This window comes from Camelina sativa, chromosome 11 (genome assembly GCF_000633955.1).
Source record: "Camelina sativa cultivar DH55 chromosome 11, Cs, whole genome shotgun sequence".
Taxonomy (NCBI): Eukaryota; Viridiplantae; Streptophyta; class Magnoliopsida; order Brassicales; family Brassicaceae; genus Camelina; species Camelina sativa.
The window spans coordinates 37,323,627-37,394,278 of record NC_025695.1 but is presented as its reverse complement, the minus strand read 5'-3'; the positions used below and the strand labels follow the sequence as shown (position 1 = coordinate 37,394,278).

Below are 70,652 nucleotides of genomic sequence, written 5' to 3'. Positions count from 1 at the left end.
TCAGTCTCTTCGACATTTCTATTTCCTGAAACCCACATCTTATTGTTGTTTAGGCTTTATAGTCTATAAGTAGTTTCAGGTCTGTGGCATTAGGTTTTTATGAGGTCTTGTTCTCTGTTCTGATGTTTGATTCTTTGTTTTTTTCAGGGGTTTTGGCGGGGTAATGTGCCAGCTTTGCTCATGGTCATGCCATATACTTCAATTCAGTTTACAGTACTACATAAGTTGAAGTCTTTTGCATCTGGTTCTACTAAAACAAGTAATGAGTCTACTGAGTAACATCGATGTCTCTTTTGATAGGGTACTTGGTAGATTGTTAGTGCTTTTTTCGTTGTAGTCCCCAAAGGCTATCTTAGTGGTTTGGAAAATAGAATTCACTTAGGTTGATTCTGCAGATTGTGTATGTTGAATGGGTGTTTCTTATAAAAGCTATTGTTAATGACCCCTATCATTTAGATGTCAATGTGTTATCTTACTTATTAGCTCGTTGTACTCTTTTGCAATGCAGAGGATCATATACATCTGAGCCCTTATCTATCCTTCGTCAGTGGAGCGTTAGCAGGATGTGCTGCTACACTAGGATCTTATCCCTTTGATCTTCTTAGGACAATATTGGCATCACAAGGGGAGCCTAAGGTTTATTACTTGACTCATGATAAACCCTGTAGAATAATTTAAATCTCTTGCCCTTGGGGGCTTCTTGATTTTCTTCTTTATTCATGCTTAAGTGACATATAGATGACTGATTGATGACTGTATACAGGTGTATCCAACAATGAGATCTGCATTTGTCGATATTATTCAGTCTCGAGGCATAAGAGGATTGTATAATGGATTAACACCAACTCTTGTTGAGATTGTGCCATACGCTGGCCTGCAATTTGGCACATATGATATGTTTAAGCGTTGGATGATGGTAAGAGAAGAGCAATATATCTCTTATGTGTGATGTTTTGATAAAAACTCTGTCGTTTTTTTTTTGTTTCTGGCGACAATCAGGTCATTTGATTTTTTTTTAACAGGACTGGAATCGATATATTTTATCCTCCAAAAACCCGATCAACATGGACACCAACCTTTCCAGCTTCCAGCTGTTTGTTTGTGGGCTTGGGGCTGGCACTAGCGCCAAGCTTGTCTGCCATCCTCTTGATGTGGTCAAAAAACGATTCCAGGTCAGTTAATCTTACCCAATAGACTCTCTGGAAAGATAATCTGAAAGGATCCAAATCTAGTAAACTCTTTATTTTCACATCATTAAGCACTACACATCATAGACTTGATAAAGAGAATCTCTACTCCACCTAAACCCTAGACAAATCGTGAAAACCTCAGTTCATTCTCCCAAACCAGCTAATTACAATGCTTCTACACTGAACTAGCCCAAGTACTTATCATGTACACGTGGTTCCATGTTTTTGGTCTATCCTTATGGACTTTATCTCAGACTAGGATATCATATTTGCTGCACTATGGTAATTGCTTGGAGAGGCTACTTATTGTTTGCTGGTTAAATCCCACTTGATCTGTCACTGTAGCTTTAGAAAGAAAGCTCAAATTTGTGTGAAACATTTCGTAGATAATAAAAGCTTCTAGCACTTCCCAGTAGATCTCCATGGCAATGATAATGGAGTTGCCTTCAGACATGAGATGATAGAAATGTTAAAAAGATTTTGAAAGACTCTTTTTGTTGCAGATTGAAGGTCTACAGAGACATCCAAGATATGGTGCCCGAGTGGAGCGACGTGCATACAGAAACATGTTAGATGGTCTTAGACAGATAATGATATCAGAGGGCTGGCATGGTCTGTACAAAGGCATTGTGCCATCGACTGTGAAAGCTGCTCCTGCTGGTGCTGTTACCTTCGTGGCCTACGAGTTTACCTCCGACTGGTTGGAATCAATTTCTTGGTAGAGAGTTTACTATGACACTTATATCTTACTGTCTCTAGCATTCATTATAGGCGCAAAGGCCCCAATCACGGGTGCATTAAGTATATCATATGACCATTGATCATTTTTGGAATTATACAAATAAACTTCAAGTGTTGGCAACTATGGAATTTTCTAACAAGTATGGTGGATTTATACAGATTTGCAATTCAAATGTGACTTTAAATATGCATAGAAAAAAATGTTATAAGATTGGGAAGACCATCGAATCAAATACAAGATAATGATTGCACAATTGCTGTAAAATCTCCCATCAAGTTTCATGCCATTTAGGAATTGGTCTCAACCTGACGGAGATCTTTACCCTTAAAAGATCACACTCCAAAAACTCAACGAACAAGAATTAAATCCAAAAGGTTGGGCAAAATCAGCTATATAAGTTATAATATATAACTATTACTACAATTTGTCCTAACCCCGTCTCCTCTCTCTACAAAAACTCTTATCTCTACACTTAAGATACAGCTTTGCAGGTCTTCTTGTTGTGTCCTAAACCCTTGCAGTTGCTACACTGGAGCTGACGCTTGATCATGTCTAGTGGTTCCACCTGCTTACTCTTTGGCCTCCCTGGTGGTGTTCGTCTTGTGGGCGGTGGAGTAACTGAAACAACCCCCTCAACGGGCGGTTCCTCCACCATCATCATCATCATTGTGGTGTTAGGGACAGGGTTAATGGACTCAGCATACGTTGAACGGTAACTGTCTGAGGTAAAGTATCTGGAGCAGTAATCATAAGGGCTTTTCCCGATACATTCAATCACTGCAACTGCGTGGCTACATGGTAAACCAGTAATTCTCCATACCTTACAGTCGCAATCACACTGATTGATATCAACTAAGTTGAGGGATTCACCATGAACCTCGAATAAGCTATTGTGAGGCGCTGAAACCTGAAGTGACCTTGCAAGTTCTATTTCTTTTTGTAGCTTCTCCTCGTTGGTTGGTGTTAGGGTTGTAACCCATTCCCTGGATTGTACCTGATGGGTATATATCGATTGCATCAACTTTGCTCTAAGTTGGTCTATCATTTGCGTTATGGGCAACTCATGTGCTTCGGAAACCCAGCTGTAGAAATCTAGCCCAAAAGTGGAGTTCATGTGGTTATATCTCTCTCCTTCAAACAAAGCATTTGCCCAATGGAATGGTTCACTTTCTATAACCCAAGTGTAAGCATCAGGGGAAATATTTTTTATATTCTCCAAAGAACGGTAATATGCCTCGGGTTGTGTCGCATAAGCTGCAGCATAGAAGTCGTTGAGCATAAACCTTCTTGCTTCATGAGAAAACTGAGCCTGCAAGTCCGTATTTAACTTCTCGGCGAGGTGACGCAGACAATAGGCATGATGCTGTCCTTTTTCAAATACCAGCGGCAATGCATTCTTCTGACCGTTTTGGAAATCTGCGACAAATGTGATTGTCCGGGGCTCGGCCAATGCCAACTTGAGATTCTCCAAAAACCAAACCCAGTTTTCTTCTGTCTCAGAATCCACAACTGCAAAAGCCACTGGAAATATTCCATCTTCGGCGTCAGGAGCTGTAGCAACAAGCATAACCCCTTGGTACTTAGAGTTCAAGACAGCGCTGTCAAGGAAAAGGAGAGGGCGACAACCTTGTCTAAACCCAGATATTGATGCGTAGAACGATATGAAAAGACGATGGAAGCTCGAATCTTCTTTTGTCATGAAAGTTGCGATACTTCCAGGATTTGTCTCCGTGATCTTCTCGCAGAAAGAAGGAAGTTGACTATATGCCTCTTTATAAGAACCTTGAAGCTGCTCTCTAGCGATCTCTTTAGCTCTCCATGCCTGTGAGTAATTCAGTTGAATCCCATACTCTCTTTTAATATCCTCTGCAATATCCTTTGGTTTGTAATCCGGAAAGGCTTTCAACTTCTCCTTGATAATACTTCCAATCCAACCTCTTGTTGCACGGTACCCAGCTTTCACAACCGCTCTCTCACACGTGTGCCTTGAATTCATTTTCTTGATGCAAATCAGCTGCGTAGTCGAAAGCCTCGATGCAGTGATACGCCATGGACAACCTTGAGCCTTGCATTTGACTGAAACACGATGACTATCGTTCTTCTTGTACTTGTAAGTAAACCCATGAGCGATCGAGTACTTGTGCAACACATCTCGGAACTCTGTAAAGCTGTTGAACCTTTGATCAACACCAGTGATTGCGTTTTCCCACTGCTGCGCGGCTTTTACATGCTGTTTCTCGTCAGTCAAAACAAAATTTCCCGGCAAAGGACTGCTTTCTTCAGGCATCATTCCTATTTCAATCTGAAAATCATCTGTTATCATATCATCATCCCCCACGACAATATCTCCTGCGGAAGCTACAGGTACCACTGCTTCCGATGCAGTCGTCCTACTTGATCTGTCAAAAACAAGATGGTGTTCACACATAACTTAAAACAATGTTAGAGAAACAAGATATGGAAAACACACACGAAGCACACACCGACTAGCTGGCATGTTGGTGTCATTCCTGGCATCAGCTTCTTCGGGTAAAACGAATATCTCGACATTTGCTGCATCTGAGGAAAAGCTAACCATGCGTTTGAAATCTTTATCTTTAGAGATGGTGATTAAAGTTTTCTTGTTTCCAGGGAGGAAGTACTTAAGTGTCATAGTCTCCCAACTAAACCCGAAATTTTCAGCTAATTCGGATTTGAAATCACTCATGGAAGTGTCTTGATCGATGTCTATGGCATAAGCATCGCCACCGGAATAAGCTAATGATCCATCTTTATTAGTCACAAACNTGCAGTGATACGCCATGGACAACCTTGAGCCTTGCATTTGACTGAAACACGATGACTATCGTTCTTCTTGTACTTGTAAGTAAACCCATGAGCGATCGAGTACTTGTGCAACACATCTCGGAACTCTGTAAAGCTGTTGAACCTTTGATCAACACCAGTGATTGCGTTTTCCCACTGCTGCGCGGCTTTTACATGCTGTTTCTCGTCAGTCAAAACAAAATTTCCCGGCAAAGGACTGCTTTCTTCAGGCATCATTCCTATTTCAATCTGAAAATCATCTGTTATCATATCATCATCCCCCACGACAATATCTCCTGCGGAAGCTACAGGTACCACTGCTTCCGATGCAGTCGTCCTACTTGATCTGTCAAAAACAAGATGGTGTTCACACATAACTTAAAACAATGTTAGAGAAACAAGATATGGAAAACACACACGAAGCACACACCGACTAGCTGGCATGTTGGTGTCATTCCTGGCATCAGCTTCTTCGGGTAAAACGAATATCTCGACATTTGCTGCATCTGAGGAAAAGCTAACCATGCGTTTGAAATCTTTATCTTTAGAGATGGTGATTAAAGTTTTCTTGTTTCCAGGGAGGAAGTACTTAAGTGTCATAGTCTCCCAACTAAACCCGAAATTTTCAGCTAATTCGGATTTGAAATCACTCATGGAAGTGTCTTGATCGATGTCTATGGCATAAGCATCGCCACCGGAATAAGCTAATGATCCATCTTTATTAGTCACAAACTCTCCCCCTGACTGACATATAGCTATCACTTTCTTCGTCGCCATAACCAAAAACCTTAAAATTTACAGCAAAAAGGAATCTGATTTGAGCAGAAGAAACAAAATTAAAACAATTGAGTAATTATGAAATTGTCAAATTGGGATTTAATAATCATCAGCTAACGCAAGGCTACAAGATGTATTGAGAAAGAATCTCAAATTACGGAACCCTAAGATCCAAAATTGAATATTATTTATTACTAAGAACCCTAAAAACTAAGCAGGGTTGTAGAAAAGGGTACCTTTTGATAAGGCCAAGGTGAAAGAGATAGACCACCACAGCACTGAGTTCTCGTTTCAGGCAAATTTGAAAGTCGGAGGTTTTTTTTTTTTTTTTGTTTTGCTTCGAGAAACAAATCCAGAAGCGAAGAAGAGAGAAGAATAAAGGTCAAAACTCAAAACGGTGCGTTTTGAACATCAAAGATTTAATAAATTACATTAGGGTTTTCAAAACGGTGGTTATGATAATTTTTTTTACTGAGCAGATTTTAGTGGTATTTCAGAGGATTTTCCTTTAAATTTTTTATATTTTTTTTTAATTTTCAGAAGACAAAAAAGCATTAATCAGCCAAAATTGTGTTTTCTTTTATTAATTTTTTTTTGCTAAGGTTTTGTGTGTTTTTTTTTGTTTTTTTTTCATTAATAATGACATATAAATATGGACCGGTCATGTAATGTAACTATATAAAATTTAACTAAAAACTATATAACCTTTTATATTCAAACGATGAACGATATTACAATGACTCCAACCTATTGCCCAAACTTTAGGAGTAGCAACATTAACACACCAAACGAAAAGGAAAACTCACAAGTAGAAAAACTAACACCATGGGGCAACCAGTTAAAAGTCCAAAATTAAACTATCGAACCCTAATTAAACAGCCGCCGTCACATGAATCTCCTTTCTGTTCCGGCCTCATCATCTGTCCACCGTTAATCAAAGCATGAGGTCTTCAAACCACCACTCCAAGTCTAGCATATTCTTCCATCACGTTGTCCATTATGGAGGGAGGAAACCTTAAGAAAGGATACGGAGGCATCTCTGTCAATATTGGAACAGTACTGTTTTTTTGCGCAACAAATGGATGAGTCAACAGCTCTGCCGCGGTAGCCCTACGTGACGGCTGCAAAGCCAAGCACCGCATCAAGAAGTCGTCTGCCACCGGAGATACAAGTACTGGAAGCCTCCACATGTAACGGTCTCCCATATTCAATGGACAACCTCCAAACATCTCAATAACCATACACCCTAGAGACCATATATCAACGGTCGAGGATCCCATCTCTCCGTCCGGTCCAAGAGATTCTGGCGGCATGTACTGCTCCGTACCATGAAACAACGACCTAGAATCCGTACAAGGCTCTTTAGAGAAACCGAAATCAGCAAGCTTAAGATCCCATGGCTCTCCAACAGTGGTGGAAGGGAAGACGAGGACGTTGGCTGGCTTGAGGTCGCAGTGAACGTAGCCGTTTGAGTGAAGAGCGTCGAGTCCTTGTAGGATCATAAAAGCGGCGCGTCGGATCATATTCTCAGGCATCGGCTTCCCACGAAACCGAAAGATCATATTGAAGAGCGTGCCTTTAGAGGCATACTCCATATAGATGTGACATCTTTGTTCTGGTGGGGTGGATAAGTGAACAAAAGAGCTTAAGGCTTGGACGATGCGAGGATGATTGCGGAAACGAAGCATGATCCTAACCTCTTTATGGTAATCCTTCAATTGACTGAACGAAGAAGATGACTTCTTTGCGTAGAGTCGGAAGTTAGAATCGCGTTGGAGAGAGACACAGCCAAAGCTTCCTCTGCCAAGAACAGAGACATGCTTCATTGAAGACTCGTCTACACGCAGAGGTTCTCTCATCATCCTATTCCTATTCATGGTAATTAACAGTACTTGCTTTAAATCTAGGTTATGTTTCGATCTCTGATTTTTCTTCTACTAATTGGACAGATAAGAAAGCGAAACAATTGTAGCTAGTAATGGTTCAATAATAGAGTGCGATACCAATCTATTTATAAGACCTACTTAATTAAGTCGGTTGTTTCACTCCTGACTCCTGTTTCGACTTGTGAAAGGAAACGCGTCTGACGATACATGTTAGATTAATTATTTGATATATTATCATAAGAAAAAAAAACAAGGTATATTCATATCTGATATGATTAAAAACCTAAAATCTAATCCGATTATAAGATTTAATGTTAGTGTAAAATATCCCACATCAGAAAGATGTGAAAAGATTAACTAATATATAAAAGGTTAGGGCCTCTCTACTCATTGCCAATTGGTTTTGAGTTGGAAGCCCATAGTAAAACCCGAATTTAATATTTAACTATTCAAGATACGTATAAGATTAATATCTGATATATTATCACAAGAAAAAAAAAGATTTAAGTCGTTAGTTTTCGATACGGAGTCTTCCGCGATGTTGGTCTTTACCAAGCCACCGAGGATCAACACGATTTTCTATCAGGATTCCTTGGAACGGAAAGCAGGATGTAATTATTCATAGGTATTGATTTAGCTCTAGGGTTTATCGAAACCGGGGGGCTTATATGTTGAATGTTTGCTTCAATACAAGCCATGTGTCGAACTCAAAGTTCTCTGTTTTGTTCTGTCCTGTGTCATAATTCATCAAGACTAAGCTTAGAACCAGGAGATTTTTCAAATTTCCACTCTTTAGTTTAAGCATTAAATATCTGATTTTGTTAATGTTTAACACTGCGGAAGTAGCCAAAACAATTTGATTCTAGGTTCCAGCCTTAAGCTTCAGTTTGTTTGTTTGATTGGGGTTCTTTTGAATTTATGTTGATGTTATGTACTCGTTCTAGCTGCAGTGGAGTATGTTGATGATATGTTTGAATTTATGTTGCTGATATTGATGAAGCTGACAAGGATAACCATCGAGAAGGAGAGCCAGCGTAAGATATACATGCACATCCAAACTGAGATGAACGATAAGATGAGTCCATCCTGATTGATTGGTTACTTGAAGTTCACATCAAACTTGAATGCGTACAGTTTGTCACGGACAATGCTTACAATAGCAAACAGATCCTAGTGATAGAGAAGACTAATCTTGGAAATGATGAGATCATAACCAGAGTAAACCGAGATCCACATGGTCAAGATTGAATGAGATATGGCATCGTGTGTTCTCCTATGTTAGTGGAATTGTCTCCCACTCTTTCACGTTCTGAACATGTTTCTTGTGTATTTAAGAAACGATTGTCTTATAGAATGAATGAAGAGAAAATTGTCTTAAGTTACTTGTGTTCTATCATTTGAAAACAGTTTTGTTACACATCATCCTAGATATTATTTTCTTCTCTTATTTGTAGAATTCTATGTTACCTTATTTTTCTTTTATAATTAAATAAGATATGACTAGTGCAATCGGATTTTAGTTTTAGAATTAAAACTGACCCGACGTTTAGGATTACACAAATAACCTTAATGATCTTTGATTAATTGTCTAAACCAATAAGGGTATTTTGTGGAAATTGGATAAAAGATAGAGGATGACACAAAACTGTACTCCAAATGTGTTAAGATATATGTGTTAGATTGTGATAATTATATATGGGCATATCAAACTGAATAAACAAAATAAAATAAATAGTTTATTTTAAATCACTTATATTGGCAGGAAAAATAAAACTATTTAAAATAAGGGTAAGTTTGTGTTTTAGTACATTTTTGTAACTTAATTGGAAATTTAGTACTAACACTATTCAAAATTGTCAAAAGAGGGGAGCGTGAAATAGAAACGGCGTGAAATAGAAACGTGTGTGGGGTAGAGGTTATTGGAGAAGATTACAAAAAGGGGCTGAGAAATATCTCTCCAACTCTCGTCTCTCTCCATCAGCAAGAAATCTTTTTTTTTTAAAGATTTTGTTTATTCTTTGTTATATATGCCCTTTCAATCTAAAAACTAAAATACTAGTCAATAAAAATTTGTTTTTAAATTTTTTTCAGATAGATAAAAATCTATATCTTTTTCTTTATAATTTGATATGCATTTTATTTGATGATTTTATTGGATAATGTTAAATATTTTTAACATATTTTTGTTTCCGTACACATTATTAAGTGTACTGTACACATAATTAACTGTACATATGTAACTTATTTAATTCTTAGGCTTTCAATATGCTGGATGGTTTAAACCGTACACAAATATTGTTGGATGGTTTGAATCTATACAATATGTTGGATGGTTTAAACTGTACACAAAATATTGCTGGACGGTTTGAATCTATCCAACATGCTGAATGATTTAACAAGTACACAAATTTGCTGGACGGTTTAAATCTATCCAACATGCAGAATGATTTAAACCGTATACAAATATTGCTGGACGAAAGATAAGATATCTATGAAAAATATTTGAAATTATTAAACCAAATGCATATCAAATTATAAAGAAAAAACCATAGATTTTTGTATGTGAAAAAAATTTGGAAACAAAAAATATATTAATAAATATTTGAATAATTAGGTTATATAATTTTTGGTGTAAATAGGTTATATAATATTAAAATTGCTAACAATTGTTGAAAGTTATAGTAGCACAATAGTTAAAGCTGTTTGACTTACTACATTAATCTGGGTTCAAACCTTGCTTATTAAAAATTTTGCTTAAATTAAAAGGATAAAATTGTAATTACACTTATGAATTTTTCTTCCAAAACCCTAATGCCGCCGCCGATTCCTGTAATTTTTTTTTAAACATTTTTCTCTTTAAACTTAAAATTTATAGATCTATCATTAACTTAGAAATTTATGACCAAAATTCGATATTTAACGTGGTTTTTCTCTAGGTGTCATTCATTTTTAAGGAGGAATGAAAGAAAAGTGATTGAAAGAAAAAAGATTGAATTATTGAAAAAAAAATTAGGAGATGAAGATTAGTTTGTTGGGGAAGGTGATGGACCAAGAGATAGAAAAAGAACAAAGTTTGCTAATCATTTGAGATTTAAATGAGCAGTCTTTAATCTTTCTCATTTAAACTTTTGTGATCTGCCATTTTGGGTAATTGTGTAATCATGAATGAATCAGAGAAATCATCATCCTTGGCTTGTGTCTCAGAGAAGATGATGGAAACAAAAAAAAAATAAGGGAAAGAACTTTTTTATTTTATGGAAATTATTAATAAAATGTTCAATGACATTAAACTGTAAATAAGCTATTTTGGTGAGGGTTTGTAAGTCAAAGAAACAGTAGAGCACATTGGCTTATGTGAGTTTTCCTAATTATGAATAGTGAACGTACTACTTTTCAAATTATGTTTGAAAAACGTACTAAAATTTCCAATTATTTCTTAAAATAACTTATGTGTACACATTAGGCAAAGATTGGTCCTTATGTTTATTTCAAATTCCTTTTGTTTATTTCAAATTCCTTTTGTTTTTTTTCAATCTATGTTAATTTCCTAATCACTGATTAATATTTACTTTTTCCATTTTAGGTATTTATTTCTTTAATAAAAAATCATCATCATAAAAATGTTATTTTCCCCATTTTGTTTTATATTTTTAATATTCTCCTTTTTCTATTCTACTAAATAATTGTAACTGTTAAAAATGAGGGATTTTTTGTTCAAAAAAAAAAGAGTTAAAAATGAGGAATTATTGGTTGTAAGATTTTAAAGGATTTGGAAATCCACAAAAAACTTCTTTTTTTATTCTACTAACTTGACCAAATATACATATACATATATATAATAAATAAATGTGGAACCTACATATAAAGATGAAAATATATGATAAGGATACTGATATATGGAGAAACATTAATGTCATTTAATAAGTGAAAAAAACGTGTGGAGTGGAATCGTGTGATTAGGCATATCCGGAGCTGGGCAGGACTGGGCATTGGTCTAGTCGTTTTTAGTAACACAGTTCCGGTAAGTGAAAACGTGGATCATGTGATTAGGCATTTCGTAATCATCATCATTATGCTTTTTTTAGAAGAATTGGTTGGAATAAAATTGAATTGAGAGAATCTGCCATCTTCTTACCCATCTCCTGCTGCCTTTTTCTGAGTATTAAAAATGGAAACTCCGGCGAAGAGAGTGTTGATGACATCCAACGGCGACGATGTTTCCACAAACATCGCTTTCCATCTAGCCAAACACGGTTGCAAGTGAGTAGAGTTCTCCAATTTTGTTTTTTTTTTCTTCTTAAGTTGGTTGTACTGGTGTGTTTAGTTTATAACTCATTCTTTGTGATGGGTTTAGGTTGGTTATGTTGGGAAATGTGGCTTCTCTAAGGAGCATTGTAGACAAGATTAAAGATTCCATTGAGGGATCATTCCCTGTTGAGCTGATTGGACTCGACATGGAATCTGATTCTGAACAAGTTTTCGATGCCGCTGTCCAAAAGGCATGGGCTTGCTGCTCTGGCAATTTCGATGCTTTTCTCAACTCTTATACCTACCAAGGGAAGATACAGGACATTCTTCAAGTGTCTCAAGATGAGTTCAAGAAAACCACAAGGATCAATCTCACGGCGTCGTGGTTTCTACTGAAGGCTGTAGCCTCAAGAATGAAAGAGAATGGTTCTGGAGGCTCTATTGTTTTCATGGCCACTATCGCTAGCGGACAGAGAGGTCTTTACCCTGGAGCTGATGCCTACACTACTACCTCTGCTGCTCTTCATCAACTCGTTCGGGTATATACTACATCCTTCTTAAGTACATCTCCTAATATTTCATTGTTAAGTTGTTGATGAATTGGGGTTTACAGGCGTCAGCCATTAGTCTAGGGAAGCACAAGATAAGGGTCAACATGATCTCTAGAGGGCTGCATCTGGGCGATGAATATCCAGCTTCTGTTGGTAGAGATCGAGCGATCAAGATGATCAAGGATGCTGCGCCGCTCGGCCAGTGGCTTAACCCCAATACGGACCTCTACTCCACTGTTATCTACTTGATCAGTGACGGCTCACGCTTCATGACAGGCACCACTATTTTGGTCGATGGAGCACAGTCTCTTACGCGACCCCGTCTCAAATCCTATATGTGATCTTAATGAGCACAGTCTCGTACGCGACCCCGTCTCAAATCTTGCGATGACAGGCACCACTGTTTTGCCTATATCTACTATTGTAATTCCATGTTAATTGTGTGTGTTTCCTGGAAAAGTGACTTTGGGATCAAGTTTGAATAACTTTGGAGGGATGAATAATTCCTCTAGGCAATGATTTTTATTTTAAGACTTTTTTTTGTCAAAATCGTTGCCTAGAAGAAAGCAAATAGCCAAATTAGTCAATAACCTCAACATCATTCGAGCCCATTGTTTCGTTGAATACTTGAATCCAATCAACTTTTTGGTTGGCGAACTTGTGATACACGTATTTGGAAATAAGAAATTAAAAAACATCCAACCTTGCTAAACCCATGCAAGCCTCAATTTAAATTGTTTAGCAAATAATAAAATAACGTTACTCTCTGAGATCTAGAAGCTATTTTATTTTTGACCAATAATAGTTTGAAAGTTTGATCCGTTGCACCAAAAGTTTGAAAGTCTAAAGGAGTTGCATATATATACATTTAAAAATAATAACAGAGTGAATTAGAAGTCCTAATCAGAATGATGAGGCCGCCATACCTTTTTAAAAGTAATTCCCACCAAACTCTTTTTTCTGATGGATCCGCTAATGTAGCCATATTCCATTGATCTCACTTTCTCTGGCATCTTCGTTGCCGTCTACGTCTCTCTCTCTCTCTCTTTCTTTACCTCTCTTGCCTTTCACACAGACGCATATATACCCACACAGGTCATGTGTGTGTATTTTTTGGAGGTTTTTCAAGTTCCCACCATAAACGCATAGGGAAGTAGGAAATGGAGGATATGTATCAAATGTTCTTTCCATGTTCATCATCGGTGACCAAGGTTGACAACTCTGCACACCACAAGATCAACACTAATGAAGAAGACAAACCCAAGAGTAAGATGAAAAAAGAGAGAGAACCTAAGTTTTCCTTTCAGACAAGAAGCCAGGTTGATATTCTCGATGATGGATACAGGTGGAGGAAGTACGGCCAAAAAGCTGTCAAGAACAATATATTTCCCAGGTACGTACCGTACGTACCTAATAATAGGCTTTTATGCATCTTGGTCATAGCTAATTAATAGACTGATAGATGTATATGAATACATATGTACAGGAGTTACTATAAGTGCACACACGAAGGATGCAGAGTGAAGAAGCAAGTGCAGAGGTTATTAGGAGACGAAGGAGTGGTGGTTACCACTTACCAAGGTGTTCATACCCATCCTGTTGATAAACCCTCTGATAATTTCCACCACATCTTGACCCAAATGCACATCTCCCCTTCCTTTTAGTTACTTTTGCTCTTTTGCATTTCTTATATAATACTACCGCATAAATCTTCGGTCCATATAGGTTTAGTAGGGGTTTATGAATGATGAATTAGTAGAGGAACGGCATGTAATAATCAAAAATGTTGGGAAAGAATGCTAATCTCAAGTCTTGAGACCATTACTTTAAAACTTGAATTAACATATATATGTCAAAAACAGCTAAATTTATTTTTTTGAATAAAATGTAAAATTTATTCGAAAAAACTGTTTTACATCAAGTGCAGACTATAGTTAAAGTTTGAGAGTGCTACTGAATTTTACATTTTGAAAATCTAAGAGAATGTCGAAGGATCCAAAGTCTCAACGGGTAGATAGCCATAGTTCCATGCACCCAACAACTCTGCTTTCACCTTGAAGGGAGAGGAGGCGGTTTCAAATTTGCCTATCAAGTCTTTTAATGAGGAGAGCTGGTGGTACAGCCGCTTCTCCATGTCGACGGTTGTTGCGTTCTTGCCAAAGAGAATGCAGTGTAGCTTGAAAAGTGTAGCACAACAGGAACAGAACAGAGTTTCCCAGAGATTTGTCGGTGAGAAGCTTCTGAGTAGTGTCCCAATCTGTAGTGAACTTAGTAGTGAGAAGCTTTGAGGTGAGACCCGTCCACACTTCAGCTGAAACCGAGCAAGTGAAGAATAGATGATTACGCGTTTCTTGCGGCACACTGCATAAAGGGCAAGATACAAGACTTTGCTGATTCCAGCGAACCATTCGATCACCAGTGGAGAGACGATTGAGTGTAGCTAGCCAAGCTATGAAAGAGAACTTTGGCGCAGCTTGAGAGAACCAGATCCCATCAGCCCACGTCTTTCTCTGTCTTGTCCTCCTAAGATGCTCCCATGTTCCTTTTGTGCTGAATTTTTGCTTGAAACAATCCCCTTTTCCTTTCCAGAGAACCACATCCTCTGCCTCCACCAGTCCTTTTGTTCGAATATGCTCTAGGCTGGTCTCTAATTGGTTTAAATGATCCACTCTATGCCGTCGTCTCCGGTGAGAGAGAGCTTCGGCTACAGTGGCATTTAAACTAATCCCCATGTCAATGCACCCTCGCAAGCCTGATATATCCTTCAAACAACCAAACTGTGACCAATTATCATGCCAGAAGAACACACTCTGCCCATTTTGTATCTCATACCGAACAAAAGCTGAAGCAGTTGATCGATATTTAAGTAATTTCCGCCACATCCAGAAGCCTGAATCTGTTGAAATCTTTGAGGGACCAAAAGGATCCTTTGCGGATCAAATATGTTCGGAGCCATGTAACCCATAGCGAGTTTGAGGTTAGGATTCACCAGATGAGTTTCAAACAGGAGACCTTGTTCACATCATGTAGTGAACGTAACCCTAAACCTCCTTCAGCTTTAGTGGTACACACATCATGCCATGAAACTTTCGCCTTTTTGGTATGCAAAGAAGGACCTGCCCACATAAATGCAGAGCATAAGCTGTCTATCTCTTTGATACAAGCGTTTGGCAAGCGGAAAGCAGACATCCAGAAGCTAGTTAAGCTATGAATAACTGAGCTTATCAGTTGGAGGCAGCCTGCAAAAGACAAGTATCTGCCAGTCCAGCTCCCAATCCGTTCTCTAATTTGTTCTAGTAGTTGACTGTAGTCAGCCGTTGTCATACGCTTGGTTAGTAGGGGTAGTCCCAGGTAGCATACAGGGAGAGTGCTTGATGCAAACGGAAATAGGTGTAAGATCAATTCCTGATCCACGTCTTTAATCCCCGCCATATAAAGCGTAGATTTTTCCAAGCTGATGTTCAAACCCGAATATCCAGCAAAGTCTCTGAAAACCTGAAGAATACCCTCAAGTGAAGATTTCATACCATCCATGAAAACCAACAAATCGTCTGCAAAACATAGATGTGTAAGCTGTATGTTCTTGCATTTAGGGTGATAGCCGATCCGCCTCTCTTGTGCTGCTTTATCTAGTACTGCAGACAATACTTGCATACATATAACGAAGAGATAGGGTGATACGGAGTAACCCTGTCTAAGCCCTCTTTCACTCTTGAAAAGACCAGACAATTCACCATTTACCTGAACCGAAAAGGAGGCAGTAGTGATGCAGAGCTCTATCCACTTAATAAACTGAGGTGGAAAGTTCAGAGTTGTAAGGATACTCAGCAGGAAAGGCCATTGAACAGAATCGAATGCCTTTGAAATATCGATCTTAATTGCACTCCTTGGAGAGACCGTATCCTTATGATAATCTGGTACAATCTCCGATGCTAAGAGAACATTTTTCATAAGAAGCCTATCCTTTACAAATGCGGATTGATTGGGAGCAACAAACTGTGGAAGAAGTATTTTAAGTCGATTGGCGATTATTTTTGAGATTACTTTGTATGTTACATTACAACATGAGATCGGTCTGTAATCCTTCATCTCTATAACTCCTTTTTTCTTTGGTATAAGCGCAAGAATAGTAGCATTGATCCCTTTTGGTAAGAATCCAAACCTGAAAAAGGATTGTATAGAAGTAACAAGATCCTTTTTAATGATAGACCATGTCTCTCGGAGGAATTCCACAGTATAGCCATCGGGGCCTGGACTCTTATCTCTTGGCATTGAGAAAAGAACATCACATATCTCCACCTCTGTTACCTACATTTACAGTGTTGCTCTATCATGATAAGAACAACGGTAGCGTAACAACTCTGATAACTCCTCCTCTGCAATTCCGTGATAATTTGGGACTTTAAGCCCCATAAACTCCCGAAAAAACCTCTCTGCCTCATGCTTAATCTTCTCTTGCGTGTCAGCTATTGTCCCATCTGGACATTTTATTTCTTTGATCGTATTGCGAACTTCCCTTGCCTTTGCAGCCCTATGAAAAACTTTATTGTTGCCATCTCCTACTTTCAACCAATGCAACTTGGACTTTTGTTTCAAGTATCGCTCATCCAACCCAGCGACAAACAACCATCTGTTATAAGCAATAGACTCACTCTGCATTGCCTCATCCGTAGGATTCATCAAAGTCACCAGCTGACAGGCGCATAAATGCTCAAAAGCTTCTCGTGTTTTCTTTGCGAAATTACCAAACTTCTCTCTACTCAGTTGCTTTATTTTTGGGTTTAGGCCTTTTAACTTCTTTGAAAACTGGAACATTGCAGAAGTGGAGTGGTACAATGGTTCAGTGTTTTCCCAGTAGTCTGTGACCATTGGCATAAAACCTGCATCTTCAACTAAAGCATTAGTGAATTTGAAAGGCTTATGCAGTCTAGGTTTATCTCCACCGATCTTGATACGACAACGTAGGTGATCAGAGCACCCTCCAGCCTCAAAAACCCCATACGACTGCTGATGCTCAGAGATCCAAGAGTCATTAATTAGTACCTGTCTAGTTTTTTGCATATCAGACCAAAATCGCGCTTGTTACACCATGTGTATATCGGTCCATGAGTCAGCATATCAGTAAGAGAACAGTACTGTACTGCCTCTTGAAAATCACGCATTCCAGGAAGCACTGCAGAGTTGTATCATAGAGTGAATGCTTCCCCTATCAATATTTCGTTAAAATCACCACAGATCATCCACGGTTTATTACGAAATATTGGTGAGTCTTGGTGATTTCGCAAGTCCTCCCACAGTTCCTTCCTATCCTCTGCACCATTTGCTGCATAAACAAATGATACGAAGAATTCATTGATAGTTCCTTCCATCAGTACCGAACAAGTAACTATCTGTCCACTCGTATAACAAGGTGTGAGCCTGACACTTGGACTCCACACCACCCACAATCTTCCTCTCCGATTAAAAGTGTAGTTTGTTAAATATGACCAGTCTGAAAACACCGATCCTATTATACTTGATGCCTTTGTTTCATTAACCCTCGTTTCTAATAAACAACCAAACTGAAAATTCCCTTGCCTTTGTGCCACCCCAACATAAATCTATCTAACCAGACTAAAAAACCAAAACACTCCTTTTTCTCTACCCACTAACCCTTATCTTTGGGGTTCAGAAGCGCCCTTTCTCTGACCTTTAATATCCATCTCCTTTGGTCTCCGAAACACATCTAATATGTCTGCCAAAGAGAGTGTGGCAGCTGCTTTAGCCGCAAATTAATGCTCATAGCAAAACAGACATACATATGCTATTGTTCTTTATATCATTATATGTTTGTTCTTTAAAAATATGTTGTGAAACCAAAGTTGGACGAACAAATTTTTCTTCATAACTTAGGGGCTATTATTAGAGAGGTGATTCCTAAATCCATATGAAATTGTAAATTCCAAAAATCAAAACACATGGATTTTGAAATAACATGTTTTTTCCTTGGATTTGAATCATTCTATTTTACACTTTCAAATCCATTCAAATCTATTTAAAACATAATGTGGATTTAGAAATCCAAAAACAAATCATTAAAACCATGATTTTGGAGAATTTGATGGGATTTAGGAAATTTAGAATTTTGATAGATTTTAGGGAAGTTGATATGATTTTATGTAAAATTCTTTCAAATCCCACCTAAAATTATGAGATTTGGATTTCTGTATTTTTAACTAAACAAATCCTCTTAAATCTTCCAGAATCCTAAAAATCATTACAATCCAAATTCACAAAATTGTTTTGAATAACAGTGGATTTTAAAGTAGATTTTTAAATCATCAGTTCAATAACAGTGAATTTTAATAGACTTTTTAAAATCCATGATTGAATAACATAGGATTTGTAAATTTCACACAAATCACTTAAAATGTCAAGTTGAATACACCCCCTAAATAAATAATATGAGATTTTAACAAGTATTTATAAACCATAGAACCAATAAAACATAATTTTGTTAAATATTTCAAAATCAATGATTAGTGTGGCGTTCGCTCAATTTAACCAGCGAATGTAACAAAACCCTGAAAGCTCCTAATAGGCGATGACGATGAGTCGGCCATTGCCACTCACTGATGACTCGTGGTGGATATAACGGTCATCATAATCATGATCAGAACTCACAAAACTATAACTAAAATGTTTATATAAAAAATAGTCATTTGCACAAACTGCTTCTAATATCAGACTGAAAAGCACGTACAAGATAAGACCTTAAAAAAAAAAACAGCAACGTACCAACCAAGACCAGCTTCAACTTCGATTCAGAGATTAGGAATACATATATTATACATCACTTTGAGCTTAAGAATTGCCTATTGCTACATTTCTATCCACAGTTTTTAATCCGGAAATATTACAACACACAACTGAGTTGCCTCTAATTTGGGCACAATCGCTAGTTTTCCATACCCGCATCTGGAAGCGGAGAATCGTGAGCCAGTGACTGCAGAGGAGAGAAACAAAATGAGTGAGTTTAATTAGCATCTGCCTCAAATTTCGTCTATACCTACTATGATAAATCTGATTTAAGCTCTTACCTGCTCTTGTGAGCGGAAATACATGAAAGGTGTGTAGTTGAGGAAGTTGGAGACTCTTGATGTGTATATATCAGCATACCTGAAACCATTTTTGAGGGAAATGTAACTGAGGGTAAAATGCGAGCTTGGTTTTGAGTTTACAAGTTGCTCAGAAATGCAGAGAAGAGGAATATATACTTTTCGATTTGTCTCATCAAGTGGCTTTTATCCCACAAACCGGCCCGTGAGAGGAAGCCCCACCTGGAAAACAGCCCAAGAATTATAGGTCAGACAGATCCTTTTCTACGTTTCCCGAGTCACGTAACTACGATTTGTTTTGCCATTGTTTTTCTACCTTTCGTTGAAGAGCTCGCCGTCTGATTCCAGCATTAGACCAATCTTGTCATCTAGTCTTTGCATTACAATAAGAAGCTTCTGCATGGTCTCTGTCAGTTCTTGATCATCCAAGTTGGTAGCAGCGAGTGTCTAGAATGAAAAGATAAAGGGTGAAAACCTTCCATCACGAAACTCTAATCTTATAGCTGAACATACTACCCACTGTATCTAACACAGGATATACAACATGAACTCTGAATCTTGTAAGGATATAAACAAACAAACCTGAGCAGGACGGCCTTTGCTTCGTCTTTGAAGAGCAAGCCGGAGCTGGTTAAATAGATCTCCAACAACCTCTTTTTGATTTATAAGCTCTATTAGCTCTTCTCGGTGACCACGACTGCCAATTAGAGCCTTATACTGTAAAGAAACAAGACCAAATCATTTATTTACTTTTCTATTACTTTAACGAATGAAAGGCAAAGCCCTCCAAGCTCTGTCATCTACTGATTGTAGTTCATAACAATTATCCAAACCTCTTCTTCCAGTTCACGGCAAATCAGTGCAGTTCGCCACCTGAGATGGACTTTGGATACACTGACATCAGTGTAGATGTGGTCACCAACATACAAAATCTCATCTCCATGAACGTTTAGTGAACTCTCTATCATTTGAGCACTTCCTCCCGAGTATAAACCTCCTAGGAGAGACAAGCAGTGAGAGAGAGAGAATAAAAAGTTCCAGAATTTCTACACAGCAAAATTATCTACTTGCATTTAGAAGAAACAATTAGAAATAACCTGTTTCAGCCTTGAAGCATGGACGCATCAAACCCTCTCCAGTCACAACCTCGTACAGAGGGTGTGACATCTGGAAGAACTCTGGCTTCCTAGCAGAAACTATAACCTACGTAGAAACATGAATGTAAAAGCAGTAAGGTCTAATAATGCAAACTAGTCTCTGGAAAAGCAACTGCTTTACAACTTAAATGCAGAAACAAATTTGTGTTTGCTCACCATGTCAAAAAGATCTCGCCAGTCCATGTCATTGGGAAGGAATTTGTTAAATGAGTGCTTCATCATTTTGTCTGTGTAGTGATAATCCGAGTTTGTGATAAGCAAGAGCTTTTTACCAGCCTATGAGCGAACAGGACGATATTAACAACTGAAACCATCATGATTATATATCTTGTGTGAAAACTGAAACATTACCTCCTTTTGATCTAAAAGAGCTAAAGGTAATTCTGGGTCTGGCTCTACAAATAGTTCTGGCTTGGACATGATCTCACTCTGCAAAGAAACTGTCAGTCACGATGGGCTTGAGAAAACTGATTTTTAAGAAAATGAGTACAGGATGGACAAACTATCAACCTTGAGTTGTCCTTCAACATGTGCTCTGAATAGAGCTTTTGCAACAGCCTGAAAACATCAATTAGAAGAGATAAAGAATACGCAAACCTTTCAGTTTAATGAAATTAGGTGCTATGAAACACAAAACCTTGTAAAGTCCTTTATAATCAAGCGTGCCAAGATCTGCCGAAATACATCCATCATCCAATCTATCCANTTAAAAGCAGTAAGGTCTAATAATGCAAACTAGTCTCTGGAAAAGCAACTGCTTTACAACTTAAATGCAGAAACAAATTTGTGTTTGCTCACCATGTCAAAAAGATCTCGCCAGTCCATGTCATTGGGAAGGAATTTGTTAAATGAGTGCTTCATCATTTTGTCTGTGTAGTGATAATCCGAGTTTGTGATAAGCAAGAGCTTTTTACCAGCCTATGAGCGAACAGGACGATATTAACAACTGAAACCATCATGATTATATATCTTGTGTGAAAACTGAAACATTACCTCCTTTTGATCTAAAAGAGCTAAAGGTAATTCTGGGTCTGGCTCTACAAATAGTTCTGGCTTGGACATGATCTCACTCTGCAAAGAAACTGTCAGTCACGATGGGCTTGAGAAAACTGATTTTTAAGAAAATGAGTACAGGATGGACAAACTATCAACCTTGAGTTGTCCTTCAACATGTGCTCTGAATAGAGCTTTTGCAACAGCCTGAAAACATCAATTAGAAGAGATAAAGAATACGCAAACCTTTCAGTTTAATGAAATTAGGTGCTATGAAACACAAAACCTTGTAAAGTCCTTTATAATCAAGCGTGCCAAGATCTGCCGAAATACATCCATCATCCAATCTATCCACCATCTGAAATAGTTTGAATTATAATTACTCAGCAGAAACCTGTGAGGAAAGTTTTGCAAAAAGACATTCTTGGCGGTGAAGAAGCATTGAGAAACGAATCTGAATATATATGCGATTTAAAAATTATGTCCACAATTAAGTGCGAGTTATTCAGCAACCATTTCTTGTAAGAAAAGAACGTACCTGTGCATAAGCCAGAGCCTCTGAAACAGAAAAAAATGTATTGAGAAACTCCCATCGATTCTGGTTCCGCAGGTCAACTAACTCCCTTCCATAGATCTCACTTTCATACAAACAAAGACAATAAGAGAATGAGACTTCCTTCAAATAAAGAACAAGGACTCTGAAACTGTCGTTTTTTATATTTCACGTTACCAACGGTGTTAAAAAGCCAAATATACCTGACAGCTTTATTTGATAACATCTTTGTACCGTGCATGGCTCTCTTCACATACCCAAATCTATCGGCCTTGACTAAATTACCTTTCTCTTTGTCAATCATGAGACCCCTGATAACCTATAATAAGAGAAGACATATTTTGGTCTCAGTACAGAGAGAATACTACAATGTAGAACCTTTCAACTATCACCAGAATAAACACATCACCAGTTCCGGATCAAAAGCAAGTCCATCAACAGGGAAACCCATGCTCTTTAGATTTTCCATGCAATAGTCATAAGCCTTTCCTTCCCAAGCCTAAACAAGACCATAAACTGGCGTCAGTTGCGAGTTTCTTTTCTAAATTACATCTTTCCTACTTATGAATAATTAAAAAAAGAACTCACCATGACATTGTAGTGCATCAAAGTATAATCCATATCATATCCAATTGCACTAATGGACCGTAGATTCAAGGTACGACTACAAAATATACCACGAGGAGAGTGTTGCGCAGAGAAAGGACCCTACAATATCAAGCATAAAAGTTTTGAGACGCCAGAAAGCAGACACAAAGAACTCGGTACATTTATGTCTTTAGAAACAACAGTGCTCCTCAAACTCCAAATACATTATAAGGATTAGATAACGAACTTGGATACCCAACTCTCTAATCAGGTTTTCAGCGGCTTGAGCCTCTGCTCTCGCTACCTCCTCAATTGGACCTTCCAATGTAGCTTGCCCATCTCCTACATGGATACATCATGAGACTGCTTAACAGAAAAATGTAAGCTTTTTTACTCGTACAACGTGACAGCCACAACAAAGGTTAGACCTTTTTTAGCTCTTATTCATCTCAATAAACAAACATCAACCAGAATCAAGTTCCCTAACTAAAGACCAAATCTTTAATCAAACATTTCACAAAAAACCCAAACTGAATTTTGTATACCAAAGGACTGAAGTGGGTCAAGTTTGAGGTTCAAATCTCCCTTAGTGCTCTGACCCAGGTAGTCAACTTCATACTTGGACGAAGTAGTAACCGAGAACACGTCGTCACCAACAGCCACGCGTCCACCGTCAGCTCCGGCGGCTCTGCAACTAACCATCCTTCTAGTAGATCTCCTCTTGTTACTTCTCCTGAAATCAGACAATTCCGCAGCAGGACAAGAAGGAAACTTCATCTTCGTTGCCATACCTCTCCACAGAAGCATTTTGTCGAACACTTGATCGGCACATAGATTCATTCTCGTCGTGCCTCCTCGTTTCACTTTTGGTGTACTGTGAAGGGATGAGAGTTGGGGAACGTTAACTGAGAAATTAGGCATCTCCTACACTCAAGAAAAACGACAGAACATCGACGTTTGAATTCGTAAAATGGCGTGATGTTTTTAACTTCTAGAAGAAGAGATAGGAGATGTTGATCCTCTCGGATAAAAAGGACACGACACAATCCAAATTTGGTATCACAATCTATTCGCATTAATAGCGCAGATATTTTTTTTTTTTTTTTTTTTTAAAANAAAAAAGTTATATGAGCCAACTAGAAGTAAATTTGTTTACAAACAAAACATCATGCATGCAGAGATGTACGTGTTTAGGCCCGACTGGTTTAACCTCAACGTTTGCGATTACGTTTACGGGAGATTGTGGAAGCAGTGGTTGCGGTTTCAAGCGTTACTAAGCGTTTTGAATGACTGGTTTAGCGTTTTAAAATGGTACGTTTGCAAGAGTTTACGACTGGTTGACCAGTGGGTGCATTAGACGTTAAAACATAATAAATATAATATATAATTATATAAATGTTTAAAAATACTAAAAATTTTGTTAAACTTGATTTATAATTAAAATTCATTAAGAAAATACTATAATAATTATTTAAAAAACAAATAAATTTCATATTGAAATATTTATTACCTTATGCATTTGGCTTTTTACCAAAACTTTAATCAAGTAATTTGATAAATGACAAAACATATGTTTTAGATCGTAGATCTTCTTTTTAAATCTCACACACTCAATAAGTTCTGTGGGTCAGTAGTTGCATCGGTAGTAATGATCAAACGAGAGTTGAAAAGAATCGTGATTTGTTTTTATATTTTTCAAAAAATAATCTTATTTTTTAAAATTCCTGATGAAATGTTATATTTATTTATATTTTTTGAACATATTTGCGATGTGCCACTAAATTTACATCAAGTTTTCTGGGTTATTGTTAATTGAAATCTTATTTTCTTCAAATTGTTTATTTTTTAATATTCTCAATCGTACTCGTACTTCATTTTCTGCAATCCTTAATGAATATAATAGTTATATAAAAAATATTTCATTATCATTGATTTGTTTCAAGTTTAAAAAAAAAAAAACCAACTGCAATCGTCCGCAACCGCAAACACTTCCGGGAAGCAGCTTTTGGAATTCAGTGGTTTGGAGCAATTGTGAGCGATTTGGAGCAATTGGGAGCGGTTTGAGTGATTGGTACCGATCGCTAGCAACCGCTACCACCCGCAAACGCAGCATTTGCGGGTGGTAGCGGGAGAACCAGTCAGGCCCTTAGCATGCCTCAAATCCGCATTTAGATTTGCATTTCGTGAAATTAGAGATAGCGCCTGTCAATCCAATTTAATGCCTTGTGTATTTCAATAATAGAACCAAAGTATTTATACATGTGGTTGTTCCTAAAAAGATAAAAATGAATCATAGTAAAGATATTCATAGCTGTGACCTCGTCGTATCACAACCTTAATATCAAGAGTAAAAACAAAATTTGAACAAGAGAACAAGACTTCATTTTGGGCAATTGATATTGCCTCTTTTTGGCTTTTATATTTCGTAGATAAGGAAACGAATACAAAGTAATGGAGAGTTCACTACTCCTACAAAACAAGGAATCACGAAAAATTGGGAAATGGATCCTAACAAATAGGAAGACCAATTCCAATTATTTGCAGAACAGATAAAGCAGATTTGGTGTACTTGGAAAACCATATTCTTTAAGAGATTTGGAGAGCTTGGAAAACCAATATCGAGGCGCCTGTTTGAGCCCGTAAAGAGACTTGTGATTTATCATCAGTACGAAAACTCGGATGAAACTGAATGAAAACTTCCGCTTCTAATTCACCATGTAAGAAAGCATTATGAACGTCCATTTGGTGTACTTCCCAATCCCGAGCCACCGCAACCTCCAAGAAAGAACGCACAATAGTCATCTTACAAACAGGGGCAAACATTTTCGTGTAGTCAAGCCCCTCGGTTTGGTTGTTACCGAGAACCACTAACCGTGCCTTGTAACGCTCAAGAGTACCGTCAGACCGATATTTTAAAGTAAATACCCATTTACAGCCAAGAGCTTTCTTACCCGGAGGTAACTTTTCAGTCGTCCATGTGCCTTGCTGTTCAAGAGTCGTGATCTCACCACACACAACTTCTCTCCAATTCGCATCTTCCATAGCTTCAGCACATGTTTTAGGGATCACACCCGACGTGATCGCAGCGAGAAAAGGTCGATGATGATCTGAAAAATTGGAGCAGTCAACATATGAATCAATAGGGTACCAACAAGTGTCCACAAAATCACTGTCAGACTCCATATGAGTCGTATTTGTCACATATCCATGAAGTCGCGTAGACTTAAATTTTTGGCGACATCTTTTCCCCATAGGTTCATGTGTATCATCAGGAGAAGAGACTAAGACATCAGAAGACTTAGCCATACCATCAACAGGTAATGGCTCCAAACAAGGAGGAAGTAGGAGACAACAGACTCTCCAGTGAAAATATCCGAGGTTCCACCGGAGGAGGCACTGTAGAAGGAGTAACTTATGCCATAGGGGAAAGAAGAGGTTCTGTAGCAAGAGGAGTCGCAGCAGACAAGTCCAAAATATGAGACGGAACCAAATCCAAATCGAGAAACTCATCATCATCAATAATAGGAGTCAGCATAGTTTTATCTGGTTCAGAAGGAGGATCCAAGCGAGCATAAGCAAATGGAAACTCATTCTCGAGGAAGACGACATCCTGAGAAATTGAAACAACACCGGTTTCAAGGTTGTACACCTTCCAACCCTTCTTCCTGAAAGAGTGACCAAGGAACACTGGTCGGTTACTTCGAGAAGCAAATTTATCACCGCCAAGCTTCTGATTATGAACATAACATAGACAACCAAAAATACGAACATGGTTCATAGGTGGTGATCGCGAATAAAGCACCTCAAATGGAGTCTTCCCATGAAGCACCGTCGTTGGCGTTCGGTTGATTAAATATCCTGCTATAAGAAAACAAAACTACAAAACTCAACAAGAATATGAGCTTGAAAACGCAAAGCTCGGGCTACATTAAGGATGTGACGATGTTTACGCTCCACCCGTCCATTTTGTTGGGGAGTTCCAATGCAAGAAGTTTCATAGAATCCCCTTCCCTCTAAAAAAACCCACTAAGGCTTATAAATTCAGACCCATTATCACTTCAAACCGTCTTTCCACCAAAGAGATGAAATCACATAGTAGAAGCAGTTTGGGACTTAGTTGGCATCAAATATATCTAGACTGCACGAGAGAAGTCGTCAACAATTGTTAAGAAAAACCGGGATCCACAAATTGTCGTTGTCCGATAAGGACCCCATAAATCACAATAAACCAACTCAAAAACTTTAGAAGTTTTATTAATGCTCAAAGGAAAAGAGTCATGTTGCACGAATACAAACTTCGCATGTTTTTTAATCAAAACTACTACTACTAGAATTTGATAAAGACAACATCTCCATAGTCGTAGAAGAAGGATGTCCTAAGCTACAGTGCCACAGCTCCTTAGGTTGTTTCTCCAAAACTTGTGTCGATGCTGCATCAGCCATCCCTCTAAAGAAATATAACCCATTTTGCTGTTCACCGGCGCCAATCACCGTTTGTGTGATGCGGTCCTGAATAATACAAAGCCGATTAGATATCTGGAAATTACATCTCCATTCTCGAGTCAACTGAGAAACCGAGATAAGGTGACAATGTAAGCAATCTACAAAAAACACATTCAGCAAACTGAGATGAGAGCCCAGAGAGACTGTCCCTCGTTTAGTCGAGACCGTAAACCGGCCTTCAGGCAATTTTATAAACATAGGAGCCATATCACAAACATCCATTAGAAAATCAATGCTTCCCGTCATGTGATTAGAAGCTCGAGTGTCAATAATCCAACACTCAATAAAAAACTTACCAGAGAGAGGATCATGAGTACCAACATTCCTTGCATTAAGCATATCTTTCAATTTGATCCAATCTTGATCACTTAGACCGCTGAAACCAACACGATCAGCGTCGGTAATATTTGTATATCCGAGAGATGTTGGCGTCGACGTCACAACATGATGAACATGTGTTGGTTCGGCAGTCTTGGGAGGAACAACAGAGACACGATGATCACTGCTTGATGCACCCAAACCGCCTTGTGAACCCGTAGGAGGTTTGGTACATGGTATGTCGCCCCACCACCAAGGATAACTGATTTTTCGAAAGCAATTATCATCCAAATGACCTTTTCTTCCACAACTTGTACACATGGCTGAAGGATCTCTTAGTGGAGGACATGAGTAAGAAAGGGGAGCCACACAAATCGCAAAACTTGCTCCCTCATTCTGTTCTTCCATAATCTACCAGCCCTCTTAGATTCTTCATCTTGAGAAACAACTTGGTATGCCTCATCTAGAGTTAGAAGTGGATCACGCAATAAAAGAGAAGATTTTACCACACCAAATACACTTTCATCAAGACCCATTAGAAATTGATGTAAATTATCTTCTTCATGTTCCCTTGCAATTTCCTCAGCCGTTTTCGCACGTTGAAAATCAGCAAGGCTTGTTCATAATTTTGTAAGTCTCCCATAGTAAGCTTCCACCGTAGAACCTTTTTGTTGACAATTGGCCAACTCAGTCTTCAATCGTTGTACCCTTTGGACATTCTTCACCGAGAATCGCTTGTGAAAATGAGTCCATAAGTCAGAAGCAATTTCATGATACGTTAGTGAGCTACTTAAATCTGAAGCTACGGTTTGTCACATCCAAGACACCACCATAGCATTATTAGCCCACCAATCCTCAAGGTCATCAGACTCATCATCGGGTTTGGGAATGGATCCATCCGCAAAACCAAACTTTTTCCTTGCCCTCAAAGCAAGCCGCAGATTCATAGCCCACTCATCATAGTTACGTCCACGAAGTTGTGGTGTGAAATCACAGATCTGGGGTTATCACCAGCCGAGAGATCATATGGATCGATTCTACGTCTTGTAGACTCAAGACGAGCCAACCTTAGTAACCGAAATCATCGTCGAACCAACCTTAGTAGCAGATTGATCGTCCGTCATAGTTTCAAGAGAGATATACCGATAGAATAATCGAGTATACCAAGGTCAAACGAAAAGATAGGAAAAAAATGGAAGATTGAAGATACCATGTCAAAAACCCTAAAATGTATAAAAGGTTTTGTTATTCATAATGTTGCACAAAGTATGCCTTATATACGAGTTACAATATTGATCTAGGTACGTTAACATAAATAACCAAACTATACGACCACTATATATTATTTACATAGTAGAGCCCTGGCTCATAATAGATAAAGAACTATTAGATACCCACAAATCTAAAGTGATCTAAAAAATAAAGATCCTTAAAAGAACGAGAAAGACAAACAAGAATTTGCTAAGCATGACGACTGAACCTTTTCTTGCTATGTAAAAAGCCAAAAGTAATTTACGTGAAGTCGAATTCAGCAATTTACAAGAAAGTGGAGATGAAAGAAAAAAGTATGTTTGCTAAGTCAAAGTCGTCGAATTGGGAAAGACATACTGTTTTGACCTACAAAATAAGATTTTGATATGGACTCATCTAACAACATGTATAATAAACGAGTATAAAAAGGCTGGTCCATTTAAGTTTTTTTTTTTTTGACTCAACAACAACTTTCATTCACCAAACTTCAAGATACACATGGTTTGTCTACCAATACAAGTTGTTTTACCCAATTTGACACTATCGAATACAACTTAGGGTTATGATTCTCCAAAGAAAAAGACTCCTTTGCTACCCGATCCGCCACTCTGTTGCCTTCTCTCCGAGTGTGAACCACTTTGATCTCATGAAATAAAGGGAGCATTTCTCTTATATCCTGAAGTGTCGGTGCAAAGGCTGGCCAACATTCTTCGTTGTTCAATAAATTTGTCACTGCCAACGAATCAGTCTCAAAAATGATTTTCTTATAGTTTAGCCGAGACATTGTAGCCATTGCCCACCGCATTGTTCTACCTCCAAAGGTGATCTTACTTTTCTTAGTGCTTGTGCTCCCATCCATTTAACCTCTTCAAATTCATTTCGAAGCACCAATCCCATTCCACATCGTGAATCCTCATCATTCCAGGCACCATCAGAGTTGCACTTGTACCATTCCGATGGTGGTGGTTTCCATTTTCCCATGGGATTTACTGGCTGGGAGGGTGAATTTCTTCTCGTTTCCTCTTGTTCCTTCCTCTGTTTCCATTCTACCGCATCCGTCATGGCCTTTCTAACTGTTTCCAAAGCATTGAAATCCTGACCTTTGAAAACAAAGTCATTTCGGAATTTTCAGATTCTCCAAAGCAGCCATGGGATAAGCATTTGATGCTCCTCACTATGAGGACTAGTAGAGCTGATATTCAGAACATGATACATATTTGAGTAGATAGAGTCACCCCAGTTTCCAGTGGGAGGAGCCGGTATTGGAGAGAGAGCCCACACCTGTCTGACGTAAGTACATTGAAATAACAGATGATTAACGGTCTCTTCCTGGTTCGAACATCTTGAGCAGTGATTTTCCTTGGATAGATGCCTATAGGATAAATTATGCGCTACTGATAGACAATTGGTGAGGTATCTCCATAGAAACTGTTGAACTTTGGGACTAGCATCAGATTGCCACACTTGACTTATGAGAGGGTTTAGGCTAGGCTGGGTTACCTCTTGAGGCAATTTCTGAGCTTTGATAACTTGCGTGAGAACCCAATACCCAGATTTCACTGTGTAATTCCCTATTCTCGCATAGTCCCAAGTGTAACAATCCTTCCTGTTTCTTCCAACCGATCTTATATCCTCAATTAAGTTTCTATCCTTCTCCAATAGAGCTGTGTCCAGGATATCACGTCTCCAATATTTCCCATTCTCCTGAATTAGATTTTTCACCTTAATAAGAGACGCAATGGAAGGATATAGCCCTGGTGGTACTGGAAGTACAACTTGTAAGCTTCTAACCGGTTTTGATTGAAGCCATGGATCTTGCGAGATATCAATAAAATGACCATTACCCACTATAGCTCGGACACCTTGCCTTAGTAATTCTTGCGCTTGATGAATACTTCTCCAAGCAAACGAAGGCCTAAATCCTAGCTTGGCCAGTAAAGGAGTAGTGTTATTAAAGTACCGGCTCTTAAAGACTCTTGCCATCAAACTCTCAGGACGAGTGAGCATTCGTCATAACTGTTTCCCCAAAAGGGCTATATTAAAGTCCACCCTCCCTCTTTGGCTTGCTTAATTGGTCCCATGCCTTCCGATGCATCCCTTTTGCATCCTTCTTATTTTTCCACCAAAATCCGCCATTACCGAAGTCAATTGCTGACAAGTTTTGCCTTAGGCAGCTGGAAACATGACATGGTATGAGTAGGGAGAGCCATTGCCACAGCCTTTAGATGAACCTCTTTCCCTCGAGGCGAAAGAAAATTGTTCTGCCACCTGACACTTTCTGGTGAAGACGCTCCTTCAAATAATTTAAAGATGTAATTTTAGAGCTTCGAAGCGCTTCAGGGAGGCCTAAATAGAACCCCTCCCCTCCTTCTTCACTGATTCCTGTTAGCTGTTTAATTTGCTCTCGTCTATCAGAAGAAATCCGCCTCCCAAAATAAATGCTTGACTTCTGGAAGTTGATTCTCTGACCAGAAGCCACACTATACTCCTCCACTGTACTCATAAGGTAGGTATTGTAGCTCCTCATTCTTCTCCTGACAGTAGAAGATGCTGTCATCGGCAAACAGAAGATGGGATACATGAGGTGCACCTCGTGCAACTTTTAGGCCAGTGATCTTCCCCTTCTTTTCACCTTGCTGTAGCATTCAGACAAGCATCTCAGAGCGCTACACAAACAAATATGGAGATAATGGGTCGCGTTGCCTCAAACCACGAGTGGGGATAATTTCTCCATAAGGGGTTCCATTAACTAGGACCTGATAGTTGACTGTTCCTACACAACTCATAATCAGGCTGATCCACGCATCTGAGAAGCCTAGGAACCTCAAGGAATCTTCAAGAAAGGACCATTCCACTATGTCGAAAGCCTTGGACATGTCCGTCTTTACCGCAATGAACTCCTCCGAACATTTATTTTTTGACTCGAGAGCATGAATCAGTTCATATGCTACAAGAATGTTATCGGTTTTGAGCCTTCCTTGGATGAAAGCTGCCTGAGTTTCAGAAACCACCCGTGGGAGCACTTTCTTCAACCGATTGGCCATTACCTTAGCAATAATCTTATAGACCACATTACTTAGACTTATTTGCCGAACCATTCTGAGCCCGTTTCAGCCGACCTCCCCAGATCATTATCTGCAAACCATTCTGAGCCCTCATCATCCACCAAACTGTGAATCCTATTCTGAGCCCGTTTATTCTTTGTTGTTGCATGGAAGTATTTTGTATTTTTATCCTCATTATTGAGCCACGTCAGCCTATTTTTGTCCTTCCAATACAACTCTTCATTGTTGTACTCCATATTCAACTCTCGCTTCAAACGGTGGATCAAATCCTTGCTAAACGGGGTCTATCGGGTTGCAAGATCAATTTGATGATGTAGATATTGTATACGCCTTGCAGAATTGGGTTTGGTGTCTCTCTTCCAACGTGAGATTCGTTTTCGACATTCTGCAATCTATTCCATCATTGATCCTTGAGGGCTCTCTTCTTGCCAAAATTGAGACATGAGATAATTGAATCCTTCTCGCATTCGCCATCTTTGATCAAACTTGAAACCAGCCCATGTCCTTCTTTGGTCTCCAAACATACAAGTAATCAAAGGACTATGGTCAGAGCTAACCTTTTTGAGATACACCGCTTGAGCTTGAGGAAATAAATCCAGCCAAAGTTGGTTAGCTATTGTCCTGTCCAACCTGCATTGGACCAATTCATCATTCCTAGTACCATACCAGGAGAATTGATAGCCCGTATAATTGATTTCACACATTCCACATGCATTAAGCATCTGTCTAAACTCAACGCATGTAGCATCCTTTCGTTTCGGACCTCCTCTCTTTTCTAACAGATCAATTAGTTCATTGAAATCCCCCGTCATAATCCAAGGCTCCCTTCTATCTGTTCCAATTCTGGATAATCTTTCCCATAAAGCTCCCCTTTCACTCTGGACCGGCTCCCCATATACATAAGTCAGAAAAAAATCCTTGCCTTGCCATGTAACATGAGTATCAATCATTCGCTTATCTGAATGAATGATTTGCACTTTAACCGAATCCTTCCAAAGTAATGCTAAACCCCCACTCTTGCCAATTGGCTCCACCGTATGTAAGTCATAGTACCCCAAATGATTTAAGACATTTTCCATATAATCTCTCCTGTTCTTGGTCTCACAGAGGAATGTGACCTCTGGGAAATACTGACCACATATGTCCCTCAGGTGACGAACTGTCGGGGTATTCCCCACCCCCTAACAGTTCCAACTCAATAGTCTCATATTGACTTCGAACGGTTGGAATTAATCATCAACTCTTCTTTCAAATTTGCTCTACGTCCACCTAATACTTCACAGTTTGTGGGTACAAGAGTCTTTGCTACCATATAAGCAGAATGATTCACTAAGTGAGCTGCTACTTGAGCAGAATGTGCAGAAGCCGAGTGAGAGCTTCCCGGCTTGGAGTCAGAACTTGAAACTTGTGAACTTAACCTTTCAAAAACAGATGGAAAGCTCTTGTTTTTTTGTCACCAGAAGATCCCTTATTACCCAAATCCTTCGGAGAGTCTCCATTAATTCCAAGTCTTTCAAAGACAAAGGGAGAATCACCAGCTTTGCCTTTTTTACTTGCCTTTCTCCACTATTACTTAACCTTCTCTTCTTTGAGGGTGAAAGAATGGACTCCCTGAGCTTTTTGAGCCTTCTCCCTGTGAACTACCCAGGGCTTCCTTTTCAATAATAATCTCCTTTGGCCTCCAAACCTGTCCAGTCTTTGAACCTCCACCCTTTGTAGGCCATTGTAGCCTATCCTTAACTTTCTGAGACCTTAGTTGTGAATCCGAATGAGAAGGCACAACATCCACTTCTGCAATCACTACACCCTTGCCTTTCCCTTTTGATTTCGGAGCCCCTAATTGTTGGTCTTTTTTCTTTCCTCTTCTTTGGCCAAAACTCTGTCAACATTGTAATGGGCAGTTTATCTGGTCATGCGTGAGTCTAAAGCAGAGAAAGCAGACCTTCAACAGTTTCTCATACTCCAGTTCAACCTTAACAACTTCACCAGACGAGAACTTTGCATGCTTTACAAATTCCAAAGGTTCATCGGCCGTGTACCAAGCTCGAGCCCTAACATACTCCAGCGAATTTGAGTTTTTCGCGTGGAGTTCAACCGCTTCAACCTTTCCTTTTGGCTCAATGATACTTTCCACTGCCTGTTTTTTGAGGAGATGGATAGGAATGTTCCTTATTCTAACCGAGAAGAGAATATTGTTGAGGAAGTCTGGTCCTGGATTTGGCTTCCATTGATCCAGAGAGACAATCCAGCCATTTACAAACCAAGGACCTCTAAATAAGACATGATACAAGTCTCCTTCATTATCGAAGATGAACTGAACTCGACTGTCCCCAACCCCTCTCCCACGCACTCTATCCTCCATTCCCCAGATCGACGGCAGAGCCTTAACTAATCCACCCACTTTATGAACAGTGGGGTTCAAGCAGCGAACGATAACACTCATTGAGTTTTCCTCAATCAAGTCGTTGTTTTTCAGATCTGGGATTTCCACCAGCTCTCCTTCATTTAACAGATTAAGACCTCTCAGCTCATCCATCAGAGAGAGCTCCTTCTTCTTTCTAGGACGATTCATACCAGTGCTTTTAGATCTAAAACCCAAACAAGAACCGAGGCCACACAGACCTAATGAAACAGCAATAGGAGAAAGCTGAAATGCTGAGTGATTTAACTGATAACCAAACGGTTTAGTCTAAAGTATAAACAAACATAAATGGGTAGCCTTTTTGGTCTTTATAATAATTATATCTAAAGCTAAAATGACACTTTTTTAGGCTTAGAGTATTGTTTTCATCCTCTGTTTCAAAAATCGGGCGCCTAGCCGATTAATCGGACGTATAATCGCTAGGCAGTGGTACACCGCCGGGTTTAATGTGTAATCGGTTAACAAAATCGGTTTACCGATTAATCCCCGAGTTATCCAATTTTTGACAAAAGTCGCCGATTTATTGTTTCAAAAGTTAGATATTTATTTGGTTAAAAAACGTTTTGGGCCTCAAAGCCCATTGTTTTGAGTAAAAATTGATCTGAGAACGTTTCTTCTTCTTCTTCTCTCGACTTCTTCTTCTTTTCTCGACATTGGAAGCCGAGATACTAAAAACCTTTATCAACTTTCTGACCTAAGTAAGCTCAATTATCTCCAGAATTTGTTCGTGCTCAAACTGATACCTATTTGTCAAGAAACACCCATCTTTCTGTTCGTGGATCTAGAAGTAATTTTCTTAAATTTCTAAATTACTGCTTAATTTTACAATTTTGTAGCCGATTAGGATGTTTCTTTTGCCTATTTTAGGATATCTCCATGTATTAGTTTTTATTTCTCTGGTCAGCCAGTTTTTGATGTTTCTATCTACTAATGTTTTGGTTTTTTCTACATGTTAGAATGGTTGATGTACAACTAAAACGTAATTCTGATGATGTGGGATGGGAATATGGAGTGTTGTATGATCCAAAAACTCCAGATAAGGTGAAATGCAAGTTGTGTGGAAAAGAAATGTCTGGTGGAGTTTATAGGATGAAAGAACATATTGCTCATCAAAAGGGAAATGTTGCTGCTTGCCCATTGTCAACAAAGGAGGATCAAACTAAGTGTAAGAATGCACTTATAGAAGCAAAGAACAAGAAAACGAAGAAGAGAGAACGTGAGAAAGAGCTTAGAGCTGAGGTGAATATAAATAAACCACCTTTGGATAGTGAACTGCAAGAAGAATTTGAAACTCAAACGGCTTCTCACTTCCAAGGTCCCATTGATAAGTTTGCGAGTTGCATCAACCCTGAAGCTTCCTTAGCTGCACAAACACGACAACAGAATATCCATGATGCAATTTCTAAAGAGAAGACACATGCTGTTCGTCAATATTGTGCTAGGTGGGTGTACGAGTCAAGTATCCCCTTTAGTGCTATTGATAACGAAAGTTTCAGATTATTTTGTGAAGCATTGGGACAATTTGGACCTGGTTGGATTCCCCCTACTCAATATCAGTTGAGCGAACCATTGTTAAATGAAGAGCAAGAAAGGACAAAGAAAAAGTTGAAGAGTTTAGAAGAAGAATGGGAAAATGAAGGTTGTTCTGTGATGACAGATGCATGGACTGACATGAAAAAGAGAAGCATAATGAATTTGTGTGTCAATTCAAGAGGAGGTACATGTTTTCTTTCTTCAAAGGACACTTCTAAAGATTCTCACACAGGTGAATTTATCTTCAATTACATCGACAAGTGCATTGAAGATATTGGGGGTGGAAAGGTAGTTCAAGTAGTGACTGATAATGCTACAAATAATGTAGCGGCTGCAAGGATGCTTAAAGATAAGAGACCGAGTATATTTTGGTCAGGTTGAGCTGCTCACACCATCGATCTGATGCTTGAGGGAGTTTCCAAGTTGCCTTGGTTTGCAAAAGTGATCAGTCAAGCTAAGTCTCTCACTGTCTTTATATATGCTCATCATAAGACATTATCCATGATGAGAACACATACAAAGAGGAGGGATATTGTGAGACCAGGAGCAACAAGATTCGCCACATGCTTCTTAACACTACAAAGTTTATATGAGAAAAAATCACAGTTGATGTCTATGTTCAGCAGTGATGAGTGGCATGAGTGCAAGCATTCTAAGTGTGTAAAAGGAAAACAGTCATCTGATACAGTTTTGAGCTATGCATTTTGGAGTAGTGTTACAGTGGTTTTAAAAGTGTTTTGTCCTATGGTGAAGGTTTTAAGACTTGCAGATGGGGAAAAGAAACCTTCTATGGGATTTATTTATGGAGAGATGTTAGAAGCTAAAAAATTGATCAAAGAAGCTTCTAATCATCTTGAAAAGAATTATCAGCCTATTTTTCAGATTATGGATGAGAAAATGAAAGGTAGATTGGATTCTCCTTTGCATCTTGCTGCTTACTTCTTAAATCCATTCTACTTCTACAGAGATTCTGATATCCAGAATGATTTGGAGATCAACTTAGGATTTATTGCTTGTGTTGAAACTTTTTATCATGGTGACTTTGAGAAGCAAAATATAATCGTCAATTATGAGATTAATCTCTATAAAAGGAAAATTGGCTCTTTTGGAAAAGACTTAGCAGTAAGAGGATGTCAACAGAATGATGAAAAATTTGATCCAGGTTTGTCTTCTCACTTGAATTTAATTTTATTCTTGTCTGGTCATTTATATGTTTTCTATGAGATATCTTAAAACTGTTAAATTTAGGGAATTGGTGGGCAACTTATGGATGTCATGTACCTACGTTACAAAAGCTAGCAACTAGAGTGCTTGCTTTGACCTCTAGCTCTTCTGGTTGTGAAAGAAATTGGAGTAGCTTTGAAGCGGTTAGTTTTTAATCTATGTTCAACTTTATATGTTTGAGTTAGTGATTCGTTCAATATTTTTATATGTGCAGATCCACACTAAAAAAAGGAACAGATTAATGGTCAGTCGTCTAAACAGCCTAGTTTATGTCCAGTTTAATGCAAGACTTTTTAACAAGCACAAAAAAATCAAGGAGAAATTGGTGGATGTGATCGTAGATGATGGTAATGAAGAAATTGTGGAAGATTGGATTGTGGAGCAACATCATGAAGACCAAAGTACGAGTGTTGGTATTGTGCCTAATACCCAATATTCAAAGGTAAGAGAGCTTTATGATGATGATTTTGAATCTGAAGAAGAAGATGAAGTAATGATTGACATGGATTTTGAACCGAATGTATTCCATGAAACTCCCGAGTTTCATGACACACCAATGGGTTACTAAGGTTTGTTTTTCGTGTTGTTTAACGTGACACACCAATAGTTCTTGTCATCTTGCTGCTATTTTATTATTTTTGTTTGTTTGTTGCAGGTAATCAAGAAGTCTTAACTAAACTAGAAGTCTAACACATGCTAATTTCTTGATCATTGAAGAAAGTAAACAAAGGCGAAGTAGTCTTAATTATTTTTTGTGACTTTTCGATATATTTGTGTCTCTCAAAATCAAGACCATATTTTTTTTTGTATATCATGTGATTAGTAACTTATTTTGTTTTTTTGGAATGTTATCATGTATTAATGTTTTTGTTTTATAAGATTTAAATATATATTATTAAAATTATAAAAATATACTAAAATTTATAAAAAAAACTAGTCTCCGATTAATCCCCATTTAATCTCCGATTTCTTTGCTAGGCGCTAGGCCTACCCTCACCGCCCGACTAGCGCCTAGCGATTTCTTAACCAGGGTTTTCATCTATCGCCGTTGTTCTGTGCATTAATCGTATTTTTAAATTTTATTAGTCTTTAGTAATATTTTATTAATATTTTCTCTATCACATTTAAAAACAAAAATTTAAATAAAAATATTTTAGTTACATGTTATATTTGACACAAACGGATATTGGTTTCATAACTATAACTTTACTCATAATAATTTTATTTAGATTAATTTATTCTGCACATAGTATGGGTTGTTACATAGTTACTTTTATTATTTAGTGAGCTAAAAATTAGTATATTTCGTAATACTCTCTTCGTTTTAAAATATAGGATGTTTTAAGTAAAAGTACGTAGATTAAGAAATATATACTTTTAAAAAGTTCAACCAATCATAAATAAAACTGCATAATATAAAATATTAAACTAATCTAAAAGTTGCATAGAAAGTTGAAAACATCCTTTATTATGAAACAAAATAACTGCTCTAAAACATCTTATATTATGAAACGGAGGGAGTAATAATTATTTGAGTAATTTTCTTTAGATAATATATTATTTATAAGTTGCTTTTCCTTTTGTAAGAATAATTATTTGAGTAATTTTCTTTAGATAATATATTATATATTGATAAAAGCTCATAAATACCATCAAACCCAATTTATTTTCTAATCTACCACACACTTTTTAATTTTCCACTAATACCAGTATTTAGTACACAAATAGACCATTTTGTCCATGTGTTGTATATGTTGATGATCCAAATATTAGTTTCTAATCTACCACACACTCTTTAATTTTCTACTAATATCTGTATTTATTAAATAATTGGACCTTAAGTTTGTGAAATGACCTTAGTGCAGTGGCCAATGGTAAGTCCAATGTAGAAGACATCATCACACCATGGATCGAGTCTCGCTCCGTAGGGATTTGGCTAATGGGTCGGCCTGTTCTGGTCCAATGGTTGAAAAAAAATGTGATTTAAGTTGTTATATGATTTTGATGATATATGCAAATTGATATGATTTATTGTAAAATCCTTGAAAACTCCACATAAAACTATGTGAATTGGATTTCTGTATTTTTAATTAAGGAAACTATTTCAAATTCTTCAAAATCATTAGATTACAAATCCACATACTGCTTTCAGTACCAATAGATTTTAAGATAGATTTTAAAATCATTAGTTCAGTAACACAAGATTACAAAATCCTTAATTAAATAACATAGGATTTGGGAGGTGGGATGTAATGAACTTATTATCTGAAATGATTTGAGTTTTATTGAGTTTTTATATGATTTATTATAAAATTCTTTCAAATCTCACTAAAAACCATGAGATTTTGATTTATGTATTTTTATTTTAAAAAATCTTCTAAAATTTCCAGAATCCTTAATATAATTAAAATTGGATCTTGAACTAGATTTTCAAATCACTAGTTCAATAACATTGAATTTCACAAGACTTTTTAAAATCTATGATTGAATAATATGATTTCTTAGTTTTATACAAATCACTTAAAATGTTAGATTGAATACATCCCCTTGTAGATTTTTTATAAATCACTTAAAATACTAGTTTGAATACCCCTATAGTGTTATTAGTTTGTGTTTGTAAGAAATCATTTAAAATATTAATAAATATGGGATTATTAGACACATAATTTTATAAAGTCAGAAACAGTTTTTTGTAATTCAACTAAAACTAAATAATCTAGGATTGTTAATAAATTTAATTATTATGTTACTTTTTTTTTTATGTCAACAGCTTTAATAGATTAGCTCAAAAGAACCATTTGGAGGGAACATTGTTTACAAACAGAATGCGGTATGGCACGAACCCGTCGTGCAAATAAATCCACTTTTATATTTGCACTACGTGGGATAAGAGAAAGTGAGAAGGTTGAAAACTCCTCCCTGTCGATTGCAATATCCTCAAGGTAGACGGAAAAGGCTGGCCACTTTGAAGGTGAAGACACCATCTCCACCAAATTCGAACAGTCGGTAAGGAAAGCTACATCACGATTGTTGACGCCAATCATACACCGCATAGCCCAGACGAAAGCTTTGACTTCAGAGTGTAGAGGGGAGAGACTCTAGCGTAAATTTGCAGCTCCCATGGTTGGTGTGTCCCCGGTCGAGTGTAAGCAGTACCATCCCATACCTGAAAACATATCATTATCCTTCCACGACCCATCAATGAAACACCAAACCCCTTTGAGGTGATGTTTATATATTTTACCCTGTTTTCCCTTAATATATTCACATCTTTTGCATCTTTTGCTATCCTTTTTGACCATTATTGCATAGTTTTAGGATTGTTCATGCATTAGAGTATAGTTGCATTGCATTTGCATCTTTGCTTGCATAAACAGGTGATTTGGAGCCTAAGGAGCATGGAAGCAATGTTGAAGAGGTGAAAGCAAGGGAGTTAGAGCTGAAGAACCAATGTCCGGAGTTCCACTCGACCGCCCACTCGACCGCCCACTCGACCAGACACTCGACCGTGTGCGGAGAAGGACTCGACCGAGTGGAGGGAACAGAAGAAAAGCCAACTCGACCGGTCACTCGACCGAGCACCTGGTCGAGCTGACCGAGCCGCCTAACTATTTTGTCTTCTAGCATTTTTAGGGCTTCCACTCCTTTTTCTATATAAGTCCTTGTACCCTGCAGCTACCAAGGAGTCCAGTTTTTTTTAGATATCCTAAAACCTAGTATTTACCGTTTTGGGAATTTATGCTCTTTGCACTTTTAGTTTCTTAGATCTCTCATCTACTTTTGAAGGAAAACAAGAGATTCCTTGATATTTGTTGGTTTCATAACTTTCAAAATATTAAGAATTCGAGTTTGATTCCTTCTTCAATATTGTAGATATCTGTTTCATCTATCTAATCATGCAAGTTTCGTTATTTTCTGGGTTTATGAATTTGCTCATCATGTTTAGCATTTGTGAGTAGTTGCTTAGGATCTTTAGGATGGGTTAGACTGGATTGTGGTTGAGGTTTGTTTAGCTAGGTCAAGCTTGATTGTTATAGACCTCTTCTAGGCTAGATGTACTCTATGCTGATCCTATAACCGAGAGGTTAGAGTTTGATTTTAAGTTTCTTAGCATCACACCAATGTCTGGGTTGCAAGATAAGGCTAGATCTAGAGATTATCATTAGGCATGCTAAGAGATTAGATGTCTTGTTTGATTTTTGACATAAATGATCTGTTGCTTAATGCTTGCTTGTATAAATTCTTTGTTTTGTGAGAACAAGTCTAGAAATATATGAGCTTGATTGTTTTTGCCATGAGAGTGGATTAACATGTTCTAGGAGATCATTGTCTAGAGATTATCTCAAGTTGATTGAGATTTGTTGACCAAGTTAGATGACCTTTATCATTAGTCCAACCCATGAATCCCTCCTCAAGACCTTCCTTGTCTATTGATTTCTTAGTCTAAATCCTGTTGCTTGGTCGTTGTTTGATTTACTTTTGTCTTGCTCTGTTTTGTTTGCATTGCTCTGTTTCTCGCATTTGTCCGACTCGACCCTGTACTCGATCGCACACTCGATCGAGTGCTTGCTCGAGCTCATCCCCAAAATTCTTGTTTATGCTTTGTGTTTGTCCTGTTTCAATTCCTGTTTCATTTTAGTTGCTTTTCTGTTACATTCATTTAGTTTCCTGTTCATTACTTGCCTTGCATTAGTTTATTACTTGCATTACTATAGTTTCTATTTCTGTTTCATTGCATTGTTGTTTAGATCATCCTGTTCTCTTTACTTTTAGCATCTAGTTTTATAAGCTTTTACATTCTGCATTTTACATTCATCATTAGGTTGTTAGTGACAAACATCCTTTATAATTGGCTCAACTTAGATAAATGTGCATGTCCTGATTGCTTGCATCTCACTCAGATTTGGATTGACACCCTTTATACTGCAACATCATAAAGGGAATTGAAACCCCTTGCTTTCTACCCATTCATTCATATCTCATATCATTCACCAATCATCACCACCACAAGAAAGCAGAGTTCCATGAGGAGAGGCCCAGTTGTATAAAAGCTTACCCTTTGCAGAAGATCAACTTCCACATATCCAGTAGGATTCAATGAAACTTCTAACTGGGCCAATTGCCAAGCTTTCTCCTCAGCCTCCACCATGCGGAGTACCTCGAGAGCATTACTATCCGTATTGTCAAAAAGATTTTCGTTTCGGGCTTTCCAAATATACCATATAATCCAAGGGAAAGCTAAGCCATAAAATCCAGTTGGTAATTTCCAAAATAAGTGATCCATATTAGCATATAAAGAAGACACCGGAAAAAAACCAGGGAGTGAAGGGATCTTGGAAAGATCTCAAATCTGACGAGCAGGTGGACATTCAAACAAAACATGATTAATTTTTTCCTCAAGAGCGCCACAAACACCACATCCCGGGTCGTAACTCAAACCCTGTTTCCTCAAATTAGCTGTGATGGAAACACAGCCCGTCACAACCTGCCACATGAAATGCTTCAACTTGGACGGACATTTAAGTTTCCAAACAAAAGCTTGCAAAGGAAAAATATCTGGACCGGAGAAAGAAGCATGGGAGATGCCAGATTTTGAAGACGCCCTACATAATAGCCCGACTTAACCGTGTATTTACCCGACTTCGTAAAATGCCAGCCCAAAGCGTCTGGTATGGAAGGATCTCCCAAAGGTAAGGCAGAAATAAAAACAACATCTTTGGGGTCAAAGGTAGCATTAAGCAGAGTAACGTTCCATGAATTTGTCTGCACATCTACCAAACTATTAACTTGTAACGAAGGATCTTGAGAAGATCCATGATTTAAGGCGGTTCTTTGGAATTGAGCTGGTATCTAGGGGTTATTCCATTCTGTAATGGAATTCCCGGAGACAACTCGTTTAATAAGCCTTTCTTTACCAGAGAGCTAGCCGAAGGATCTTGAGAAGATCCATGATTTAAGGCTGTTCTCGGGAATTGAGCTGGTATCCAGGGGTTATTCCATACTGAAATGGAATTCCCAAAGATAACTCGTTTAATAAGCCTTTCTTTACCAGAGAGCTAGCCGACTTCATAATTCTCCATCCGTAAGACGAACTGTGTAAAATCCGCGAACAAAATCAGATGGTTAAAGGATGTGTGCCGATCGACACAAGCATATGCGGTTTGGCCAATTTTGGTTTTAAATCATCGGTTTGATGTGGTTTACTTAGGAAAACCTTAAGGTCGGGTTTAAAAAGGGAACACACGATGAATTTGAGAGTTTTAGCCTCTATTGTCGTTCCTAGAGAGTTTAGAAAAGGAGAAAAGTTGTTCTTGAGAGTTTTGGAGATTTGGGTGTATGTTCTTGAGAGATTCTTCCTGTGGAGTGAAGATCTGAGGCTAGGATCGTGATAGAAGCTAGCTAGGAGTGTGTTCTCGTCGTTTGTTGGTCAGAATCTTCTTGTTGCAAAGGTGAGTGAATGACCATGGTTTATCTAAGTTTGAAATTCTCTGATTTTCGTATTTATGTGTTGTGTGGTTGATTACTTCGTATGTTTGACGATTTTCGTAGTTATTGAGGCTTTGTGAGACTTTTGTATGGTCCTGGTTTGGACTTGGTGCGTTTGGAAAAGGAGATATGGCTTGAAGTTTCGAGGAACACGATGCTCAACATCTATGTCGATCAACGCAAGGAGTGTGTAGGTTGACACAAATGCAAGGACGACACGGGAAACCTAACGAGCATCAATCTACGCATGTGGAGGTGTCGGTCGACGCGAATTAGGGTTTTTGGGAAATTTGGAGCATGTGTCAGGCGACAACAAGTGGCCGCGTTGATCGACACAAGGGGTGTGTCGGTCGACGCAACCTTTGCCAGGTGTTAGTGTTGATCGACACCAGGAGGGTGTCAGTCGACACCAACATTCGGTAGTGCCTGAACCTTGTTTGTTATCTGGTCTGATTGTGTTATTTGTTGTTTGTTGATTGGAGATTCTCAATTGCTTGTGTGTATAGTCAAGTAGATGAGAGAATTGCCTCACTGAGTATTTGTGATATATACTCATGCGGCTCAATTGTTGTTTGTGATGCAGGTAAAAACAAAGTATGATCGTGGAATCAAAGCAATGAATGGAAGGATGTTCTAGTGGCTCGATTTTTTGTTGTCTGGCTTCTGTTGGGTTGCTAGAGTTGAGTCGTTAGAATGTTTCTAGGTTGATGCTTTAATGTTTAATGACTTGTTGGTTGATGTATTACTAGTTTATGTTGGAACTATTATTGGTTTAGTTGTTATTGGTTTGATTGAAGTATTTCTGGTTTGATGTTGTTATTGATTATTTCCGCTGTTGTATTGATTGGGGTTAGGATGTTAGTGAGTATGGATCACTTGCTTAATATTATATTAGAAAAATGGGTCGGGTCGTCTCAGACTATAAGATTTGATGATGTCTAAGAGGATTAGAGTTCCGATAATATCGTCCCTTGAAAGCCTTAGCAAAAACTCAATCAGGAACCATAATTAAACGCTAAAGTTGTTTTGCAAGTAGGGCGGTGTTGAAGTTATCGACATTCCAAAAACCAAGACCACCAACTAACTTACTGGGGAAAAGTTTATCCCATTTCATCGAGTGCAACCCCGTGACTGCCCATCGGCACTCCACCAATAATTAGCCACCACACTTCTAAGTTTTGAAGTAATCATCTTAGGTAAGCGAAAACAAGACATAACATGAGTAGGTAACGCAGCCGTTACGGACTTTATCATGACCCCCTTCCCTCCCTTCGACAATAATTTTGCGGACCAACCATTAACTCTTGAATTTAAGTGTTCCCAAATGAGGGAGAAAACCTTCGTTTTAGCCTCGTCGATGTTATCTGATAAACCAAGATAAGACCCCATACTCCCAAGATTCAAGATACCCAAAACATCATGAAGCTCTTTGCGTAAGTCAGCATCAACCTTATGCTGAGAATATCTAGAAATTGATTTGTTGACCTTACACCAATTTATACTGTTTTAAAATGCGGAGGACAACCTCGCACTGGTATTTATTAGCCTTACAAAAAAAACTCTATCATCGGCAAACAGAAGATGCGAGATCGGGAGATACTTATTTGCAACCTTGATACTCGTAATGAGGTTATCCCGTTCTGCCTTCCTAATATTTGGAATTAAAGCCTCCACATACAAAATGAAAAGATAAAGAGATGTTGTAACCCCGTCCCGACAAGATAAAGTTATGTTATTGGTTTATAATTTTATACATTTTTCTATATAAGATAAAGTTATGGAAAAGGGAATTTTGTCAATTCTACCACATTTGCTTAAAAACTTTCAAGTTCTACCACAAACGAAAAACACCTTTTCTGATCTACCACATGGGGTAGAAAACTGACTATACTGCCCTACATATAATTGGTTGGAAATAACACGTTAAAAAGCAAAATGAATTATGTTCCTTAATATATATTTGATTTTCTGGCAACATGGATGGGCATTAATTCTTGGGACTAGACAGACAAGTGGAACCCGTAGTAGACACTTTATAATCTGAAAGTTACGTAGAGTTTGCAAATTATATATATATATTTTAGAGAGATGGAAGGTGGAATAACATAAGTCTGTGAACAATAACAGTTATGTGGACAAGGTTTGTCTGATAGATAAGTTGAGGAATACAAACTTGTCCACTAGTTTAAAGTACTTGTTGAAACGACCTGACACGTTTTTTTTTTATAAAAAATAATAATAAATAATAATAAAAATACACTACAGCTAGTGGTCCCATAACCACTAGCCATCTAACCACAAACACAACCAACAGCGGAAAACAGATACCAATAACCAATAAATAATCCAATAACCAATATTAATTCCAAATCATAAACTAATGATCCAAACAACATAAACCAGAGAACCAGCAATCCTAAACAACATTCTAGGACTCAACTCTAGCAATCTAACAGAAGTCAGACAACCAAGCGAACCACTAGAACATCCTCCTCTTCATTGCCTTGATTCCACGATCACACTTTGCCTTTACTTGCATCACAAACATAAATTGCAATGCATGAGTATTTTATAAACACTCAGTAAGGCAATCCTCCCATCTACTGGGCTATACACACAAGCAATAGAGACATCTCTAACCATCAATAAACAATCAACAATCAACAATAACAAACCAGGACTCAGCATCGACCGACACCAACATGCATCGACCGACACCAGTTGGAGGTTGCGTTGACCGACACAAGATCTGCATCGACCGATGCAAGGTTAACTTGCATCGACCGATGCTCCCATTGCATCGACCGACGCATGCTCGACATAGCACGAAAACCCTAGAGTTTGCGCGCCGTCCTCGCATTTGCATCAACCGACACACAATGTGCATCGACCGATGCAATGCCGAGCATAGTTTTCCCCCCAAATCTTCTCGCCGGATCTTCGTTCCTACAACCACAAAACTCGATCCCAAGCCACAAGAAAGCTTCCCAACGTCCCAAATACCAATCTAACAAGTCTAACAAAACATAACACGCAAATTAGAGAGATCTCTAGCTTAGATAAGCCATGGTCCTGCACTTACCTTTGCCAAGAAGTTTCTGAACCTCACTCAAGCTAGAAAACACTTCTAGAAGCCTCCTACAACGTCCTAAGCCTCAGATCTCACCAGAAAAAGCCACCAATTCACAGAAATCTCCAAGAACACCAAGAACACTTTTTTCTCATTTGTTTCTCTCACAAGCGGCCAAAAACGACTAATGAGACAAAAGAAACGATATAAGGGTTTTCTTCTTCCCTTTGCCCAAAACGCAGCGTGTCACTTAAGTTGAAACGCGCAGAACCGGACATGCATCGACCGATGCACCCCATGCATCGACCTGACCCGTTTTTTTTTAATTAAATAAGAAATAAATAATAATAAATATATTACAGCTAGTGGTCCTATAGAATTTAGCCATCTAACCACAAACACAACCAACAGCGGAAAACAGATACCAATAACCAATAAATAATCCAATAACCAATATTAATTCCAAATCATAAACTAATGATCCAAACAGCATAAACCAGAGAACCAGCAATCCTAAACAACATTCTAGGACTCAACTCTAGGAATCTAACAGAAGTCAGACAACCAAGCTAACCACTAGAACATCCTCTTCATTGCCTTGATTCCACGACCACACTTTGCCTTTACCTGCATCACAAACACAAATTGCAATGCATGAGTATTTTATAAACACTCAGTAAGGCAATCCTCCCATCTACTGGGCTATACACACAAGCAATAGAGACATCTCTAACCATCAATAAACAATCAACAATCAACAATAACAAACCAGGACTCAGCATCGACCGACACCAACATGCATCGACCGACACTAGTTGGAGGTTGCGTCGACCGACGCAAGATCTGCATCGACCGATGCAAGGTTAACTTGCATCGACCGATGCTCCCATTGCATCGACCGACGCATGCTCGACATAGCACGAAAACCCTAGAGTTTATGCGCCGTCCTCGCATTTGCATCGACCGACGCACAGTGTGCATCGACCGATGCAATGCCGAGCATCGTTTTCCCCGCGAAGCTTCTCGCCGGATCTTCGTTCCTACAACCACAAAACTCGATCCCAAGCCACAAGAAAGCTTCCCAACGTCCCAAATACCAATCTAACAAGTCTACCAACACATAACACACAAATTAGAGAGATCTCTAACTTAGATAAGCCATGGTCCTGCACTTACCTTTGCCAAGAAGTTTCTGAACCTCACTCAAGCAAGAAAACACTTCTAGAAGCCTCCTACAACGTCCTAAACCTCAGATCTCACCAGAAAGAGCCACCAATTCACAGAAATCTCCAAGAATGCCAAGAACACTCTTTTCTCTTTTGTTTCTCTCAGAAGCAGCCAAAAACGACTAATGAGACAAAAGAAAAAATATAAGGGTTTTCTTCTTCCCTTTGCCCAAAACGCAGCGTTTCACTTAAGTTGAAACGCGCAGAACCGGACATGCATCGACCGATGCAATCCCTAAACCGGGATTTCGGTTCGTGGGTGTTACACTTGTCCATTTGTCAAGTAAGTTGTTTACGGGGGTTTTTGTGAATCATGTAGTACATGACATGATTAATAGTGGACAAGTGGAGATTTTAGACAAGTGTAAAATTAGTTTATCGAGTAAATAAATTATTATTTTTTGTGAAATAATTTGTCCATCACAAGATTAATAGTGGACACTCTGGTGTGTTTAATTGGTCCACCAATCAATAGAAGAGGAAAGAGATGAGAAAAAAAAAGATCAAAAAAAAAGAGGAAGGTTGAAAAGGAAAGAGATGAGAAAAAAAAATAATGAGATAAGTGTGAAATGTGTGGAGAGAATTAATGAAAGAAGATAGAGATGAGAAAGTTGAAAAGAAAGTTGAAAAGACAGGATAGTAAAACAAATTGAAAAAACCTTTATTTTTTGTTTTGAGAAAACAAATGAGGAAAGTTATTTTAATATTTATCTGCTATGTTTATAGTATTTCTTAAAAAGAGTTAGCAAATGTGGTAGAGATGATGAGTTTAGTTTTAGAATCTGGTAGAATTATTAGAAAACTTTACAAGATGGCTTAGAATACTTTACAAGTGATAAAATAGAGTGATGGCTTAGAATACTTTACAAGATTACATAAAAACTAATCAACAAGATTATACAAAATTCTTGTTTACTTTCTATGATTTTTCTGCATTCATTAATTTTTTTTGAATTAGAATTCAATAACACTCCCTAAATGGGATATAAAGCTAAAGATTAACATTACCAAAGAATAGAATAAAATCTAGCTCTTATTTATTCATTTGATTTGTAAAAAAAAATCATACCCTATATATAAGAGCAATTTTATCTTCATGGATACATCTAAACAGAGAGAAACAAAAAATACATCGAGCAATATCTAGTGACACCTCAAAACAATGGAGGACAAGAAACATTTACATATATTCATTGCCATAGCAATTGTTCTCTTGATTGCTATGGAGGTAAGTTACTTACAATCCCAATAAACTGTTTAGAGTTCTATTATATATATATATATATATATATATATATATATATATAATTTTTAATTTATTGGGATATTATATATTTTTGGGATCTAATTAAAAATAAAATAATATCTTCTAATTAAATAAATATATATGATTGTACATCAATCAGAAAAGTACACCATCTTGCTGGTTTTCGTGATTTTTTTGCGTTTAATCATGCTTGACGTAAAGCTATCTAAATATAAACATGAATGAGCTATTAGAAAGTGAAACGTAGACAGTTAATCTAGATAATTCCATGATTATAACTTTAACTAGGGTTTACAAATTTATATTAAGTAATCAAAAAGAATGGACATACTACGAGAGTGGTCTGTGTAACATATTATGATCACTAGATTAAGAGCACGAGTTGAAATTCATTTTATTTATATTGTAATTTTATATAAAATATAATTTACGTAATTGTTTTTTAAATTTTTTTTGGATAAAACATTATGCAATAAAATCATATGCTAAATATGATGGATTGAAAAAAGAAACCTATTTTATAAGTTTTATATTGTTAATGATTCTTGATAAGTAACCGTGATATAACACTAACTAAGTTTTATTTTATACAAAATTTTGTATATTTTATATTTTACAATAAAATTTTAATATGTTGTATTAGTTCATGTATGTAAAGTTATTTCAATAATGTATAGTCAAGTCATTATAATACATAATTTTGTAAATTTGGTTTTTAAAAAGCAAGTTATTATGAGTAATTTAATATATTGTTATACTTTTTGTTTTAATATATTTGGTTTCTTGAAATTCTTTCATATTGTAGTGACATATTATTGACATTGCTATAATAAATCATTTTATAGTGTTATAGTTTCTAACTTTTATATCAAGTTTCAATATATTAAAAATATTTCAAAATAAATTATTTAAAGTTTATTATATTATATAAAATTATAAAATTCAACAAAAAATATAAAATTGAATTTTTAAATATTCAAATTTTGTCCCGTTACTCAATAATTTTTTTATTTCAATAGATATTATTTTTAAAGAATAATGTTACTAAAGCTTGAATATTTTATAGATTAAACAATTTATATTTGTTTTTAAAAATTCAACTTATGGTATATCCGGAAATAAAACTATTTTTAATTATAATAAATAATATGATAATTTATTTGTTTTACAAAATAGACTCATATATAAAAATGAGAGGTGAAGTATAATGATAATTAACAAATTAATATGTTAAGTTAGATATTAAAAGATTTTATTTGATGAATAATTTAATAAAGGAAATTAATATGATAAGTTAGATGATATGATTCTTTAGGATATATTCTCTTTAAGATTTTTGGAAACAACGTGATTTAGTAATAAAATCTTCCGAAAATAAATTAAGATTGCACCTACTATTTAATTTGCAATCAATTAATCTATCAATTAATGTATAACATATTTGTAACCAATTTATTAAAATTATATAATCTACAAAACCAATGTTGTGTACTTCCGTTTTATTATAAAGGGGATACATGAATTAAAAATACTTTCTTGTAAAACTTCCATTTTGATCAACTATACTAGATTTTAATGATATCTTTTACAGGTAATATAAACGCTATTGACGTTCATGATGCTGTTTGTTTTCGGTCAAAGTGTACAAGCGTATGTGATGAGATTTGCTTAAGCAAAGGGTTTATAAATGGATGGTATTGTGGAACATTTAGACTCCACACTGGATGTTGTTGTCTAAAAAACAAGGAACTCTACAAAAAATATCTCCATCAGAAAACTAAATATCTATCTTGACTTTCTTCTTTGTATGAATTTTTTAATGTTATGGTATTAATAAAATTTTACACTATGTGAAGAAACATCTTATATTTTACCTTTCGGTTTTATAAATGCGCTAGATGCGTGTAGACTGTGGTAATTGTATATGGAAACGACATCGCATTTTTGCTAATGCATAGTCCCAATTCCACCTTTTTAGTTACTTTTTTTCTTTGCATTTTAGGGTTTTATTTCTAATAATCTAGGTTATAACTTTTAAAATTTTCAATATAGCACATGGCCCAATAATTTTTGAGTCTAATCCGATTGTATTATTTCTAAAACAATCAGATTAGGCTCAAAATTATCATCGTCAGCTTTAAGCTGCAACTTTCAAATCTCAAGTTGGAGTTTTAGAATCGGCGATACATAATAATATTGGTCGATTTTCGAACAGAAGAAAAGAAAATAATAAGATTGGTCAATTGACAAAGATGGTGTTAGTCGGCTTAGAAAATCATTAGCAAGGAAGTATGTTTCAGTGATTGATAGATTTTAATTTCCAATTTGTCGGATCGTTAAAGTTAAAGGAAGAGAAAGCTATATGTATATATAATCAATTTTGTTAAAATAATAATATTAATTTCGAACTAAAGAAGACGACAAAATAGTCTTTCTATGTTTTTGAAAGTGTCATAAATCCGTAAGCATATTAGACAATGCCTCCACCTAAATAGTGGGGTTTTTCCAAATTTTCTTTAAAATATATCATATAATACTGCAACAAATTCATTTAATATTTTTTATATATAGAATACTTATGTTATGATCAGGCTCAAAAATTATTGTCACTATCTCTAAAACAAACAGTGACGATGATAGTGAGCTTTGTCGACAATAATAATCAAATTTGATTTTGAATTATAGCAACGCCAATGGGAGATTCTAATTTTTAGGCTCATGTACTGTTTGATTTTTTAATGAATTAATTATATATTGCTTTAAAAATAAGATTTCTTGATCTCTTAATTAAAATTATCTCATCCAATGGTAGGATTTAATTTTGGATCTCTTATTTTTTAAAATATAGTTTTTTGAAATTTAAATTTTTTAAATAGAATAGAGTATAGAATATCAAAGATTACATCTATATGAAGAAAAAATCAATGTAATTCAGTATTCTACTACATAACATTTACAAAAAATTTACAACATATTGTAAGAAGCAACTACAATTGGAAGGCGTATGACTAGATTCGTTCGACTTACTGATGTGTCTGCCGAAGTCTGATCATCATCACATCCACTGATCGATATGGCTTCCCCACCAGTTGTTCCTTTCCACAAACCTGACCTAGGCCGATGATCCTCCCACACATACTGCCCAGCTCTGTTTCAATAAAATAATATAACAAGCAGTAGGAAAGGTAAGCAACTTCACTTTTAGCAGCAGCAGCAGCAACTGAGGGAGGACTAACCTGTTCATTCTACATAGGAAGGGTAAATCCAGGACGGTGCCACTATGGCAAGCATCAATAATTGAATGGAGCTTGACACCATGGGGAAGAGGACGAACAATGGTAGCGTTGATCTAATCATCTACAATCATCCCCTGAGTTTCAAAATCAAGGGGACAGAGTGTTTCATCATAGCCATCAACTTCATCACCGTTGTAGTTTCTTTGACGCGAACCATGACCCGAGTAGTGAAAGACAAGTGAGTCTCCTGGTGTGCATCCCTGTACGAGCCAATACAATGCCATCCTCATGTTTTGCTTAGTCGGGTTACGATATGGATCAATTTCTTCCTCTGCAACAATTTATGTATCCATGATAATGATGGAACCATGATGAACAATTATCTATTATGGAATTCAACTTGCAAGAATCAATCAATACTCAGTACGAAGAACAATTCACAACACTGGTTCAGGGCATTCTGATAAGTGAAATGTTATCAGATTCAAAAATTCAAGTTAACAATATAGGCATAGAAATTGAGTAACAGAGGCACTGAAGCAGCTTATCATAAGAGTCTTCATTTGGTTTAATCCCTTGCTTCTGACACCTCATACAAAACAAGTAAAGATTGTGTAGCATAATATAAGTCCAGAACAAGAAAAAAAGGCAGATTCTTGTTGTTTCATATTAAGAGCAGAGATACAAGTTTCAGATTAGAATTCCACAACATTCATTCAACACATCATCTAGTCTGTTCTTGGTACACTATTCCGGATTCACAACTTTATCATATTCATAGCAAAGGTGAAACCTTTAGATCACCAAATAAGTAACTTTATCGACTAAAATCAAAAGTTCAGATTCAAATAAGCAAAGGAAGCAATAAAGATGGGTTACCAAAATGTCCATGTGAAGCCAATTGGCGCCCAAATCCACCATTCCCTTAGCCTACGCCGCAAGATTAGCAAAATCTGATGACAACATCGACGGAGCGATCTTCGGCGACACCATCTTCCCCTTGATTTCAACGACGACTATGATAGAGAAGAAGAATCTGCGTTAGGCGACACCATCTTCCCCTTGATCTCCTACGACCTCAATCTCCTCTTCCTCCAGACATTTCGATTCCAAATTCAAACCTTTGTCGTTTCGAGACTTCGATCGCAAGAGAAAGAGAGAGACGAAACAAATGAAATTCACTCGCAAATAATTTTTTTTCCCTTTTCTATTTTTTCTTCATCCAAAAGAACCGTGACACGTAGCGTCTCTTAAATCAAGTTTGGGTATACTATATAAGAGGCTCTTTTACATTTTTTTTTTTCGTTCTGATTTATTTTTTTGCAACAAAGCACTAAAATCCCTTCTATGAAACTCCCGTTGGAAATACCGACCCAAAGATCTGGCATGTGTCCATGAGTGCCTACTTAAGCGATCTGCACAGCTTCCTTAAACTCGACAAATTAGATTCGTTGGGTTCACCGAAGGAGGTTGGGGGAAGGAACGTTTCACGAATATAAAGACAATGTTGATCGAGTTGAAAATGATGGTGTTGATGGAGACGTCGTTAAGCAAGTGCGGCAGTGACAAGCGAGGATTGTTACTGCTGGAAAATAAGTGTGTTTATGAGGGAAAACAAGTTATTTCCCTCTAAGAACAATCATATCTAGTTAAAAACGATTGTTAACAAAAGTACTAAGGACAAGATTGTCATTTCACGAGTCAAAAAGTGCCCAGCCAAACTGAAATATGTATATCTTTTTTTCTAGTTTTTGGGTCAACATGTGCTCATATAAGTAAAAGCTTATATATTTTCAAAAACAACATATGAATTCGAATTAAGGGAAAAATGACTTATTATTGATAACAAAACTTATATAAAACACTTAACTGTATGAGTTTAAAGGAATTCAGAGAATAAATAAAATACTAATGAGAAATAAAAGCTTTACAAATTCGACAAATATAAGCCTCCATTGAATTGTTGCAAATTTTTTTTAACTCTAACATGATATTGCAATAAGGTTTGCCATGCACAACATACTATTTGGCGAAAGTTTTATAGTGTCCCTAAAAGAGTGGAAGAAATGGTTCATTTCAAAAACTTATAACTATCTCCAATATTTGCAAGGAGATAGAATATTTATCTTATTTTAATAGACTTGATGGTTTAAGTGATGAAACATATGAACAAGCGATGGTGACATTCGCTAAAATATTCTCCGGTTCATTAACAAATGAGATTACAAGCCTCAATATTTTTTCACACATGATTGTTAACAAGTTTTCAAAATATTTGTTTTTGTTAGGATAGTATGATTTAATTACCCATGATGCATAAATATTTTCGACTAAGTTGAGTGATTATCAAATATTTCATGTACCTCCCTAGAGTAATTATTGTAGATTATGTATATGCTAATAACGCCATTTCCCAAGATTTGTGATATGATCATGAAACCATCCAAAATGACTCTTGAGTCTTGTTCAACACAAAAGAAGTTGAAGATCAATTCTTCCAGCCAAACGACTATATTGTATACATTCTTACCTCAGTTAGAGCATATCTCGAGGTGGAATCAGTTAAATCAGATTTCGGATGAAGGATTTATTTATTTACAAATCACGTGAACTCATGGCTACATGATTTGGACCTACGAGCATTCAACGGAGGATTACGACCAATTCAGAAGGATTCAAGCTACAAACCAAACTGTTCTGGAATTTTGATTTATTCCGGAACCACGGAGAATTGGAATCACATTGAGATCAGTTTATATGTGAAAGATATAGATATTTCAAGTCAGTGGATCTATCCTAGTCCCAGTTTCGCATCTGAGCAAAAGATCGTATTACACAGACCATTCAGCAACAATTAAGACACAAAACTACTTGGAGGATGTTAATGGATCTCTTATGTTTCCAGGAAGCTCAGAAACAGAAGATTTGACCCAAGGAATACAAGGATACACTTCATTTGCCAAAGGAGGTCAATCTAATTCTTCACATGAAAAGTTTTAGGTCCAATTGGTTTAAGTGCTTGCAGAATTATGTATGGCAACCAGGAGTTGTTTTTACTAAGACCATGGTGAAGAAATCATACAACCCATGTTGTTTCTCATCAGCAAGTTGGATCAAAGAGTCAAAGTCAAAGAAGATCAAGGAAACACTTAATGGGTTAATTGAAGAGCTTATGGCCAAAGAGAGCATAGGAAATTCTATTTGGGATGTTGTCTATCAAATCCAGTCTACTTTGAGCCAAATAAGAGCTCAAGAAAGCCCAAAATAATCACTTTATTTTGTGGTCAAAGAAGAGTGACGAAAATAGAGTTCAACTCACCTTGGGAAGGACACCTTGGGAAGGACACCTTGGGAAGGGAAACATGCACCAAGAGTTGAATCTTCATTCAACTATCTATCTTTATTGTGTTTTAATTTCAAGAATAATTAATACTTGGCTTTGTGATATGTATATATTTTACCATGTTTCACCACTGTTTATTCACATCTTTTGCATGGTTTGCTAGATAGTTTTGTCACTTTCATGTAGTTTAAGGTTTGTTTGTGCATTAGTGTAGAATATGCATTGCATTTGCATTGTTTCTTGTTTAAACAGGTGATTTGGACTCAATGAGCATGGAAATGGAGCTTAAGAAGAGTGGAGTGCAACCAATGAAGCAGATAGAAGCTGAAACAAGCTGGAAACCAAGGTTTGGAGACCACTCGACCATCACACCCGGAGACACTAGAGCGTGTGCTGCTCAGAGACTCAACCAGTGGGAAGCAGAGGAATGGAGCACTCGACCATAGCCACTCGACCGCTTGTGGTCGAGCACATCGAGCCGCCTCTCTATTTTGTCAGCTAGCTATTTTAGGGCTTCCCCCTTGTCCTACATATATCTAATGCATCGCATGACCCCCCATAAGCCACTTTAGGTAATAAAACACATCAGCAACCACCAAAAAACTTAGTTTTTACCCTTTTGGGTTTTTAGCACTTTTATAACATTTGTCTCTTTTATTATTGCTACTGTTCTTGCTTTTTCTCTAGATTTTTATACTTTGTAAGTCTCATAACTTTCTGGGTATTGAGAATATGAGTTTGTTTCTTTATATAAAGTTGTAGTTCATCATTTCATATATCTTATCATGCTAGTTTTATCATTTTCTGGGTTTATGTTCATCATCACCATGTTCTGCTCATCTGAGTAGTGAGTTAGGATTCTGGAGATGGATTAGGCTGGTTTAGGACTGTGGTTGTTTAGATTGGCTAAGCTTGTTTGTTAATATATCTCTTCTAGGTTAGATGTGTTCTAAGCTGTTCTTATATCTGAGAGGGTAAGAACAGATCTTAAGCTTCCTTGCATCATACCAATGTTTAGGTTGTTAGATAAAGCTAATAATGGAGATTATCATGCTTATCCCAAGAGATTGGTAGTATAAGGTGATTTTTGACAAGTAATGGTCTGGTCCTTAATGCCTATTTAGTATGGTTTCACCAATGAGAGTTGGGTTAGGATAATACTTAAACTTGATCACTTCTGTCATTAGAGTGGATTAGTGAGTCATTAAGATCATTGTCTAGAGATAGCTCATGTTTGATTGAGGTTTGTTAACCAGTTTAGATAGCCACAACTTGAACACCAGCCCATGAATCCATCTCTGGAAGCCTACTTTGTTATTTGATTGTTTATTACCGCATATTATCCTGTTTCATTGCATTTGTTTCAATTTTAAGTTGTCAAGATTGCATCTTTTATTTGTATTGCTCAACTCGACCTGACCACTCGACCACACACACGGTCGAGTGCTTGATCGAGCACCTTCAGGTTGTTCACTTTACTTTTTGTTTCATTTCAGTTTACATTCTGCATCTTTACTGTTTTGTTTTACTGCATTTGTTTAGTTACTGCTCTTGTTGGTTTAATTTCAGTATTGCTTACTTTGTTTCACTTGCATTTAGTTTCTGTTCAAACATTTTACTTTCTGCATTTACATTTCTTTCATCAAACTGTTACATCAAAACCACTTTCATATTTGGCTTAACTTGAGTCATTGTTTACATCTTGATTGCATAAACATCACACACTTTATGGATTGACATCTCTTATACTATAACTGCATAAGATTATTGAAACCTCTTGCACATGATCATCATAGTTTATGTTTGTTTGACCTTTCATCATTCATTCATATACTCACACATCACACAAAAGTGCTAGTTTCACTTTGTGACTAAGTTTTCTATCTCTTTATAAACACATGTATTCTTATTTGAGAAATCAGCAAGCAATCAAGAAATTTTTTATCTTTTGTTTGAGAGTGGTAAACTCCTTTGTTCCTTTGGAACTTGTTCTTTCTCCTTGGTGGGTTACATCAAAGAGTTTTCGGTATATCAAGTGATTCCGCCGCACTTGACGTTGCCATTCATTAGCTGAGAGTTGAAGAGTCGTTATAAGAGAGTCTAGGGCACAAGGATTTTCGAGATTCGTCTCACGCCTTGTCATTTGTCTCCGCGAAGCTTCTATCTAAAGTTCCACCGCCTAGCTTTGTTTTAAGAGAGTTTGGGGCATAAGGATTTTCGAGTTTATCTCACGCCTTATCATCCAGCTTCGCGAGCCATCAGAGTTCTAGGATTATCAGTCTACATACCTTAGAGCGTCGATTCCTTAGGAGAATCACATCAATTTGTCCCATGAATTTTGACAATCCAGTATGGTCGTCTATTGTGATGCCTATATGCTACAATGAGGACGTTCTGGATTGTGTTAAGAGGTACATCTTGCTTATGGTCATGATGATAAATCTGCTAGAAAACATGCATCAAATTATATAAATTGAAAATTAAAATAAAATTATAAAAAACAATTAAAAATTTAAACTTATATTGTTCAGTTGATGATCATTATATGGCATGAAGTACCATTTGCATTATTTATGTTATGACATGAGTTTCACCTATTCATTTAGGTCAGAGAATGATACTTTTCTATTTTTGACTTGCCAAAATAAGTTGTAGAGTTATTATTAATTTTCTGAAGTCTTCATGATATTAGCGATGTATTTATGATGTTCTCTTCTTAATCTCACAAGCAAGAGATTAAGATGATATCAAAAAATCGATGCTTCGTAGCATATACATAATCTATAATAGTGTAACATCCGTGAACCAAATTGGCTGGTTAAGGGGTGTGTGTCGATTGACACAAAAGTTGCATCGATCAACACAATCTTGTGCGGTCCAGCCAATTTTGATTTTAATTGTTGGTTCGATGCGGGTTCGTTTAAGTGGAACCTAAACCAAAGTATTTAAGGCTGGGGACGACCTAGGTCGTGGGAAGCAGCCTCATTGTCGTTTTCTAGAGAAAGAAAAGAGAGAAAAACCCTTTTGTGTGTTCTAAGCTGTTCTTGGTGGGATTTGTCGTTGTGAGTGGAGATCTGAAGTTGAGTTCATGTTAGGATTTATGTGTTGTTTGATGGACTTCTTGCTTCTTATTGGTTGATTTGTGGTTCGTATAGCTTCCAATGGCTTCTGCGGAAGCCTCAACCACCTTGGAGATGTTCAGAGTAAGAGTTCTGCGATAGAGCTCGCAGGAAAATGATGTTCGGTATCAACATCGATCGATACAAGCAGTGTGTCAGTCGACACAGTGCAAGGACGACTCCATAAAACCTACAAGCATCGATATATGCCATGTGGAGGTGTCGGTCGATGCAATTAGGGATTTCTAGAAATGTCAATCATGCGTCGATCGACAAAAGGAGTGTGTCGGTAGACGCAAGGGATCTGCATCGCTCGACACAAGGTGTGTGTCGGTCGACGTAACCTTGGTCAGGTGTCAGTGTCAATCGACACCATGAGGGTGTCGGTCGACACAAACCCTTCAGCAGGTGGCTGATACTTACTTTTCCTGGTTTGATTGTTTATTTGTTGTTTGTTGATTGGAGATTCTCAACTACTTGTGTGTATAGCCCAGTAAATGGGAGGATTGCCTCACTGAGTATTTGTGATAATAATCATGCGTCTCAATTGTTATTTTTGATGCAGGTAAATGCAAAGTGTTGTCGTGGAATCAAGGCAATGAAGAGGAGGATGTTCTAGAGGCTCGGTTGTTTTGTTCTATGTTGCTGATAGGTTGCTAGAATGGAATGTAATGGTCTAGAACGAATGTTGAGGTTGATGATTCATTGTTCTATGACTTGGTTTATGTTATTGGTATTGTTGGATATATGTAATTGATTTATTCGTTATTAGTTATTTAATTCATTGGTTTAATGTTTGGTTATTTCCGCTGTTTGATTTGAACTTTGTTAGGTTGTTATTGGGTATTAAACCACTAGGCAACTAAATATGATATTAAAAAAGAAAAAAATGGATCAGCCGTTTAATAGTGAACAATACTTATGCATTGGTGTTTATTTATTTAAACACAAACATGTATAGGAATAACACAAGATATCATCACTAATATATAAATAAATTAAGAAAGTAGCATAGTATTTGTTTTTTTTGTACATCAGTACTAGGCCATAACCCGCACTATGTGCGGAATAAATCGATTTTAAAAAACTATTATAAGTAAAATTATTATCCTAGAACCAATATCTGTTTGTGTCAAACATAATATGTAACTAAAGTTTTTTATTTATTTATTCAAAGCTGTATTTTTTCGTGTAAAAAATATGTGTCACCCAAGAAATCTTTGAATGTGTAAGAGGTTTTATGGCAGAGAAAATATTGATAAAATGTTACTATTTATTGCAACATGTCTTTTCTTTTTTGTGTGGTTTAAAAATCAAATTCATATCTTCTTATTTTTTTATTTTGTAATCATAACAATTTTTCATGTTTCTTACGTAACCAAACATAAACTAAATTACTCGGTACTTTAATTATTTAATTTTATTATATGTTAGTAACAATCGGATTCTAAACTAAGTTTTCTAAAGATAATCTAATTTATTGATTTAATTTTTTTTGATTAGGCTATTTAAATCTTTTGAGTTAGTCGGTTTGTTAATATTTTCTATAAATGACCGATTATTACCAAAAAAAACCATGAAAAAATTAATGAAATTCCAAAATCAACGTATTCGTGTACGAATACATTTCACCCGTGAAATATGTGAATGTGGTAAAGAAAATATTTATAAAATGTTATAATTTATGGCAATATATATTTTTGTGTGTTTTAAAAAATCAAATTTATATTTATGGTTTATCGAGTAACTATAACAATTTTGCATAATCTAATAGTCACTCATTTTAAATATAATATGATTTTTTTGGGGTACTAAATTTATTTATAATAATAAGGGTTATTGTCTCATTCCTTTTTAATAGCACATAGATGAATATCGATTAGAACGTATATTCCTATATGGTTATCAATATTTCCATTTTTGATGAATAATGACACTAAATATTGAGATTAATTAGTTTACATACTTAGATATATATATATATATATATATATATATATATAAATAATCACACATCATGATATCCCCTAATTTATTGTCATTTTTATATTTATTTATGAATATATATAAATCTATATTTATTGGGAATTAAGTTTCTTTTAATGAGTTAGAGATAATTCAGGGATAATATACTTCTTTCTATAATCAATTGTAATAACTATTGAAAGCTTGTTATTTAAATTATTATGGTAATAATACTAACATAAAAATAACATTTTGGTTTTATATGATTATGTTAATAAGTTATATGTTTAAGAAGTTATATGTTCTTTATTTTTATTAACTTTATATTAATTGATATGTTTTTATAGTCTTTTTAGAATATTTTACTTATATTGATTTTAAGAAATCAATATAACTTTGACTTGTATATTTGTAAGTAAATTTTAGTGAAATTTTGCCTTAAAATAGTATGTAATTATTTAATTAGTTTAAATATTTGATATTTAAATTTGTTTGAGAAGTGATGACATCTAATTCTTATTCAGTTAATTGTTTTTGTTTAAAATATAATGACATGTTATTGCAATTAAGTAGAAATTTAAGGGTATTTTGCTAAAATGTGCACATAGTTCTCTGACGGCGACACATCAGCGTTTTCAAGAGTGTGTTTCTCTATTAACATATAGAGGATAATATTTATTTTCATAGATTAAGAAGACAGTGTTTAAGTTTAATTACCTCTCTAATTAAGTCCAAAATGTTAAATTTAGTCAAAATGCATATTTTAAAAGTGCCATACCATTCAGCCCCATTATCTTCTTGAATAGCCTTCGATAGAAAAAGAGAATCTCATGTTTTGATATTTAGAAAGTTGTTCCCATAGTAACAGAAATATTAGTTATATGACCCCATACCTAAACGATTTGAACCTTTCAACAAGATAGTTTATAAGTACTAAAAGTACGTTATCAAAATCATATACAAAATCAAACCCATAATAACGTTCAGTTTTTAAAAATAATCTTATAGTCATGTCTGATACATCAATTTATTTAATAAAACCAATAATTGAATTACAACTTGGATACAAATTTCTTCAACTGGTCTGGAGCATCTTTAACATGGTCTGGTATAGGTACACCGCAAAAGAGAGTAACCCGGGATGTTGATACCATTATTTTCTCTTCCGATTTCTTGGTCTTCTTGGTTTTCCATAACCGGACCTCCCATACCTACAGTTACATACATATTATTTCATTCTATATTATAAGCTTCTCGTTAATTTGAATACTTGTTTGATTATATTCGTATAGTAATTAATTATACACACCAACCTCGTGTTATAATAGGTTGTATATTCAATATATGAAATAAAAAGCAAATATTTGCGTTTGTTGAGTCAAGTGCATGTTAAAAAAAATAAAAGTAACCCGACAACTTGGTACACCTGCTTTTCAGTTTTCTGGCCGGAATCTTTTACAACTCAAACTCTTTAGTTATTTCACTTCACTAATATTAATAGAGTTTTTTTTTTTTCATTTTTGGTGAAAAAACTAAGATCTTACCGAATTTAGGCTCATAATATTAATCTATAATTTTCTTAATCTTTCTACCATTTCATCAAAAACAGATTTCAAAATTTATAATTAAATTGTTTAATGAAAATATATATTGACTTTATCTTTCTTTAGGTAGTTAATAAAGAAAATTCTCTTATTGTGAAATTGCAAAATTACATTTTCATAAGTGCCAATTTTTTTTTAATATAAATAAATATATGCAATGTACTGTATGTATATACGTGTGATCAGTAGATGTATAGGTTACCTGAATATTTTTGCCAACGTTGACCGGAAAAGATTCGGCGAAGACGAAATCACCGAGAACAGCAGGTCGGAGGTGGTGAATGGAGAGATGGATACCGGCAACACGTTTATAACCAGATGCGATTCCGGCACCGAGACTGGCGAGTCCCTCAGCGATCAGAGCTGATACGCCGCCGTGCAAGACTTTGAACGGCTGGCAACATTTGTCAGTTACGGTGAGGTGGCCGGAGACTCTGGTGGCTGAAAGCTCTTCAAATACAAATCCTAAGATTTTAAGCGGCTGATCAATGATATATTCCGGCGAATTTGGATCCATTTCTTAGGTTTTAACTTTTAACGATCGATCAAAGCTTTTTTTTTTCTTTTTTCTTTTTGGTGTCGTCTGATTTTTTGTTGTTGTTTATTTGCTTTTTAAGAACTTGTTATTGGGCTTACTACTGGGCTTATTGACAAAAGCCTTACTATTTTGTTAATTTGAATTTAAGCATAATTTGATATTTGTCAATCAATTCAGAACTTTGAAACTTTTTGAGTTAGTCATTGAGAATCTCCCCTCATTTACTAAAATCTGGATCTTATCCAACACTTATAAACGCTTGTATCAAAAAAAAAAAAAAAATCCAACACTAATAAACTTTGAAAATCTTGGTATATTAATCAACTTGATATGACTTGCAATAATAAAAAAAGAAAAAATTTAACATATAAATTACATGTATCTTAGATCATCTCCAATAGATTTCTCTATTTTTATTTCTAAAATAGAGAATCTCTATAATAGAGGTGAGTTCTACTCCAACCTATATTTATTCCCAACTTTAAAATAGAGATTGCTATTTGTTCTTCTATATATAGATGAACTCTACTTTTCCTTTATATATAGAAAAAAATATAGTTATCTCTATTTTAGAGGTGAGAATAGAGGTGGTGGATTTGAGCAAATTTGCCTCTAAAGTAGAGCTTGCTATATTTATCTCTATAATGCCCATGAAACCGAGTTCTGGTTTTGAAGGTTGGTGTAGACCAACACCATGTGGTTTAAAGGTTGCGGTTTCGGTTAATTTTTGGGGTAAAGTGTTTTAGCGATTTCAGAGAAACCCTAAACTCTATAAAAAGAGAACGTTCTCTTCGTGTTAGGGGTTCCCTTCCCAGCTGTTTCCTGCCCCAAAGAAGAGAAGAGAGATTTGGATATCTTATGTTAGAGAGGTGAGGAGATGGTTTTGGGGTCGGGAATGAAGGAAGTAGTGATGTTGTGGCATGGAGGAGGAGGAGGGGAAAGCACTGTTGGTAGTGTGGGGTTGCTCCTTCCTCAGATTTTGTCCCTAATCCAAGACAAGTGGTTGATCTAGGGTTTTGGGATGATTGGTGTCGGTCAACACCAATACTTGTAGGGTGACTACTTCAAGACAACGTTTGAAGGATGAAACAGTGTCCGATTTGGCTGAAATTTGGCGGGGAGCTTCGTGGTGCTACAAGATCAATATCAAATGATGGGTTTGTCAATTGAATGGTTAATTTGTGAACTAATCGGGTGATAATTATGCGGTATGTCATGGACGGTTTTGTGGAAATGTTGAGGAATCGAGCGATACCAAGGTAGTGTCTGTCAATACCTTCATGTTTTTCTGTCATTGGTCGTTGGAAAACAGATTGAGATAGTGTTGGTTGACACGGATCGTTGGTGAGGCAAAGTCTGTGGCTAGAGCGGAATGAAGTATTCCAGCCCATCTCTCTTGTTAGTTGGTCGCTTAGGGGTGGTTGGTTGTGCGACTAAGTACCAAGATGAGGTTGTGTTTAAGATACACAATTAAGTAAAATTTGTTCCGGGAAGTAGAAACAAACGGATTATTCGATCGGATGTCGAAGGAGTCTAGTGTGGAGTGATCAGAGTCTATGAATGTAAGGTGCTCGTGGAGCTAAAGTACGGTCGTATGACTGTGTTCTGTGGATATGGTGTATGGGTTAGTTGGACCTAGCCTGTATTTGTGGAAGTCTTTGTACGGAGCGATTTCTACGCCGGTTGTCTCGTCACAATTATAGGGTTCTGTTGAGATTGTTTCCCGTGTGTTCTGTGCAAGGATTGAGAATCTGGGTGCACTCGTTTCACAAAAAGACAAGTGTGTTGTATCATTTATTTTATGTTTTTGTATTACTTGTATGTGATACAAAGGAATTTTACATCACTTATAAAAATGCTACTCACATTGTTAATGCAAATAATTAACATCAATTTATTATCAACTAAAGCAAATATTTTTTTTTGTATTGGTTGTTATAATCGATATTAATAATGTCTCTTTTACCAACAAATGATACTACATTTTCTATCAATTTATAAAAGTGATGTTACTATTTTTGTCGGTTATAATATTTGATGTCAATTATTTATATCAATTATTAATAACTGATTTAATATTTGTATCATAACTGATTTAATAGATCGATGCATGGTAATAAGCATAGAAAAATATTTGTAAGTATGATGATTGATCTTAGCACCGTGAAACTATCTTTAAGGACTATAGCTTGAATCCTTCGCTTAGCTCAAAAGGTTATGAGTCCCATTTTTAACCCTCATCCTCCTACTTCCTTGCTAGAAGACTAGCAAGATTTAAGTTTGGGGGTCTGATAACTCTCTAATTTACATGTTTTAGGCATCCCTTTTTGTCCATATTTTGCATTATATATACCATAACTTTAGCATTTTTAGGTCATTAACTGTAGGAATCAACATTTAGGGTGTTGCATTCTTGCATTTGCACATTTTGGATGAATAGGGAGAAACAAGGTCAAATCCGAGCATGTACCCGAAGGAGCTATGGAGCAGGAAGAACAGTCCGAATACCAACCTGATCGAAGAGGATCCAATGGCAGAAAGAACAACCCGAAGACCTATGCGAGGAGTTACCCGACCATATCCTCGAGCACCGCCTCGAGCAGACCCTCGGGCAGGACTAGGTAGCTAGGTTTAATGGATTTCCATATATAAACCCACATCTTCTTCCTCTTGCCCTAGCACGCCGCAGACACTCAACACATAGAGCGAGAGCTTCTGAAAGATCTTGAGTGACTCAAACTCTTTTTCCACATTGTTAGGATTTATTTTACATTTCTTTGCTATCCTTTTAGATTTCTACTTTGTACTCTTACTTCTATCTTGTTTTTCAATACAATGCAATTTTCGTTTATCTTTGTTTTTATGTTTTCTGAAATGAGATCTGAGTAGTGAAAAAAAAATTCTAGGGATGGGATAGACAATTATGTGTTCTTTATTGGTTAGGATGTCTTAGCTTGGTTGTTTATTTTATATAAGTTCCCTTCTAGATTGGTGTTCTTAATGTTGTCAATAGACTGAGAGGTTGAGATTAGATCTAGGGCGTTTTGCCATCGAGAGATGTAGTTGAAATGCTTGAATCAGTCAATGCTAGAGATTTACTCACTTAGCCTAAGAGATTAGATGTGTTAGGGGTTTATTGACAATAATGAATCGGTTTGTATTGCCTGCTTGGTCATGTTTCTCCAGCGAGAGTTGGGTAGGGGAGTGATCATCTTCAGCCTAATGATTGTTTCTATCACGAGAGTGTTTTAACAAGATTTTAAAGATTCATTGTCTAGGGAATATTTGCTTGAGGCATGTAGGACATCCATACTGGCCAGGAATGTTTAGGAGTCGATTACCCCATCCGTAGGAGCTTTTGCATTTTGATTGTTTACATATTTATTCATAACTCGACCCTATACCCGAACTGGTACTCGATCATCATCTTCATGTACACCTTCGAGCTGTTCTTACTTTTCTTCTTTACCCGATCACTCCACCCGATCCTGTACTCAAATGCTTGCATCGAGTATTTAGGTCTTGTGGTTCTTGTTTATTTACTTTCTTTTAATTATTTTAGGATTGTTAGATCAAACCCCAACTCTTGCTTGGCTTGACTTGTTTGTTCTGATCATAACTTATCTGCTAGCATAACAACCATTTGGATTGATAACTCTTTGTACTACAACTGCATAGGGAATTGATACTCTGGGTGAAAACCATCATATCAACAACTAATATCCAAGAAAAAACCACCATCAACTCTCGAGGTCTACATTCCGTCGTTATGTTTATACTCATGTCCTAGGCATTGCTTGCTCCCAACTCCTCCACCCTTAGGTCGCAACCTTCGAGCCATACAAATCTCACTCTCAGACAACCGTCTTCGAGTTAAACTGTCTAACTCTTGGACCAAAATCCACAAGATCTTGGTATCAAGGGAACTAATCATCCCCTCTGCCACTCTCGGAGCCCCCAGTCCCTTGAGATATCGGTATTAAGGAGAATCATCATCCCCTCAGGAGCAACAATCCTTAACGACTATAAACATATTTTGACCAGAAGTACCTCCCATGGTCCGAGTATGACCACTCAAGTTCCAATATCCAACTGGATCACCCACCAAACAGAGAAATATCTACTTCAACTGCATTAGTCCACCTATCTACCTCTCTAGGCTCGAAACCTCTCGAGAAGAATCTCGTAACCAATCATCTACAACTGCTCCATCCTCCTAAAATATGATGGAAACTCCACAACATCTGCAGCCCTCGGCTGCACCCCACCACAACATGCGGCATAACTGGAGCCTGCACTGGCACCCCTCTTGGTAACCGTTCCAACAACACTCAAGCAGATCCACCAAGCGATCATCTCGACCCTGGGCTCCACCTGCTGCAACCCCACACCTGGGTTCCCAGCACATCCGGTACACTCACCGGCTAACCCCCTCTGGTCACTCCTAATATGCTTGCGACCCTCTGACGTACCTCCTAGTGAAACTCTGGACCACACACTCGCTGGTCTCGGGAACCTGTCTAACCACTACCACAACCACGCCCACGTCCACGACCAAAAACTCAAACATCTTTAACCAGTGCACTTCCAAGAACAGAGGATACCAAACATAAAAAAACCAAAACTACACCAAGAAGCACAACATACCATGGAATCACACTGTAGGCTCGAAGAGGATGTTCTAGGACTCCATGCCAAACAAAATTGACTAACACACATAATCAATCAAAGCATGCAAATCCACAACATCTACAACACAAAGCCTAGTGAACCCTACCTAGAACCGTAAGCGCTGTGATACCAAATTGAAACCATCCGACCCATTTTTTTAATAATAAATAATACTCTAGTGATCTTATACTCACTAACAACCTAACCCCAATCAAACAACAGCATATAACATAAGCGATACCATTTAACCGATAAAATATCCAATAATCAAATAACCACTAATAATTCCATACCAACTAGAACAATAATCTTCTAACATAAAACAAAGAACCAGCAATCGTAAACAACATTCTAGGAGTTAACTCTAGCAACTTAATAGAAGTCAGACAACAACCAATCGAGCCACTAGAACATCCTTCTCGTCATTTTCTTGGTTCTACGATCACACTTTGCCTTTACATGCACCACAAACACAAATTGAGATGCATGAGTATTTTATAAACACTCAGTGAGGCAATCCTTCCATCTACTGGGCAATACACACTAGCAATAAGATCTCTTCATGCCACAAACAACAAACTATAAAACAAACCAGGCAATATAAAAAGCATTTGCATCATCAGCCGCTATTGAAGAAGGGTGTCGACCAACACCAGAGGGTGTCGACCGACACCTTGCTCGACGTCCCCAAAACCCTAGCTTGTGTCGATAGACACCTTCATATGGTGTCGATCGACACTTGCCAAAGTCATCGAATCGTCCTAGCGTTGGTGTCCATCGACACCCCAACTGGTGTCGACCGACACCGATGCCGAGCATCAAAATTCCTCTGAGCAGAAACTTCGAATCTCGCCTCTAAACTCCTCTTATCTGTCCCACACGATCCCAGGAACAAACGTAAGCCTCATGAGTCACAAAAACGCATAAAACTCAAAAGAAACAATCACATAACCCATCAAATATCATAGAATAGAGATCTCAGCTTAGATAAGCCATGATCCTGCACTCACCTTTGCCAAACAATGTGATCTAAGCCAAAAAGAAGAAGCTAGCACCACATCAACCTTCCCACCACGTCCCTAGCCTTGGATCCACACTCTCTAGAAAGAAAACTCACTCATAGGCCATAGGATCTCCAAAAACCTCAAGAACAGTCTTTGGAAACCCTCTTTTCTCATTTTCTCTCTAAAAATGTGAAAAATGGCTAAAGGTACGAAGGAAGTCGAGTTCCTCCTTTTAAACTCGAGGGCTAAAGGGATGAAGGAAGTTGATTAATCTGTCCGCACATGGTGTTGATCGACACCCAACCAAAAATCTAATTTTTGGTTCACGGGTGTTACAGTTTGTCGCTTGAAAATCTTTGTATGGTCTATGACAAGCTCCTAGTTGTTGGTTTGGTACATTTCAGACTGCACTTATGGACTATGGTATTCGTCAGTCTGCTTCTTATTATTCACTTTTCTCGCTTGTTCGTGACTCTACATAAGTTTACATCCTAGTGTATGTTGATGATTTGGTAATTGGGGGTAATGATTCAGCTTCTATTTCAGCCTTTCAGTCGTATCTTTCTCGTCAGCTTCATATAAAGGATTTGGGGAACTCCAGGCTATTTTCTCGGTATCGAGATAGCTCATAATGCTGAAGGTTTGTTTTTATGTCAACCAAAATACTGTTTGGATATTATTTTCAAGGTTGGTTTACTCGGTTGTCTACCCACAAATATTCCAATGGGTCAACATCATCGGCTTGCTCGTTATAAGGCTGCACTGTATGACGATCCTGCTCAATATTGTCGTACCGTTGGTAAATTGATTTAGTTTCTTCTCATACTCGCCCGAAACTTTGTTATCCCATTCATATTCTTTCTCAGTTTATGAAGACACCTACTACCAATTTAATTCTTACTTGTTATTGTGATTATGATCATGGAGTTTGTCTATTAACGCGTCGTTCCTTGACGGGTTATATTTTTCTTTCTTGGCGGTTCTCTTATTTCATGGACATCGTCTCTCTCTTGTGAGCTGAAGCTGAATATCGTTCTATGTCTTGGACTACAAAATAAGTTAAGTGGCTGCTTCCTCTTCTCGATTTTTTTGGTGTTTTGCAGCCTGGTCCGGTTCATTTTTATTGTGATGACAAAGCTGCTATTCATATTGCAAATAATCCCATTTTTTATGAGTGTGCCAAGCACATTGAAATCGATTTTCATCATGTTCGTGATTCGATAATAGTTGGTCTCATCAAACCGTCGTTTGTATCCTCTGAAGACCAGTTTTTTATTTGCTTTCCAAGTTGGCCATTTGTAATCTCCATGCTTTTGGGTGAACCACTCTTATTCACCCCCTCATAATTAACCAAAAAAAATACAACATACTGCCATGTTATATCATATTTATAAAATAAATCAAAATTAAAATAAAAAGACAAAACAAGTTAAGGAAAACAATTCTGTAGATTTTTTATTAAGGTAATAATGTTGGTTTAGGTTTATAATATAATGATTAGAGTTTAGATTTACAATTAAACGAAATCATATGTCGGTTTGGGTTTACAAAGAAGTGGTTAGGGTTTAGTTTTTACAATTAAACAAAATTATATGTCGGTTTGTGTTTACAAAAGAGTGGTTAGAGTTTAGGGTTTAGATTTTACAATTAAACGAATTTCTATATGTTTGGGTTTACAAAAGAGTGGTTAGGGTTTAGATTTTAAAATTAGACAAAATTATATGTCGGTTTGTGTTTATAAAATAGTGGTTAGAGTTTAGATTTAAACAATTATAAAAAATTATATTTTAATTTGGGTTTATAATAAGAGTGATTTGGGTTTAGATGTTATAATTTAAAACTATAATATAATAATTTTAAAATTAATTGATATACTGAATTTGTTTCTTTAATCAATAACTTGTTTCTTCTTAACTACTAAGAGGAGGTGATTAAGAAGGGTTGAACCCAAAAATTATCAATGAATATATAGGGTTATATAGGCTTGTGAGTTAGGTTATATTGTTAAGCCCACTAGAATTATTTATATATATACTGATGTAAATCATTGAGGGTTAACGCAAGAGTTTATTCCGCTCTTACTTTGACATAACATGAATATCATGCACATGCTTTATTGATTTAAAAGATATTTTGATTTCCACATCAAACATATTTTAATATAGGTTTTTATTCATATAATAAAGAGCACATAGATCTACTGATAAGCTAATTAGTAAT

The 70,652-nt window shown here is 36.8% G+C and overlaps 8 protein-coding genes, 1 long non-coding RNA gene and 2 pseudogenes across 11 annotated transcripts in view; 5 read left to right on the top strand and 6 right to left on the bottom strand.

Moving 5' to 3' along the window:
* LOC104725384 (mitochondrial thiamine pyrophosphate carrier-like) overlaps positions 1–2,109 on the top strand; it is a 2,191-nt gene extending 82 nt beyond the window's left edge. Inside the window, exons 2-6 of the mRNA XM_010444047.2 lie at positions 148–259; positions 509–636; positions 764–916; positions 1,023–1,172; positions 1,694–2,109. Coding sequence (XP_010442349.1) covers positions 148–259; positions 509–636; positions 764–916; positions 1,023–1,172; positions 1,694–1,912 — 762 coding nt within the window. The 3' untranslated portion in view covers positions 1,913–2,109. The remainder of the gene's footprint in view (positions 1–147; positions 260–508; positions 637–763; positions 917–1,022; positions 1,173–1,693) is intronic.
* Positions 2,186–5,852, bottom strand: LOC104751389. Its single transcript, XM_010444048.2, has 4 exons — positions 5,751–5,852; positions 5,454–5,524; positions 4,416–4,701; positions 2,186–4,331 (listed from the first exon to the last, which is right to left on the bottom strand). The coding sequence occupies exons 2-4, from the start codon at positions 5,512–5,514 to the stop codon at positions 2,405–2,407; spliced, it is 2,274 nt and encodes a 757-aa protein (XP_010442350.1). The 5' UTR covers positions 5,515–5,524; positions 5,751–5,852; the 3' UTR covers positions 2,186–2,404.
* On the bottom strand, positions 6,465–7,391 carry LOC104728717 (mitogen-activated protein kinase kinase kinase 3-like). Its single transcript, XM_010447662.1, has one exon. The coding sequence runs from the start codon at positions 7,389–7,391 to the stop codon at positions 6,465–6,467; it is 927 nt and encodes a 308-aa protein (XP_010445964.1).
* On the top strand, positions 11,317–12,730 carry LOC104725383 (L-xylulose reductase). Its single transcript, XM_010444046.2, has 3 exons — positions 11,317–11,660; positions 11,755–12,187; positions 12,262–12,730. The coding sequence occupies exons 1-3, from the start codon at positions 11,569–11,571 to the stop codon at positions 12,538–12,540; spliced, it is 804 nt and encodes a 267-aa protein (XP_010442348.1). The 5' UTR covers positions 11,317–11,568; the 3' UTR covers positions 12,541–12,730.
* LOC104725382 (probable WRKY transcription factor 45) lies at positions 13,171–14,020 on the top strand. The gene is made up of 2 exons (XM_010444045.1): positions 13,171–13,592; positions 13,686–14,020. The coding sequence occupies exons 1-2, from the start codon at positions 13,360–13,362 to the stop codon at positions 13,861–13,863; spliced, it is 411 nt and encodes a 136-aa protein (XP_010442347.1). The 5' UTR covers positions 13,171–13,359; the 3' UTR covers positions 13,864–14,020.
* Positions 14,275–17,068, bottom strand: LOC104728715. The gene is made up of 3 exons (XM_010447661.1): positions 16,518–17,068; positions 15,212–16,361; positions 14,275–15,126 (listed from the first exon to the last, which is right to left on the bottom strand). Exons 1-3 carry the CDS (start codon positions 17,066–17,068, stop codon positions 14,275–14,277), a joined length of 2,553 nt encoding a protein of 850 aa, XP_010445963.1.
* LOC104725381 (5'-nucleotidase domain-containing protein 4-like) lies at positions 18,905–23,617 on the bottom strand. The gene is made up of 17 exons (XM_010444044.2): positions 23,133–23,617; positions 22,835–22,929; positions 22,588–22,707; positions 22,409–22,498; positions 22,203–22,318; positions 21,985–22,084; positions 21,733–21,804; positions 21,606–21,653; positions 21,447–21,524; positions 21,252–21,371; positions 20,394–20,499; positions 20,130–20,293; positions 19,879–20,013; positions 19,613–19,743; positions 19,456–19,518; positions 19,279–19,357; positions 18,905–19,184 (listed from the first exon to the last, which is right to left on the bottom strand). The coding sequence occupies exons 1-17, from the start codon at positions 23,506–23,508 to the stop codon at positions 19,137–19,139; spliced, it is 1,941 nt and encodes a 646-aa protein (XP_010442346.1). The 5' UTR covers positions 23,509–23,617; the 3' UTR covers positions 18,905–19,136.
* LOC104728714 lies at positions 34,923–37,411 on the top strand (annotated as a pseudogene).
* LOC109127612 lies at positions 48,813–50,733 on the top strand (annotated as a pseudogene).
* On the bottom strand, positions 51,876–53,435 carry LOC104725380. 3 transcript variants are annotated; one of them, XR_002034163.1, is made up of 3 exons: positions 53,068–53,435; positions 52,189–52,770; positions 51,876–52,100 (listed from the first exon to the last, which is right to left on the bottom strand). It is a non-coding gene; the product is annotated as an uncharacterized LOC104725380 (long non-coding RNA). The 3 variants fall into 3 exon arrangements; XR_757901.2 differs by having other exon boundaries at positions 52,189–52,519; positions 53,068–53,426; XR_002034162.1 differs by having other exon boundaries at positions 52,189–53,434.
* On the bottom strand, positions 61,590–62,789 carry LOC104725379 (1,4-dihydroxy-2-naphthoyl-CoA thioesterase 2). The gene is made up of 2 exons (XM_010444042.1): positions 62,422–62,789; positions 61,590–61,826 (listed from the first exon to the last, which is right to left on the bottom strand). Exons 1-2 carry the CDS (start codon positions 62,734–62,736, stop codon positions 61,668–61,670), a joined length of 474 nt encoding a protein of 157 aa, XP_010442344.1. The 5' UTR covers positions 62,737–62,789; the 3' UTR covers positions 61,590–61,667.

Excerpts from the sequence above, each read along its gene's own strand:
- LOC104728717 (XM_010447662.1), bottom strand. The coding sequence starts at position 7,391 with ATGAATAGGAATAGGATGATGAGAGAACCTCTGCGTGTAGACGAGTCT.
- LOC104725383 (XM_010444046.2), top strand. The coding sequence starts at position 11,569 with ATGGAAACTCCGGCGAAGAGAGTGTTGATGACATCCAACGGCGACGAT. Across the intron at positions 11,661-11,754 it reads CTAGCCAAACACGGTTGCAA|GTTGGTTATGTTGGGAAATG; the intron begins GTGAGTAGAGTT and ends TGATGGGTTTAG. Across the intron at positions 12,188-12,261 it reads CTCTTCATCAACTCGTTCGG|GCGTCAGCCATTAGTCTAGG; the intron begins GTATATACTACA and ends TGGGGTTTACAG.
- LOC104725382 (XM_010444045.1), top strand. The coding sequence starts at position 13,360 with ATGGAGGATATGTATCAAATGTTCTTTCCATGTTCATCATCGGTGACC. Across the intron at positions 13,593-13,685 it reads AAGAACAATATATTTCCCAG|GAGTTACTATAAGTGCACAC; the intron begins GTACGTACCGTA and ends ACATATGTACAG.
- LOC104725381 (XM_010444044.2), bottom strand. The coding sequence starts at position 23,508 with ATGCCTAATTTCTCAGTTAACGTTCCCCAACTCTCATCCCTTCACAGT. Across the intron at positions 22,930-23,132 it reads TGACCCACTTCAGTCCTTTG|GAGATGGGCAAGCTACATTG; the intron begins GTATACAAAATT and ends GTATCCATGTAG. Across the intron at positions 20,500-21,251 it reads GGCGAGATCTTTTTGACATG|GTTATAGTTTCTGCTAGGAA; the intron begins GTGAGCAAACAC and ends GTTTCTACGTAG.
- LOC104728715 (XM_010447661.1), bottom strand. The coding sequence starts at position 17,068 with ATGGTCACAGACTACTGGGAAAACACTGAACCATTGTACCACTCCACT. Across the intron at positions 16,362-16,517 it reads TATCATGATAGAGCAACACT|GTTTGGATTCTTACCAAAAG; the intron begins GTAAATGTAGGT and ends ATCCTTTTTCAG. Across the intron at positions 15,127-15,211 it reads CACTACATGATGTGAACAAG|GATCCTTTTGGTCCCTCAAA; the intron begins GTCTCCTGTTTG and ends TGATCCGCAAAG.
- LOC104725379 (XM_010444042.1), bottom strand. The coding sequence starts at position 62,736 with ATGGATCCAAATTCGCCGGAATATATCATTGATCAGCCGCTTAAAATC. Across the intron at positions 61,827-62,421 it reads ACGTTGGCAAAAATATTCAG|GTATGGGAGGTCCGGTTATG; the intron begins GTAACCTATACA and ends ATGTAACTGTAG.
- LOC104751389 (XM_010444048.2), bottom strand. The coding sequence starts at position 5,514 with ATGGCGACGAAGAAAGTGATAGCTATATGTCAGTCAGGGGGAGAGTTT. Across the intron at positions 4,702-5,453 it reads AGAGTTTGTGACTAATAAAG|ATGGATCATTAGCTTATTCC; the intron begins ATGGATCATTAG and ends TGACTAATAAAG. Across the intron at positions 4,332-4,415 it reads ACCAACATGCCAGCTAGTCG|ATCAAGTAGGACGACTGCAT; the intron begins GTGTGTGCTTCG and ends TGTTTTTGACAG.